Genomic DNA, 72,089 nt, shown 5'->3' with positions numbered 1-72,089 from the left:
AGCTGGGGTATCTCAGTGGGACAGGCAGCATCTCTGGAGAGAAGGAGTGGGTGACGTTTAGGATGGATGCCCTTGTCTATCTTCACTTTAAACCATCACCCACACAGTTCCTTCCTGCACTTTCAATATTTAGTTGGGTTTAAGTTTATTATTGTCATGGGCACCGAAGTACAGCGGAAAGCTTTTTGTTGCTATGTCATCCACTCAGCGAAAAGACTATATGTGATTACGGTCATGATGTACAGACACAGGGCCTGTCCCACTTGGGAGTCACTTGGGCGTCGTTTGCGTGTCACAAAGTACGACACGCGCGCATTACGCGCACGTGATGCTCGTCTGGAGCGAATTATGCGCGCATGGTGCGTGGTGACGTAGGCAGTGGCGCACGGCGCCCCAGGATTTTGGGCTGCACAAAATCTCCGCACGCCATCTGCGTGACGCGCAAATGACGCCCAAGTGGGAGAGGGTAACAGTTCGAGAGATAAATTCCAATCTCCAAATAGAGGTAGATTGGAGAATTGAACATTACCCCAGCTTATGGAAAGACCGTTCAGAAGCCTGATAACAGAGGGGGGGGGGGGGGGGGGGGGTAAAATGATCCTGAGTCTGGTGGTGCGCGCTTTCAACTTCGGTGTCTTCTGACTGATTCGAGTGGGGACAAGAAGGGATGGCCGTGGTGGTCTTTGATTATGTTAGCTACTTTTGCGAGACAGCATAGGTGGATTCAATGGTGGGGAGTCTGTTCTGTGTGATGTACTGCGCCACGTTCTCAGCATTGTAGCGCACTTTATGTGCCAGTTTGGAGCGGCAGCTGGTAGAGCTGCTGCCTCACAGGGCCAGGAACTCAGCTCGGCGACTCTTTACCTATTTTGTGTATTGTATGCAAAAACAAAGGATTTCACTGTACCTAGGTACATGTGACAAAAAAGTATAATTGAATCATTGGATAAGAATAAGGAGTAAGCCATTTAGAACGGAGACGAGGACACACTTTTTTCTCACAGAAAGTGGTGAGTCTGTGGAATTCTCTGCCTCAGAGGGTGGTGGAGGCCGGTTCTCTGGATGCTTTCAAGAGAGAGCTAGATAGGGCTCTTAAAAATAGCGGAGTCAGGGGATATGGGGAGAAGGCAGGAATGGGGTACTGATAGGGGATGATCAGCCATGATCACATTGAATGGCGGTGCTGGCTTGAAGGGCCGAATGGCCTACTCCTGCCCCTATGGTCTATTGTCTATTGTCTATTGATTTTATCCTGGCCTCTGGTGTCTGCGCATTTGTTTGCATGTTTTCCCTGTGACTGCGTGGGTTTCCTTCGGGTGCTCCGGTTTCCTCTCACATCCCAAAGTCGTGCGGGTTTGTAGGTTATTTGACTTCTGGAAAATTGCCCCAGGTGTGTCAGGAGTGGTTGTGAGGGTGGGATAGAGAACTGGTGTGAAGATGGCCAGTGGGATTTGGTGGGTTTCCATGCTGTATGTCTAAACTCAGCTAAACTAAATCTGACCTGTTGTACGTTTGACTCACTGTGGACCTTTATTTTAAACAGGACTTTAACAGTGAAACGAGATCCGCAAAAGCGTACCTGTTTCCTCAGACACACATGGATTCTGAACTCAGGTGAACTTCCTCCATTTCGCTGGAAGGATGCAAACTTCCCTGCGTGAGATTCCTCGCGAATGGTGTCAATTTTATTTTTCTAAGTTATTATGTATTTTTATCAGAGCTATTTGGTTATTCACTAATAATATTTACAGCCTTTATATTCCATGCATATTAAATATATTATTTTGTATAAATTTTGTACAGATTGTTTTTCGCACTGAATTAATGGAATGTGTTTTCCGAATTCAATAAAGTGGTTTCCTTGTGATACTAGGAAATTGTGTCTCTGTTTGGTTGGGGTGAATCATAGGTTTCAGTTGAGGTTAAAATCAAGTCCCTAAGTTAGTGGCTCACAAACCTTTCCATCTGTGGTTGAAAACCAATCCAACGTTTGGAAGATAGACGCAAAACGCTGGAGTAATTCAGCGGGACACGCGACATATCTGGATAGAAGGAATGGGTGACGTTTCAGGTCGAGACCCTTCTTCAACCTGACTGAGGAATTAGGAGCAGGGAATAGAGTCTTTGCAGGAGGCAGGGTGGGAAGAAGTGTAGGCTAGATAGCTGTGGGAGTCAGTGGGTTTATAATAGATGTCAGTCGATAGTCTATCGTTCTTCTACCAAACCCGATCAACACACCCTTAAGGTCACAAATGATGGATACCCATCGAGAAGATCAGCTGAAACTGTGTACCTCCATGTTGCAATCAAATATTCAAATACTTTTCCACAAGCCATTAAAAGGTCAGTTAACTTTACAATGAACAATTCTTTTGTCATTTTTTGAAGTTAGGACATAGTAGTTAGATTTTACAAAATAATGTACATTTTGAAGTATATCTAATTGAAGTTTCCAGGATTGGGCCTTATTAGATTACAGCTAAATTAATGCGGCCTTCCAACATGAAAAAGTTCCCCACCCCTGGTCTATCTCCTCTAGCGGAGATGGTGAAATCAAGAAACGAAGGGAGATGTCGGAGATGGCCCACATGAATTTGAGTGCAGGATGGAAATTAGTAGTGAAGTTAATGAAGTCCGTGAGTTCTGCATGGATGCAGGAGGTAGCACTGATGCAGTCGTCAATGTGATGCAGTGCCCACACTTTAAGAGGGCATGACAAATTGATTGATGATTCTGTCAAAATGATTTGCGTTTTTAAAACACTTTATTTTGGCTTTGCTGCTTATTAATCCTAAAATCAAAATGTTAAATGAAAATCAAATTAAATGATTGAAAACAAAATTACAGCATGAAATAAAATGTTAAAAAAAAGCAAATGGGCAATTGGTAAATTATATTGGATGCAATTGAGTCAATAACCATTTCTTGGCATCAAGAACCAGAGGGTATAGGTTTATGGTGAGAGGGGAAAGATTTAATAGGAATGTGAGGAGCACCTTTTTCACTGTGGGTGTATGGAATGAACTGCCAGAGGAGGTAGTTGAGGCAGGTAGTGTCACATTGACATTTGGACAGGTACATGGATAGGGAAGGTTTAGAGCAGGGGTGGGGAACCTGCGGCCTTAAAGCCACATGCGGCCTTTTGAATGAATCCAAATTTTGTAGAACAAATCCTTTTATTTTTATTAATATGTTTTTGTTCGTCTTATTATTTTTATTTTAATCTTAAAATGAACGTATTTAAAATACCAAAGAGTAAAAGAAGATTCAACGAAAATAATCCTCCCTGACTGACGGCCACAATGAAAACATTAGTAATAATGTACATTTTGAAGTATATCTAATTGAAGTTTCATGGATGCGGCCTTATTAGATTACAGCTAACTTCATGCGGCATTCCAAAATGAACAGGTTCCCCACCCCTGGTTTAGAGGTTCCTGGTCAAACACGGCACGGTGGGACTAGTGCAGAAGGAGCAGCTTGGTTGGCGTGGGCTAGTTGGGCCTAAGACCTGTTTCTGCACTGTATGACCCTATGACACTATGACTGTATGGTCACTTACAGATTCACAATGAATATTGCGATGGCATTGAATGCTCCCAGCCCCCTCCCTCCACCTTGCTGTGAAGGTGCTGAAACATACACACACGCTGCTGGGCAGCATGTTAACTGTTTCAACAACCGGCAGAATCCTTTCCCCTTGGAACAATGTTAGCTGGGGCCGAGCCCACAATTGGCCATTTGGGTATTTGTTTGGTTTTTTCATGCTTATATTTTGCTGATAGTGTCATTGAGTGATACTGTGTGGAAACAGGCCCTTCGGCCCAACTTGCCCGCGCCAACCAACATGTCCCATCACACTAGTCCCACCTGTCCTCTAAACCTATCCTATACATGTACCTGTATAACTGTTTCTGAAATGTCGGGATAGTCCCTGCCTCGAATACATCCTCCGGCAGCTCGTTCCATACACCCACCGCTCTTTATGTGAAAAAGTTACCCCTCAGATTCCTATTAAATCTTTTCCCCTTCACCTTAAACCTATGTCCTCTGGTTCTATATTCCCCTGCTCAGCACTCTGTGCATTTACCCGGTCTATAGACAATAGACAATAGGTGCAGGAGTAGGCCATTCAGCCCTTCGAACCAGCACCACCATTCAATGTGATCATGGCTGATCGAATCCACTCATGATTTTGTACACCTCTATACGATCACCTCTCATCCTCCTGTGCTCCAAGGAAAGGAGTCCCAGCTTACAGGTCCTCAAGTCCTGCCAACATCCTTGTAAATGTTCTCTGTACCCTTTCCAGCTTGACAACATGCGCGCAGTGATTTAGTTTCATTTCTATGTAATGCTTTATTTTGTGATCAGTAAACTGCAATGCTATAATAAAATGTTTTGAAAACTCAAATCATTTTGATGGAATGAGCAGTTCATTTTTTATTCTGGAATTATTTGGCCATCCTCACAAGAAAGTGCAAACTCCACACAGACAGCACCTGAGGTTAGGATCGAACCCGGGTCTCTGGCGCTGTGAGGCAGCAACTCCACCGCTGTGCCACTGTGTGCCCTCCCCCCACAACATTGCACACCCATGTGGTGATGTTAGTAACATGAGTTTTCCCTATCTCTGTTATCATCTGAAAGTTGAACGATGATTATAAATCCTGGTAAAATAAGGAACAATCTCCACAACAAGTGTGCAGGTCAGCACGGTGGCGCAGAGGTAGAGTGGCTGCCTTACATCGCTTACAGTGTCACAGTCCTAGGTTCGATCCTGGCTCGAGTTTGGACATTCTCCCCATGACCTACGTGGGTTTTCTCCGAGATCTTCGATTTCCTCCCATGCTCCTAAGCCATCCAGGTTAATTGGCTTGGTATGAATGTAAAATTGGCCCTAGTGTGTTAATAGAAACATAGAAACATAGAAAATAGGTGCAGGAGGAGGCCATTCGGCCCTACGAGCCACCCCGCCATTCATTGTGATCATGGCTGATCATCCCCCATCAATAACCCGTGCCTGCCTTCTCCCCATATCCCCTAGAGCTCTATCTAATTCTCTTAAATCTATCTAGTGATCCATGCAATGTGCGAGAATCTCTGGTCGGTGCAGACTCCGGGGGCAGAAGGGCCTGTTTCTGCACTGTGTCTCTAAACTAAACTAAACTACACTAAATCTGTTTGGAACACCAAAGTACAGGTTACATCTGCGTGGCTGAGTCTTTAACGTACTGCATTTTCTTTTACATCAATGTAGGTTCTTGCAGCGTTTACAATAGCTTGCACAGCACAGATCACTGTGTCAGCAATGCACCCTGTCTTGAAGTGATAAGGGGGATGCCAGGCTCGGTCACAGCTTGGGTTGTCATCAGTGCTCACAATTGTAGTTGTGCTGTCACCACACATATTTCCACCCCCTTGCCCATGCCCTCACCTCGATGGCAGCCATTCTCACCGCTGTATCATGGCTGCCATAGAGAGGCCTCTTCAAGGCTGTGACCTGCTTCCCATGATTCCTCAGTAAGCAGTTGCCATTAGCAACTGCACACGTTGCATTTTAATGCAACAAACCAGCGATAACCATCTTCATGTTTACTAAAGGTTCATTTCCACGATCTCCCGATTTATTTACAGTTTAGATAATTGTCACGTGTACCGAGGTACAGTGAAACGATTTTTGTTGCATGCTATCCAGTCAGCAGAAAGACAATACATGATTACAATACACGTTTACAATGCATTTAGCATGGGGTCCCGTGATGGGGCATTAGTGGTGTTAGCAACATCCATACAACTCACGAAGATCAGGAGGAGAGAAAGAATACTGTCAGATTGAACCACAGCTTGGTTTGGGAACAGCTCTGCCCAAGGCCGCCAGAAGTTGCAGTCCAGTGCAATGTAACCCAGTCCATCACACAGACCAGGCTCCCTGCCATTGACTCCATCTACATTTCACGCTGCCTCGAGAAAGCAGCCAACATAATCAAAGACCTTTTACCATCCCGAGCCACCTCCTTCTCCATGCTCCCCAGAAGTTTGATAGCCTACACCACCAGCTCAGGAACAGCTTCTTCCCCTCTGTAATCGGGCTTCAAAATGGAAGTTCCATAAGTTAGGGGCCTGCCCAAAAATCCTCTAGCACCTTGCAGACATTGGACTTTGTCTCAGGAACTGGTGCACTGCAATGCTGAGGACTGAGAGAGTGACATGGTGGTGCAGTGGTAGAGTTGCTGCCTTACAGCACAAGAGTCCCGGGTTCGATACTGACTATGCGTGCTGTCTGTCTGGAGTTTGTACGTTCTCCCCGTGATCGTGTGGGTTTTCTTAGAGATCTTTGGTTTCTGTACACAATCCAAAGTTGTGTAGGTTTGTAGGTTAATTGGCTTGGTTTAAATGTAAATTGTCCCAAGTGCGTGTAGGATAATGTGAGTGTGCGGGAATCGCTGATCAGTGCGGATTCAGTAGGCCTCTTTAGTTTTGTTTCTCTCAACTAAACTAAACTACATTCTGCACTCTGTATCTTCCCCTTTGCTCTATCTATTGTCCTTGAGTTTGGTTTGATTTTATTGGATGTACAGGATAACCTGGTCAGATTGGATTGCATGCAAACCAAAGCCTTTCATATTACCTCAGTACATGTGACAGTATTAAACCTGAACCTGAACCTAAAACCCTTTTTGGCTGCAATGCTGGTGGCATTGTATTCATCTACCCGCCACTGGAGGGCAGCACAGACAGGAAAACAGAATCCATGCTAAATATCATAGATAGAAGGGGCTCCAGAGAAGAGTCAAGTCAAGAGTGTGTTATTGTCATGTGTCCCAGATAGGACAATGACATTCTTACTTGCTGCAGCACAACAGAACATGTAAACACAGTACATAACGGGAGAAGAAATAAAGTTCAGTGTGTATAAATACACATGCACATACTCAATAAATAAACAAATATTGTGCAATAATAATAATAGTCTGTTGTAGTTCAGAGCTTATTTGATGTGTTTAATAGCCTGATGGCTGTATGGAATAAGCTGTTCCTGAACCTGGACGTCACAATTTTCAGGTTCCTGTACCTTCTTCCCGATGGCAATGGTGAAATGAGTGTGTGGCCAGGATGGTGTGGGTCTTTGATGATGTTGGCTGCCTCTATGAGGCAGTGACTCTGATAGATCCCTTCGATGGTGGGGAGGTCAGAGCCGGTGATGGACTGGGCAGTGTTCACAACTTAGCATGAAATGTAAAACGATGCTTCTACTGCCCTTCCCGAAAGGTTCTTTTTGCAAATAGTTAATTTAAAAATAGCCAGTATGAAAATCGACGGCTTTGTGCAGCAAAACAAATAGGTTAGGGGTGGTAGATCTGCTGCCTCACAGCGCCAGAGACCCAGGTACAAAACTGACACTGGCTGCTGTTTTGTATGGAGTTTGCACATTGTCACCATGGACCATGTGGGTTTCTTCTGGGTGCACTGGTTTCATCCCACATAACAAGGTTAATGAAGGGATATGGGGAAAAAGCAGGAACGAGGTACTCATTTTCGATGATCAGCCATGATAATATTGAATGACTGTGATGGCTCGAAGGGCTGATTGGCCTACTCCTGCACCTATTTTCTATGTTTCTATGTTACAAGTTTTAGTTTAGAGATAAGGCACAGAAACAGGCCCTTCGGCCCACCGAGTCCGCACCGACCAGCGATCTCCACACACCAACAGCATCCTACAAATACTAGGGATAATCTTTACAATTCTATCGAAGCCAATTAACCTACAAACCTGTCTGTCTTTGGAGTGCGGGAGAAAACCGGAGCGCCCGGAGAAAACAAAAGCATGTCACGGGGAGAACGTACAAACAACGTGATCAGGATCGAACCGGGATCGAGCACGGCTCTCTGACGCTGTAAGGCAGCAACTCTACCACTGCGCCGCCGTGCCGCACGTGGCATGATTTAGGCATGAATTGGAGCAAGTTCGTAACTTTGTTGAGTCCTCACCATGAGAAACAGCATCCAATGGCTGAAGTCACCCAGCCGCCAACAAATTATCTAACGAGTCACCCGTTTATTCATTTCATTGAATGAAAGGGAAATGCTGTCTTGGTCGGCAGGGACAAGATGGGCCGAAGGGCCTATTGTGCAACTCTATGACCCTGCAGTATTGTAGCCCTCCAACAGATCTTCAAGACTATTGGATGCTACTCCTTAAAATACTCATACACTCTTTTATTCCACTTGCCCTATAGTACAATAATGAATTATTCAATGAACCGTTTCAATTTGAAAGGTAGTGAGAAATATATAAACATATTAGGCCCCAGTTCCAGCCGCATGCTCCGTCTATGCACCCGCTTGCACTCAGCATTATTGATTGAGCCAGCAGAGTTGCTGAACAAGTGAATGCTGGATTATTGGAGTGTAGGTCACCTACAGAATAGGTTGTTGATGCAATTTTTCAATTCCTTTGCAACCAGATCCCATTGTAATTGCTCCACTCTTTAATAATAGGAGATGAATTAGACTGTTCAGCCCATCAAGTCAACTCCGCCATTCAATCATGGCTGATCTATCTTTCCCTCACAACCCCAATCTCCCATAACCCTTGACTCCCGTACTAATCAAGAACCTGTCAATCTCTGCTTTCAAAATGCCCAATGATGAGGGGTGGCACAGTGACACAGTGGCGCAGCGGTAGAGTTGCTGCCTTACAGCACCAGAGACCCGAGTTCGATCCTGACCACAGGTGCTGTTCATATGGAGTTTGTACATTCTCCCAATGACTGTGTGGGTTTTCACCAGGTGCTCCAGTTTCCACACACACTTCATGAACGTACAGGTTTGTAGGTTTATTGGCTTCAGTAAAATTGTAAATTGTCCCAGGTGTGTAGGGTAGTGCTTGTGTACAGGGTGATTGCTAGTCGGCATGGACTCGCTGGGCCCGTTTGTGCATTGTATCTCTAAAGTCTAATGTCTAGAGACTTGGACTCCACACCTGTCTGTGGCTGGAACATACTAATAGCGGAACATATTAAATCCATTGCGATGTTCTCCCCTCTCTAATATCCACTGGTTTGGCTTCATCTCAACCTGTCTGTCATTAGGGTGGCACGGTGGCGCAGCGGTAGAGTTGCTTCCTCACAGCACCAGAGACCCGGGTTTGATCTTGACATGACCTGCGTGGGTCTTCTCCGAGATATTCGGTTTCCTCCCACACTCCAAAGACGTACAGGTTTGTAAGTTAGTTGGCTTGGTATAAATGTAAATTGTCCCTAATGTGTGTAGGATAGTGTTAGTGTACCTTTAAGCGCTGTACCTTTAAGCTAAACTAAACTAAATGAAGACATCTCCTTAACAGCAGAGAGCTCTAAATCACATTCACACCAAGCAGAGGATCTTTTCATTTAATCGTGATTCATATGAAGGATTATGAAACTAGTTTTGGAAAGCTGGAACATGGGTGCTCTTAGAAGATATTTTGTTTAATCATGGAACTTGATGGTTTGTACTTATATATATATATAAATAAATAAAAATTATAAATAAATAAATAAAGATTATTATGGTTTGTACTTTATGAAAACCCTTTGAAAACATCTTTAATTAGTTGATTTCGTTATCTACTGATTTCATCAAAGAAAACATGAAGCACAATCCTTCCTGTTGAAACCTAAGGCAGTGATTCATTATTATAGTTTTGGTTTCTAGCTGTTTTCTATTATGTATTTGTGCAACCAGTTATCAGCTAATATGTCTACTCTTCTGGGAATAGATTCCATACTTTAAAAAAAAAAATAGGAATAATATTAGATATTTGCCTGTCCTATGGCCAAATATTTATGACTTTCTATAAATACCCAAACTGCCACTTCTATCCCTTTCAAATTTAAGAGCCTTTTACCTAAGAGTTGTATTCTCTCCTAAGTCCCATCAGTTTAACAATTATCCCACCCCCTTTTCGATCTTACTTAGTTTAGTTTAGAGATACAGCATGGAAACAGGCCCTTTGGCCCATCGACAGTGGGACGACAGATGGCGCAATGGGCTAAGTGTTCGGCTGGCAACCGGAAGGTAGCCGGTTCGAATCCCGCTTGGAGTGCATACTGTCGTTGTGTCCTTGGGGCAAGACACTTCACCCACCTTTGCCTGTGTGTAAATGTAATGTAATTATGTGAAGCACTTTGGGGTCAATGCAAGTTGACTAAAAATGTGCTATATTTAAATAAGATTATTATTATTATTATTATTATTATATTATTATCGAGTCCACACCGACCAGAGAGCCCAGCACACTAACGCTACCTTACACATACCAGAGGACAATTTACATTTACTGCATCACAAGCCAATTAAACTACAAACCTGTACGTCTTTGAAGTGTGGGAGGAAACCGAAGATCTCAGAGAAAACCCACACAGTCATGGGAAGAAGGTAAAAACTCCATACAGACAGCACCCGTAGTCAGGATCAAACTCTGGTACTATAAGGCAGTAACTCTTCAGCTGCGCCACTGTGCCACCACCTTGTCTTAATATCTTCATTTAATTTGTTATTTTATTGTCGCCTGAGTAAACACTGAGGCAAAACATTCTTCCTCCTTGTTATGAGTTTATTTTATATATCCCTTACGGACCTGATCCTAGTCTGAATATTTCTCGAACACCTTATTATCCTGTATAATATGCTACCATTCTTTTTGACATCCCTCAGTGATTTAAATATGTTGATCCTCTGCATTCCTAATTGATTTTTTTATTTTTACTTTATTCTGCAAACTCATTTGCAGTCTCTCCCTTTACTGGCCAAGTGCAGAGTGCGTTTTCATCAGTAATGCCATTGTTTCCCTGATCTCTTCAGTCATTCATGTTGTTGCATTAATTGTATTGGAGAGAGACCAATATTGCTCATAATGAATCTCTAGTCAAACAGACACAACTGTGTAAAAGTGTTTAAGGTATTTTCAGTTTCAGTTTATTTTCATGTGTACCGAGGTACAATGAAAAGCTTTTTGTTGCGTGCTAACCAGTCAGCAGAAAGATAATGCGTGATTTGTCATTTAACGAATAATGTTTAGTGCAAGATAAAGCCATCAAAGTTCAGTCAACGATAGTCCGAGGGACATCAAAGAGGTAGATAGTAGTTCAGAACTGCTCTGATGGTTGTGGTAGGATAGTTGCATAATAACAGCTGGGAATAAACTATCCCTGAATCTGGAGGTGTGCGTTTTCACACTTCTCTTCCTTTTGCCTGATGGGAAAGGGGAGAAGAGGAGATGAAGGGCTTATTTGGCACCATGGCGACTGTGGTCCGTGGAGCTTCTAGCCGTGGCTTGGAGTGGACTTATCACCCAGGGATCGCCGGAGAAGAGCTCCAACCGCTGGCCCGCGGCTTATAACATCCTGAAGCCTTGGTCTGCGGTGCTTCTAGCTGCGGGCGGGGCGTGGACTTACCATCTGGAGCCGGGGATCCCTCGTCAGGGATCGCCGGAGAAGAGCTCTGACCGCCGGCCTGTGGCCTATAACATCCTGAAGCCGCGGACTCCGGTAGGAAATTGCCTCCAAGCCGCGGAGTGGCGTTCCACCGCCTGTACATCGGGCCAAGTTGTAGCGGCGACTACGGAGGATCTACAGTCCCGACCACAGGTGAACAAAGGGGGAGGACTGGTTGAACTTTGTTGCCTTCGACCACAGTGAAGAATGCTGTGGTGGATGTTTGTGTTCAATTTTTATTAGATTTTGTGTGTTCTTTTTAAGTGTATCGCTGCTGGCAAATTCATTTCACTGCATATAATGTGTATGTGACAAATAAAATTGACTTTGACTTTGGTTTCCGCGCTGTATATCTCTAAAGTATAAAGTCTAAAGCCTAGAGAGTGTTGCAATACATATGATGTTGAGGCAGTGCAGGACCAAGTCAGGAGATGCTGGAGTGGGGTGTCGGCGAGTGCACCTTTTCAGCCCCTCAGTTCGCGTTGGTCAGTCGCAGGTCTCGATTGGAACTTCTTCAGAATAGATGCTAGGTCTTTTGACGTTAGACTTCAGAGATATAGCACGGAAACAATCACTTTTCCCCACTGAGTCTGCTCCGACCAGCGATCACCCCGTACACCAACACTATCTTAAACACTAGGGACGATTTTACAACTTACCGAAGCCAATTAACCTACAAACCTGTACATCTTTGGAGTGTGGGAGGAAACCGGAGCACCCGGGGTCACAGGGAGAATGTACAAACTTGGTAAAGACGGCACCCGTAGTCAGGATTGAACCTGGGTCTCTGGCACTCTAAGGCAGCAATTCTACCGCTGCACCACCGTGTCACCCTAAGCCCTGGCCAAATATGTGATGGTTGTTGGGAAAAGCAGTTGCTCCTGAACCTGGATGTCACAGTTTTGAAACCTTCTTCCTCATGGCAGTTGTGAAATGAGAGAGTGGCCAGGGTGGTGTGGATCTTTGGTGATGCTAGCTGCCTTTTTGAGGCACTGCCTCCTATGGACCCCTCCTATGGTGGGGAAGTCCATGTCCGTGATGAACCAGGTGATGTTCACAAGTAGTTGTCATCTCCTTTGTTATTGGACGTTCGAGTTGCCAAACCGGGCTGTGATGCAACCAGTCAATATCGTACACCTATAGAAGCTCATGAGAGTATTGGCCGACATACAGAATCACATCAAACTTCCAAGGAAATAGAAAGGTTGATGGGCCTTCGCTGTGATTGCATCAGTGCTGTGTCCAGGACAGATCTTCAGAGACCTACACACCCAGGAATTTGTAGTCGTTGCCTGTCCCCACCACTGACCCATCGATGAACACAGGTTTGTGGACCATCCGCCTTCTTCTTCTAAAGTCAACAATCAGCTCCTTGGGTCCTCCTGACATTGAGAGCAAGGTTGTTGTTCTGATGCCACACAATCAGATTATCAATCTGCCTCATATACTCTAACTCATCGTTACCTGTAAGTCATCCAACAGTGGCGCTGCTCACGGCGAATTTAAAGATGACCCTGGAACCAGGTCATAGTTCCCAGCAACAATCAGGCTCTTGAACACTACAAACGCTAACTAACAAAAGACACAAAGTTCTGGCATAACTCAACAGGTCAGACGGCATTCCTAGAGAACATGGATCGATGATGCTTCAAGTCGGAACTCTTCTTCATACTGATTGCAGTCATGTATTCTGTCCCTACCATCGCTATTCTACCACAAGTGATGCAGATTTGCCCCATTCCTTGCTCTCACTCTCCAGGCAGCGATCGTTCTTCCTGCAGATAAGCAGCGACTGAAGAGCGTAAGTGATGCCAACTGATCAGTGAGACTCTGACTGATGAAGGCCAATGAACCAAAAGTCTTCGTTATCCTGCAGTTAGACACAAAATGTTGGAGTAACTCAGCGGGGTCAGGCAGTATCTCTGGAGAAATGAAATAGGTAATATATTGGGTCGAGACCCTTCTACAGAAGGAGCAATTCAATGGGTCAGGCAGCATCTCTGGAGAAAAGGAATGGGAGACATTTTGGCTCAAGACCCTTCATCAGTCTGAAGAATGATATTGACCTGAAACATCACCTATTCCTTTTCTTCAGAGATGCTGCCTGTCCCTCTGAGTTACTCCAGCATTTTGTGTCTATCTACGGTGTAAACCAGCATCAGCAGTTCCTTCCGTCACGCCCCCTATCAACCCGTGACGCCACTTTCAGGGTATTCTTAAGGGGCTGTCCCACAGCGGCGACCTAATTGGTGAGTTTAGAAGAGTTCAGGAGAGTTTGAAAAAGAGTCATGTTGAAGACCTCCTTCGACTATGTTGAAGACTAGCTTCGACTAGCATGGGGAAAATTGAACACCGAATAGTGGAGAGTGAAGATGACCTCCTTCAATCTCCTTCGACCTCCCTTCGACTATGTTGAAGACTATCTTCGACTCCCTTCCTACTATGACCTACTTCGACTAAAGCTATGAGTTAAAAAAAGATTGATTTTTTTCCATGGCGACCTTTTTTTACTCGCAGACATTTTTCAACATGTTGAAAAAAAAGCCGCGACCTGGCTGAGGCCTCGAGTAAGCCGGGCCTACTCTCGAGCATGAAGGAGAGTAGTCCCGGCAGAAGACCTCCTAGGACCCCGTGTCGACCATGCTGTGAGTATGAGTCAAGGGCAAACACTTCTAAACTCGCCAATTAGGTCGTCACAGTGGGACAGCCCCTTTAGCCATGAAACCACTGGCGTACCATTCCGCCCAAGAGTACGAGAGAGCGACTCGGATAAATGACGGTGCAATTGACTCCCAATCAGTCCCACAGTGGGAAATGTACATCTATTCACAACATTAGATTTGTCTTGAGGGGCATGCAGTCTGCTTATAAATGCGTAGGGGGAGCAGTTAACAATGACAGCACGCAAAACTTCCCAACACCCGAGGGATAACTCAACATATAATCACCTCGAAGAACACGGTGGCGCAGCGGTAGAGTTGTTGCCTTACAGCGCTTCCAGTGCCAAAGACCCGGGTTCAATCCCGACTACGGGTGCTGTCTGTGCAGAGTTTGTACGTTCTCCCCGTGTCCATGTGGGTTTTCTCCGAGGGCTTTGGTTTCCTCCCACACTCCAAAGACGTACAGGTTTGCACGATAATTGGCTTGGTATAAACGCAAATAAATTTGCCCCTGGTGTGTAAGATAATGTTAATGTATGGGGATCGCGGGTTGGTGGGCTGAAGGACCTGTTCCCGCGCTGTATCTCTAAATTAACTAAACTAAATTAAACGAAACAGGAGGAAGAATGCAACCAAAGCTATCTTGATTATGAACCAATTTTCACAGCTGGAATGTATCTACATCAAATGCCAATTTGTAATCTTCCCTTTAAGAGCACAGTTCATCTGACAGATTTGGCAGCCATTCCAATTTTTAATTAAAAATACTCCAAACACTTTCCCCGCAATCCGCATTCTAAGGAGCTCCACACTGTCGGTGCAGTGAATTTAATTTGCAATGATTCAAAATTCATCTGCAAGGACTGGTTTGCCAGGAGAGCAAAGCACACAAGCCAATGCGCAGGGCGATTATTCCATCACTCTTTCAGAGAGTGCAGTCATTTGCAATTCTACAAATGCAATATGTACATCTATTCACAACATTAGACTTGTCTTGAGGGGCATGCAGTCTGCTTATAAATGTGCTCCATTTCCTGACTGACAGCACCTCTTTGTTGCTTGCGGCTGTTCATTGTCATCCTGATAGTGAGAGATAGCTGTCTCGTCAAACAAATCAACTGAAGATTTATCCCCGCTTTTTTCAACAATAATTTGAAGAATCAGATTGAAGTGTTTGATAGACACTAAGTGCTGGAGTAACTCAGCGGGTCAGGCAGCATCTCTGGAGAAAAAGGATGGGTGACATTTCGGGTCGGAACTCTCCTTCAGACTCGGGTCTAAAGAAGGGTCCTAAACCGAAACATCGCCCATCCTTTCTTTCTGGAGATTCTGCCTGACCCGCTGAGTTACTCCAGCACTTTGTGTCTATCCTCGGTATAAACCAGCATCTGCAGTTCTTTCCTACACGTATCTATCTATCTATCTGTCTGTGTGTCTGTCTGTGGGTCTGTGGGTCTGTCTGTCTGTCTGTCTGTCTGTCTGTCTGTCTGTCTGTCTGTCTGTCTGTCTGTCTGTCTGTCTGTCTGTCGTATCTTGTAATAGTTACTTTATATATCAGAGGTAAAACGAGAAGTCTATTCAGGAGACACAAGGAACTGCAGATGCTGGTTTACAAAAAAACACACAAAGTGCTGGAGTCTCAGTGGATCAGGCTGAATCCCTGGAGAACATGGATAGGTGACGCTTTGCATCGCGACCCTTCTCACTTCCTGACCCTCTGCTCAGGGTTTGTTCAGACTCTGAGTGTGTGTCTCTAGGAACCAGCAGCTGACAACCTCCATCAGTACCTGAAGAAGAGCTTTGAATGGGAACGTTGCCTTATCCATGCTCTCCAGGGACATTGCCCGACCCGTTGAGTTCCTCCAGCCCTTTATGTCATTTTAGCTCCATCAACGCCTCTCTTCTTCCACCAACCTCGTGCATGGAAACAGGCCCTTCGGCCCATTAAGTCCATGCCGACCATCAATCACCCGTCATGCTAGTTCTAGGTTATCCCAGTTTCACATCCGAAGGGGCAATTTTACTGATGCTAAATAACCTACAAATCCACATGTCTTTGGGATACTTAGACTTTAGGGATACAGCATGGAAACAGGCCCTTCAGCCCACTAAGTACACCAACCAGTGATCACCCCGGAAACTAGCACTATCCTACCCTTTAAGGATAATTTACACGTTTTTACCAAAGCCAATTAACCTACAAACCTGCATGTTTAGTTTAGTCTAGTTTAGTTTAGTTTAGTTTAGTTTAGAGATACAGCGTGGAAACGGGCCCTTCAGCCCACCGAGTCCACACTGACCAGCGATCCCCGCACATTAACATAATCCTATACACACCAGGGACAATTTTACATTCATACCAAGCCAATTAACCTAGAAACTTGTACGTCTTTGGAGTGTGGGAGGAAACCGAAGATCTCGGAGAAAACCCACGTGGATCACGGGGAGAACGTAAAACTCCGTACAGACAGCACCTGTAGTCGGGATCGAATCTGGGTCTCTAGCGCTGTATGCATAATTTGCGCGTCATTTACGCGACATAATTTACGCTTCACGATGCACGATGCACGCATCATGACGCGCACGTGATGAGCGCATGGCGAGCATTGCGTGAGCATGGTGAATGGTGATGTAGGCAGTGACGCTCACTCGCGCGCGGCGCCCCACGATTTTGGGATTCACAAAATCTTCGCGCTCCACCTGCATGACACGCAAATGACGCCCAAGTAGGACAGGCCCTTAAGGCAGCAACTCTACTGCTGCGCCACTGTGCCGCACCGTACATGTCTTTAGGATGTGGGAGGAAACCGGAGCAACCGGGGAAACCCATGCAGTCAGCAGGAGAACGTACAAGCTCCACACAGACAGCACCCGGGAGCAGGATCAAAGCCATGTCTCTGGTGCTGTGAGAAATAACACTAGCTACTGCATTACTCTGCTGCCCCTTGTACTCAGCTGCTCTGTGGCAGCCATGCTGAGTGTTTAAAGTCAGAGGTAGCCTCAGTGATTAGTCGAACAATTGCAATGGGAACACTGTTCCAATTATAGGGCGTAATCCTGTATGTGAGCTGCCATTAAACTGTTTTAAATGTATTTTCAACCAATTCCATGATTTTTTGACAAGAAAAAGAGGTGCAATCTAATTTTTGGAGATATCCTACTGTGTCTAATAATTTAGAGGCTGATTGTATCATAGTCTTACAAAGTGGAAACAGGCTCTTCGGCCCAACTTGCACACGCCAGCCAATATGTCCCATCTACACTAGCCCCACCTGCCTTGGCCCATATCCCTCTAAACCTATCCTATGCATGTACCTGTCTAAAGGTTTCTGAATGGACGGCATAGTCAGCATGGACACCGTGGGCCGAAGGGCCTGTTTCCCTGCACGAGGTTGGTGGAAGAAGAGAGATGGAGCGAAGAAGACATAAAGGGCTGGAGGAACTCGATGGGTCGGGCAATGTCCCTGGAGAGCATGGACAGTACCTGCCTCCTCCGGTAGCTCGTTCCATACACCTATTATCTTTGCATGAAAATGTTATCCCTCAGTTTCCTATTAAATCTCCCCCCCACCCCCCAACCTTAAACCTATGTCCTCTAGTTCTCGATTCCCCTACTCTGGGCTAGAGAGTCTGTGTGTCTACCCGATCTATTTCTCTAATGATTTTGTACCCACTCTCACGATTTTGTACATTTTGCATTTTCTCTATCATTTAATTCCAGTCGACAAATTTTGGATTCAATGTTGAATTTGGTTTATGCTTTTAATTTCCAATCCAGCTGTGATGATTTGTAAACACATGTTGGCTATGTCCTTGCAGTCAGTCATCTAATCCTATTAATACTGGAGATTGATATTTAATTTGATAATGCCGTGATCTGATATCACCTTGAGAGGATTTGACGATGCTCCTGAGATCTATTTGGGATGGAGTATAGTTCAAAAGTCCTGGACGAATGTGATCTTTGTTATTAAGTGGCAATTAATGCAGCTAGATTAAATGATTTGTTTTATCTACCCAATCAAGATGAATGAAAACAATCCGTATGCTGACTTACTGATGGATGCAGCGAAATAAGAAACTGTGATAAGTTTGTTTTTGCCAGTGTTATTGGCTTGTTATTGTCATGTGTACAGAGATAAAGTGAAAAGCTTCTGTTTGTGTGCTGTTCAATTAAATCAGATGTGAATCATTTTGTTATTTATAGAAAATAAAGGGTGGCAGGGTGGCGCAGTGGTAGAGCAGTATATTGCCTTACAATGCCAGAGACCCAGGTTTAATCTTGACTAAGGGTGCTGTCTGGATGGAGTTTGTACCTTCTCCCCGTGACCACGTGCGTTTTCTCCCAGATCTTCAGTTCGCTCCCACACTCCAAAGACATGTAGGTTTGTAAGTTAATAGGATTGGGATAAATTGTAAATTGTCCCCAGTGTGTGTGGGATAGTGCGGGGATTGCTGGTCGGTGCGGACTTGGTGGGCCAAAGGGCCTGTTTCCGCGCTGAATTCCTAAACTAAACTAATAACTAAAATATAATAATATACATAGATGCATTCAAGCCATGCACGTGTACCAGTGTCTGTAGTCTCTTGTAGCACTATTCGGAGAAAGTGCTGCTGGAAGATAGACACAAAAAGCTGGAGTAACTCAGCATCTCTGGAGACAGGCAGCATCTCTGGAGAGAAGGAATGGGTGACCTTTTGGTTCGAGACCCTTCTTCAGTCTCAACCCAAAACGTCACCCATTCCTTCTATCCAGAGATGTTGCCTGTCCTGCTGAGTTGCTCCAGCTTTTTGTGTCTATCTTCGATTTAAACCAGCATCTGCACCTCCTTCCTACACAAATGCTGCTGGAAGATCATCAACTTGATGAAATATGATCTTTGGTCTGCCCAATACTTGTTGACCTCACAGAACAGCGACTTGTCCGTCAGGGAATTTTGCCGACTGGCCTATTCCAGACTGCAGGACTACATGCTGAGGGTCTCACTGAGGCTCACTGAGCCAACACTGAGTCCTTCTGCAGCGGGTAAACAATGGGCCCTAGCGTGTAGGATAGTGCTGGTGTACAGGGAATGCTGGTCGGCGTAAACTTGGTGGGCCGGAGAGCCTGTTTCTGCACTGTGTCTCTAAACTAAACTAAACTAAACTAAACTGAAAGTGCCCACTGCTTTGTTTTCTTTTCATGTTTAGTTTAGTTTTAGTTCAGGGATACAACATGGAAACAGGCCCTTGGGACCACCAAATCCACACAGTCATCGGTCACCCATTTCCACTGGTGATAAATATGTTATCCCACTTTCTCATCCACTCCATGCACGCTAGTGATAACTTATAAAAGTCAATTAACCGACAAACCCGCTCGTTAATGGGATGCCGGAGGAAACCGGAGCACCTGGAGGAAACCCATGCAGTCACAGGGAGAACACACAAACTCCACACAGACAGCACCCGAGGTCAGAATCATACCTGGGTGTCGTGCACTGTGAGGCAGCATTTCTAGCAGCTGTGCCACTATGCCACTCTAGTGGTTCCCCAATGTTGCCCAGGATTGTCCATCCATCCTCTCCCAGTTGATAGTTACTGAATGTGAACAATGCACCAGGTCTCCATAAAAAGAGTCTTCATAGACAACATGCATTAGCCAGTGGGTTGAAGAAGAAGCAGTTCATAACATGCAGTAACCAACCTTTCGTTCATCATAGATAGACACAAAGTACTCGAGTAACTCAGCGGGTCAGGCAGCAACACTGGAAGAAAAGGATAGGTGACATTTCGGGACGGGACTCATCTTCAGACTCACCATAGTGGCGCACCTGGTAGAGCCACTGCCTCTCAGCACCGGAGACCCAGGTTCGATCCTGACCTCAGGGGCTGTCTGTGTGTGGAGTTTGCATTGGGATTCCTCCGGGTGTTCCGGTTCCCTCAAAGACGTGCGGGTTTGTAGGTTAATAAGGCTTTGTAAAAATGCCCCTTGTGTGTCGGGTGTGGATGAGAAAATGATATAACATACAACCTGTGTGAATGTGCGATCAATGTTCGGTGTGATTTCCTTGCTGTATCGTTCGAAAAAGTTATTTTCCTTTGGAACAAACTTCTGTCAAGGGCAAATAAAACAGTTTCTGCAGCAAATTCTTCGAACAAAAGCAGCATTTTTGGCAGGAAACTGTGGTGAATGGAATGCAGCTGTATATAATGAATGCATCAATAATCTCAGCAGTAATCTATTCAAGATAGACACAAAGTGCTGGAGTTACTGAGTGAGTCAGGCTGTATCTCCAAAGAAAGAGGATGGGTGATATTTCAGGTCAGAACCTTTCTTCCTACTGGTTTGAAGAAGGATTTCGACCTGAAACGTCACTTATTCTTTTTCTCAAGAGATGCTGCCTGACCCGAAAGTTTCTCCGGCACTTTGTCTCTGAGTCTATTCGGTATAAACCAGCATTTGCAGTTTCTATTCTACATTTTCTTTGAAACTTCATCCCCTTTGATCTCTTGTTTTCACACCTACCCTACCATGTCTCTTGCCTCCCTCTCCCCTGACTCTCAGTCTGAAGAAGGGTCTCGATCCAAATTGTCACCCATTCCTTCTCTCCAGATATGCTGCCTGTCCCGTTGAGTTACCCCAGCATTTTGTGTTTGTCTTCCGTTCCTTTCTACACGGTAGTTTGTTTAACACTGATCGACAAAATATTAGCCGATCCTCTTCTGCTCAACTAAGGGTTTGCCATTACTTGAAGCCCTGATTTATGCACCATAATTACCAAGCTAATGAGAGGAGCAGTTTCTTATCTTTATAGACCAATATTTCATCAGTGTCAACATATAGTCATAACTGCTGGGCTATACCTAACATATACCATATATATAATGCTATATTTACACATATCATTCTTATTAAGTATTTGACAAGTTGTACAGACATACAAAAATGGAAACAGGCCATTCGGCCCGCCAAGACAGCAAATACCAAGTTACACTAATCCAAAAAGATCATCTATCCATGTTCTCCATGCTGCCTGTCCTGCTGAGTTGCTCCAGCACTTTGTGTCTTTTTTTGCAAACCACCACCTGCAGTTCCTTGTTTCTACATTTTACTGCTCCACTGCAATATCTCCTCAAGGGGTGCCTAGTTTGGAGGAGTTTTCATGCCTAGTTTGGAGGAGTTTTCCTGCCCCTCCTTTCTTCCAGCTTTCTTCCTTCACCATACAATCCGTCGGTAGAAGGGCCCCGACCCGAAATGTCACCTATCCATGTTCCCCAGAGATGCTGCCCGAACCGCTGAGTTACTCCAGCACTTTGTGTCTTTTTTTGTAAACCAGCACCTCCAGTTCCTTGTTTCTACATTAATCCTGCACTAACTCCAGTTAATTTCCCCTCCACATTCCCATCAGCTCACTCCATACCACGTCTACTGACACATTAGAACAAGCTAGATTGTTCAACTAACCTGCTAACTGTATTAGAGGACCAAGAGTGGGAATAGTTCTCTGTTTTTGAAAGTTAGCCTTAAGGTAAAAATAAATTTTTGATTCCTAGCATATCATTAGCATCTTTCCATTTGAGTGGGTTCCCAGTTTCTAGGAAACATCCGCACTGCATGAATTAATATTAAATTGAAACCTGATTTTTATTTAATATGTGATCGAAGTGAAAATTAATTTCACATTTTCATTTTATATGTAAATGGTTTCTGCTCAGTGCAGAGATATCTGCAATCCACCTGGCAGGTCCAGCTCGCCCACCTGAGGCCGGGGCTTCCCCACTTGGTAGGCCCAACACTTTAGTCAGACTAACTTCTTTAGCCAGAGGGTAGTTAATCTGTGGAGCTCATTGTAACAGAGGTGCTGTGGAGTGGATATGTTTAAGGCAGAGATAGACAAATTCTTGATTAGAATGGGTGTCAAAGATTATGGGGAGAAGGCAGGAAAATGGGATTAGGAGGCAGGGATGAGCCATGATTGAATGGTGGAGTAGACTAGATGGGCCGAATAGCCTAATTCTATTTCTACAACGTGAACTTGTGACTCTAGCACCAGAGACCGGGGACTTGCCCGCCCGGTAGGCCCGACTGGTCCTCAGTGGATCGAGGTCCCACGGCAACCCACTTGGAGGGCCGGTGAGCAGACTGGCTGCGAGAGGGAGTGCACGGCCTAGACGGGGGAGTGGGCTGCTGGAGGCCTTGCAGCAGCCTGGGGCTTGGCTGGACAGGGCGCCGCTCCAAGAGGCCAAGCACATGGACTGGACGCGGCCTACAGCAGTGGAGCAGCATTGGAGGACACCACGGCTACGCTTGGCCAGGCCGACCCTGCAACGTCGCCAAGACAACGGATAGTGAAGGAAAAATGATTTGGACACCATATCTGAGGAAGGATGTGCTGGCGCTGGAGAATATCCAGAGGAGGTTTATGAGAATGATCCCAGGAATGCCTGGGTTAACATATGATGAGCATTTGATGGCACTGGGCCTGTACTTGCTGGAGTTTAGGTTGAGTGGGGACCTCATTGAAACTTACCGAATAGTGAAAAGCCTGGTTAGAGTGGATGTGGAGAGGATGTTTCCACTAGTGGCAGTCTAAAACCAGAGGGCACAGCTTCAGAATAAAAGGACTTACCTTTAGAAAGGTGATGACGTGGAATTTCTTTTGTCAGAGAGTGGTGAATCAGTGAAGTTAGCCGTGGAGGCCGTCAATGGATATTTGACAGATATAGATAGATCCTTGATTAGTATGAGTGTCAGGGATTATGGGGGGGAAGGCAGGAAAATGGGGTTGAGAGGGAAAGATAGATCAGCCATGATTGAATTGCAGAGTAGACTTGATGGGCCGAATTGCCTAATCCTACTAAGTTATAGAACTTAGGAACTTAAAATAATCATCAGGTTTCTCCTGGTAATCAGTAGATCATTAACTCGGTGAAAGACATCATTTGGTCGGCTTGAATTCTGTTGGCCTCCTAGCAGGGGAAGATGATCTGTCGGGGAAAGTTGCCGACTGGCCCGCTCCAGACTGCAGGAGAACGTGCTGAGGGACAACCTGAAGCTCGGTGCAGCCAACGCCAAGGCTCTGTGGGGGAGGACCACAGTCTAGGGTCCTTCCGCTGCTGGACATGGGGGGCAGAATCCCCTCAATCAAGATCTGAAGAAGAGTCTCGACCCGAAACGCCACCCATTCCTTCTCTCTAGAGATGCTGCCTGTCCCGCTGAGTTACTCCAGCCTTTTGTGTCTATCCCCTCAAATAAGGGAAGGGATATCACCCCAGGAAACCAGATGGGTGGCAAAGGCACTTGTTTTAAAGATAGTTGTGAACACTATGGAATATGACACTAATGAAAGTGCAGGCGCAGAGAATATCAGATGTCTTTGCACTGTTCCTATTTATATTTTTTATTCTGATTAAAGGTCATTTTGGAAGAACAATAGATTGAGTAACATCTTTCATTCCGAGTAAAGTCTATTTTTGGAAAAAATAACTAGTGAATGTAAAATTAATATCAACCATTTTAGCTCTGATTTATTCTGGCCTTTCCTCACATCTGGTTTTCCCCTCCCCCACCTCTACTTCCAGTCTGAGGAAGGGTTCCAACCCAAAATGTTACTTATTATTTTTCTCCAGAGATGCTGCCTGACCTGCTGAGTTACTCCAGCACATTGGTTCTTAACTCCGGCATATACCAGCATCTGCAGTTCCTTCCTACACTCTATATTAGCTCAACTCATTGCTCATTGGGCAGAAATAGGAACCGTTGTTAAAATCGGCTGAGAAGGACAATTTCAGGTAGTCCTTACTTTCTCCTCCTTCTCAGCTCTCCCTCAGCCCACTGGTCCACCTCTTCTTTTTTTCTCCTCCCCCCCATCCTCACATCAGTCTGAAGAAGGGTTTCGACCCGAACGTTGCCTATTTTCTTCGCTCCATAGATGCTGCCTCACCCGCTGAGTTTCTACAGCATTTTTGTCTACCTCTGAGGAATTTGTCTGTTGACTTCCAAATCTCTTTCAGAAGGACTCAGTGGAACAAAGGGCCTATTTCCATAGTGTATCTCTAAACTAAACTAAACTAAAATAACAGAACTCCCCCTCAAAACATAGGTACAGGATTCAATCTGAAGAAGGATTTTGACCCGAAACATCACTTATCAATGTTCTCCAATGAATGTGCCTGACCTGTTGGGTTACACCTGCACATTGTGTTTAGTGTAGTTAAGTTTAGAGATACAGTGCAGAAACAGGGCCTTCAGCCCAGCGAGTCAGTGCTGACCAGCGATCCCCCATACACTAACACTGTCCTACAGGTAGACAACAGTGCGGGTGCAGCAGCATCTATGGAGCAAAGGAAATAGGTAACGTTTCGGGACGAAACCCTTCTTCAGACTTAAGCACTATCCTACACAATAGAGACAGTTTATATTTTTTACTGAAGACAATTAACCTACAAACCTGGATGTCTTTGGAGTGTGGGAGGAAACTGGAGCACCCGGAGAAAACACTGAGTTACTCCAGCATTTTGTGTCTATCTCCTTAACATAATAAACATTGATAAGCATGACCAAACGAATATATAAAGGCAGGAATCGAATATAGAAACATAGAAACATACAAAATAGGTGCAGGAGTAGAGGCAATTCGGCTCTTCGAGCCTGCACTGCCATTCAATGTGATCATGGCTGATCATCCAACTCAGTATAGGAGCAAAGAGGTCCTTCTACAGTTGTACAGAGCCCTAGTGAGACCACACCTGGAGTATTGTGTGCAGTATTGGTCTCCTAATTTGAGGAAGGACATTCTTGCTATTGAGGGAGTGCAGAGTAGGTTTACAAGATTAATTCCTGGGATGGCGGGACTGTCGTATGCTGAGAGAATGGAGCAGCTGGGCTTGTACACTCTGGAGTTCAGAAGAATGAGAGGGGATCTCATTGAAACATATAAGATTGTTAAGGGTTTGGACACGCTAGAGGCGGGAAACATGTTCCCGATGTTGGGGGAGTCCAGAAAAAGGGGCCACAGTTTAAGAATAAGGAGTAAGCCATTTAGAATGGAGACGGGTAAACACTTTTTCTCACAGAGGGTGGTGAGTGTGTGGAATTCTCTCCCTCAGAGGGCGGTGGAGGCAGGTTCTCTGGATGCCTTCAAGAGAGAGCTAGATAGGGCTCTTAAAAATAGCGGAGTTAGTGGATATTGGGAGAAGGCAGGAACGGGGTACTGATTGCGGATGATCAGCCATGATCACATTAAATGGCAGTGCTGGCTCGAAGAGCTGAATGGCCTACTCCTGCACCTATTGTCTATTGTCAAACTCATTTTTCTGCAATACACTAAACTTTACATTACAGCCCTGTAGCAAAAATCACACAGGTCACGGGGACAACGTCCAAACACCTTACGGACAGCAGGTGTAATCAGGATCAAACCTGGGTCTCAGGTGCTGTAAAACAGCAACACTACCACTGTATTTTTGTGTATTAACCGGCATCTGCAGTTCTCTGTTTCCACAGGATCGCCTGTGTTCACCTGGGAAACTAGTTGGCACACAGATAATGTCACCAGTTAGGAAGTAGGGACACAAGGAGCTGTCGGCGATGGAATCTTGAACAAATTGAGGAATTGAGATTCCACACTCCATTCCTGAGTAGGATTTAGGCCACAAGCTAACTCACTGAATATTAATGGCTACCTATAGGTACCCTGGTTGCCAAACACTTTAACTGCCCTTCCCATTCCCACACTGACCTTTTTGGCCTGGTGAGGCCAAACGCAAATTGGTGGTACAGCACCTTACATTTCGCTTGGGCAGCTTACAACCCAGCAGCAGGAATCTAGATTTCTCTAACTTCAAGTGACCCTTTAATCACCGCTCTCTCCATATCTCCTCCATCCTAGATGTGGTACTAGTTTTCACCTAGCCCACAGCTAACAATGGACCACTTCCTTGTTCATCATTACTTCTTTGCATATCTTTTATTTCTTTGTTCTATATCTCTCCATATCGCTGCCTATATTTCATTTCCCTCTCCGCTGACCTTCAGTCCGAAGAAGGGTCTCGACCCGAAACATCACCCATTCCTTCTCTCCAGAGATGCTGCCTGTCCCGCTGAGTTACTCCAGCTTTTCGTGTCTATCTCCTTAACAAAATTTAAATTGATAAATCCGAACAAACTCATTTTTCGTCTTACGCCTAGAGAGTTACTGCGAACATTAGACTTTACATCACAGCCCTGCAGCAATATCCCCAGCTAATCAACCCCTTTCAAAAAGGATAGAAGGTTGATTATAAAAAAACCTCACTGGGGTTGCAGTATATCTCCGAAGCTCATGAAGAGCAAGAACGTTCTCTTCCAATGAATGAATTTTGATTAAATGCCTTATGACCTTCAATCACAAAGCTACCTGGGTTCATTCCGCAGTGAAGCTTACTTAAAGACATTTTTAGCATCCACCTTCTACTGTGAATCATCCCTGCCGGGATACATCCAAATCAATAAGATGAGATGAGAGCTCCTTCCTTTGATTGAATGAGAAAATATACATATATATATATATATAAATTGCTGGAAGCAATCAGCAGGTTAAGCACCAGTGGGAAAAGCAACAAAAGTTGGCATTTCAAGTTAATAATGCTTCATGCGAACTGGAATCGTTAAATAAAAAGGATTCTGTTTTCAGTTGCAGAGAGTCAGAGGGGTGGAGAGAAGAGATAGTAACAAGGCAGGGGAGAATAAAAGAGACACACTGAAATAGGGAGGATGTGCAGGCTTTGGAAGGAGGTGTTGAAGAGGTGTACCAGAATTCCACCTGAACGAAATAGTATTAGCAACGTATAAGGAAAGGTTGGATTGTTGGATTGTGTTCTCTGGAGATTGAGAGAAGGTCTGATAAAAGTATACAAATTTATGAGAGGCATAGAAAGGGTGGACGTTCCAAACCTTATTCCCCAGAGGGGAAATATCAAAGGATAGAGGGCACAGCTTTAATGTGTGAGTTCCAAAATTTAAAGTAAATGTGCTATAGAAATAAAAAAAGTGACTTGACTTGAAATGTGCGGGTCAAGTGTTTTTTACACAAAGGGTGGTGGTGGGTGCCTGGAGCACGCTGCCAGGAGTGGTGGATGAGGGAGGCAGATATGATAGTGGTGTTTAAGAGGCTTTTAGATTAGGTACACGGATATACAGGAAATAGATGACAAATGGATCATATGCAAGCAGATGAGATTAGTTTAGCTTGACATCATGTTCGGCACAGATATTGTGGGTCATTGGACCAATTCTAGAGCTGTAGATAGACACAAAGTGCTGGAGTAACTCAACGAGACAGGCAGCATCTCTGGAGAGAAGGAATGGATGACATTTCGGATATTTCGGACCGAAGAAGGGTCTTGATCTGTAAAATCACCCATTCCTTCTCTCCAGGGATGATGCCTGTCCCGTTGAGTTACTTCAGCATTTTGTATCTATCTTTGGTTTAAACTAACATCTAAAGTTCTTCCTACACAGTTTCCGTGTTATACTGTTCTATGTTCAATGTTCAATGTTCTATGTTCTATATTCTTTGTTCTTTAGTTTAGTTTAGTTTAGAGATACAGTGTGGAAACAGGCCCTTCGGCCTTCGGGTCCGTGCCGACCAGCGATCCCCGCACTTTAACACTACACTACATACACTCGGGACAATTTTACTATACATTTTTACCAAGCCAATTAACCTACAAACCTGTACGTCTTTGGAGTGTGGGAGGAAACCAAAGATCTCGGAGCAAACTCATGCAGGTCACGGGGAGAAAGTACAAATGCATTTTGTTGTCTCTGTACTGTACACTGACAATGACAATTAAAATTGAATCTGAATCTGAATCTGAATCAAACTCCATACAGACAAGCAGTTCATGGTCAGGATCGAACCCAGGTCTCTGGCGCTGTAAGGCAGTAGCTCTACCACTGTGCAACCATGCCACCCAATGGTGTTCTATGGTGCCTGTTCTACATTCTTGGCTCTATGTTCTATGTTCCACCTGCTATGTTCTATGTTCAGTGAAACACAAAGGGAAAGGGTATATCCATGAAGAGAGAGGATAGAAATGGTAGGTTCCCAGAAATTGTCAATTTTACCTCAGAGTCACGTGAGTGACTACGTGAAGAAGACCCCGGTCGTCCGCATGCACGTCATTACGACGCTCGCATGGCGAAGCACCGGACTGGCAGGCACGTCGCTTCTGCCAGCGGTAAGTTTAAACTTCAAGTAAGTCTGTATTTCTTATCTGTTTATGATTTTTTTTGCAGGAACCTCTTGTTACAGAGGTTTCCTGTCTGATCGTTTGCGAAGGCCGACGAGGGAATCCAGCTATGGGCTGTGGGGAAACACGGGTCTGACCGTGGAAGCGGGTAGCTGGCGAATGTCGGGTTTGTGATTACCAATCACTGACAAGACAGTCAGTGACTTCCAGATGCTGTGGTTCCCGGGGAGGGGAAATCCAGCAGCCGTCCACGATATAGGGTAAAACTGACCAGAACGGTCAGCCTTGGTGCCGGGAGAGTTCCCCTCCAGTAATGTGTATCTACATGCTCCATCTTCTTGATACACTAGCAGAAGTTGTGCCTGGTAGAAGGCAGCCCACGTCTGTTCTGACCCTGAGGAGGTTGGAGGTATTGCAGAACAGCATACCCCAAGGCATGGAAGCCGCCGGATCAGTATTAGTCTGACACCGAGTCTATGCCAGCTCCGGCCTATTGGAGAGGCCGCGCCAGCAGCACCTTGTAATAGGGCTGCTTAATGTCTCCATCTCGGAGGAGGAGAGCATGCCGGGTCAGTGTAAATCTGGCGCCGAGTCTGATGGGTATAGCCTTGGAGCATACCCGAAGGTATGAAGGGCACGTCAGCAGTGCCATTCCTGGCAGCAAGGTTTACCATCCCAACACAATGCAGTGAACACCACTATCAGGGGGACATTAGAGCCAGCCGCCAAAACTTCTATTCAGGTAAGACCTATTCAACAGGAAAAACCTGGAGGACGAAGCACAAGCTATGGGACCAATCAAGGCCAACAACAAGTAAAGCTTCATAGTTTCGGCGACAACGCACCACACGTCTTCATCGGCAGTAAGCGATTCACTGAAGCTGGTGGCAGCATGAAAGATGGCCAGAGGTTCCATGCACTCTACCAGTTCTACTCTACAACTAAGGGACCAGTTACAAGTTGGTAAGATTTACACTTGGTTGTACAATACACAAATGATTAAGACATTGTCATCTACTTAGAAGCATCTAACCATGTAAAACTGGACAATACTAGCATTCCAAACAGATTTGAGTTAATAGAAACCTGTAACAGCCTTGTTGTTATAAAGCAGCCTTCTATTCATTAAGACTAATTAGCAATATAATAGCTGTGATTCAGCTGTGCGAGTGGGAGAACTGACATCATGCTAAATGGCAAACTCTAAAGTGCCATGTAGGTCATTGTTAACACACCTATGCTATTACCAGTTGAAACTACCAAAGTCACAATGATGGACAAACAGTATACAGTATTGTTCCAGTAGTTTGGTCAGTAAATATTTCAGTTATATTGCAAAATGATGCTAATGGTCCTAACGTGGGAAATTGCGAATGTCATCTCTAGTTTGGAGGTGGAGGAGATTTGCATGAGTTACCAATTCTTCAGTTATTGGTATCAACTATCTATAGACACTACGTGCATTCTATGGGTTAAAGAGTGATTGAGCGAATATGCATAATCTGCATGCTCTACTTCAGGTTGATACACTATGATGGTGGCATATGTTAATCACGTGGGTGGAATCAAGTAAAAGTATCCTGTAATAGTTACCTAATCTCATTTGCCACTGGAGTATCATCAAGTACAGATCAATGACAACACAGAATGGATGTTGGGTCACACAGTGTTTATGAAATTCTGGTTCAATGGAACATCGAATATCGATATGTTGTTTTCATGCTTATTCACAGGGTTGCAGTCCGGTCTTCAATTAAGTCATCAAAAGCCTGCTTTAGGTTTCCTACTGTCTGATTGGCCTATGCAGCTTTGATTCCCAATTTGTCAGGAATAATATTACAACCTTATACGGTTATTCTAAACGTAAACTTTGCTGGTTCAACCTGAGTCTCGGGAAATCAGCTGTTGCATGATAAAATCAAGTTATGTTCTGCAGATTCTCAATAGACTGCCCTACGGCTTGGGTTGTCATACCTATCCTTGTATGTGTTCAGAGTGCTGGGATAGCACCAAAACAGCAGTACATTTTCTATTCAGGAGCTGGGAAGCGTTTGTTTAATGCTTATGTTACATTTAAAATGGTACAGATTACTGACGTCTTTGAAGTTCATTTTAAATGGTCTTTTGACAATAATTGAGTTATAGGGTAATTAACTGTGCCAATGTGCCTTCTCATCATATTTGCTGCAGCAAACGAGACCCACTCTGTCGGGTTCACCCAGGATATCGAGTTTGTAAAGGATATCTTTAACACAAGTTCTCCCAGGACAAGTACAATGCAGTATGGGATGTTTACATTGTGTTAACACTATTTCACCAGGGGGTTCCAGCTACATCCTTAGCTTTGGCCAGATCTCATAGGGTAGTTATCCTCCTGGCACTGGTTTAGTGCAACAGGTCAGTCGCTACATAATTGTGACAGGACAGGATGATTACATCTGTAAATAATATGTACAATATTTTATGTTTATAATTTACTTAAGCAGAGCAGAAGGGGTGTCAGGTCTCAAAATAGTTCAAGGCATACCCAGGGACCTTTGGTTATGTGAGGGCACACATATACAACAATATGTCAAGGTCACTAACAGCCTTCGAGGCTCTGAACTAGCAATGCTTGTTAGTTACAAAAAACTTTATAAGAACGTATCTGTTCAGACCATTTCCAGGTGATAGAACGGAGTTTGATTATGCAGGAGTAGATAATGATTCCAGATCTTACTCCACCAGGGCTGCTACAACATCAGCAACAAGGGTTATTTATGTTCCACTGGACCACATCCTAACGGCTGCAGTATGGTCAAATGAACGAATTTCAAAACATTTTATAATAACCCGTTGCCAGACCAGGGGTATTTGTCAACTCTATTTTACATTCTATTTATAGTTTCCATCCAGATGAGAGGTTTGACTATTATGATTACTTCATTTAACAGCATCAGCGTGTTTTTAAATCTATGTCATGATTGTATGCATTATGAATGGTTCCCTCATTCGTCAATGAAGCAGTTGTGGTTGTGTAGACTTGTTTCCCACGGCATGAAATCACAGAGCTTTGAAGTCTTCATGTAATCACTCACATGACTCCGAAGTAAAATAGCAAGATTAAACGAGAATTTACCAGTTTGTAGTTTGATCTTTATTTTATGAGGAGTTACGATGAGGGATTATGTGCCCTCCGCTCCCAACCCTCATGAAGATCATCTGGCAGTTCTAGTCTTCTCTAATCTTACTATGTTACTTCAATTACTGTTATCTGTGATTTCACACCGCTGCTTTGAAGATTGACATGCATGCGGACGACCGGGGTCTTCTTCACGTAATCCCTCATCGTAACTCCTCATAAAATATAGATCAAACTTCAAACTGGTAAGTTCTCATTTAATCTTACTATTAACTCCCAATGGGTCGTACATGACCTGCTGGAAGGTGGGACTATGTTCCTTGAGCCTACGTTGGGCAATGCAGAGGGCTGAAGGCGGAGAGTTAGGGTGAGGTTGACGTGGAGGATTGATGCGACCTTGGTCTTCCAGTCATCCGCTACTTTACGTTTTCATCCCACTCTCACTCAGATCCCACAGAAAATGGCCTCACACGTTACTTTAACAATGTCCAACATGTTCTTCTTGTGTATTGCGTGCACAGCCTAAAGTTGTGTGACAACTTGTTCTATTTGATCTTATTTGATTGTGCACGCCATTTGATTGATTTGATTTGATTGATTTGATTGCATTTGTCGAAACAGGGCGGACCACGTGAAGGTTGCAACCTTACACCCCTATGTCCGACATCAACTGGTAGAGCAGCATCTCTGGGTATATTGTACGCTTCAGACTCAACACTCAATTCAACAATTTCAGGCGGCCATCTCGTCTATATGTTCCTAAGTTCTAGGAGCAGAACTAGGCCATTCGGCCCATCAAGTCTACTCCACCATCCACCATTCCTCCTTCTCCACAGATGTGGCTGTACTTTATTGTTTCCTTTTGTTTCGATTCTCTTCCGCCTCCAACCATCAGTTTTACAGGAGCAACTTTTGTCTTCAGTCATCGCAAACATTCCCTCTGTTCCCTCGCCCCACGCTAAAACATGGTCACCTTTTCACTTTGGCCGTATCTCTAAACTGTAGGTCACGGGCGTCATGGAGGTGGAAAAACAATAAAATGTTATAAATAGGTTCCGCACCAACTTTCCGAAGCTGGAATTGGAGAACCACAGAGGGGGAGAATTGGATGAATGGGCCGGACGCAGTGGCACCTCCTATATGAATCACATTCCCCATCAACATGCTTTCACTCAACATCAACAAAAGGAACCACTTGTTCTTTAAAAGGCCTTTACAATTCACTGGGCATCTCCCTGTCGCTTGCATTGACGCTCTCTCCAGTACATCTGTTGCATGGCATAAGTGATTATTACATGCAGGCAAATATATCTCATTTGGATTTGCGACATTGATGAAAGCGTTGACGTGCTTTGACTTTGTTTATTATCTCCACAGTTTAGGGAGGGATAAAGAAGATTTAATAAGCTGTCAAAGTGGAATAAAGAGAACTGTAACAGTTCGGTGAGAAAGTAAAATGATAATCAACACCCTGTGACGCTGATGTGACTGATTATATAGAAGGCAATTGTTTCCTCTGTTACAACGTTCTTATTTTCTATTTGATTGATGCTTCTTTTTCACATAGTTTCCTTGAATTTCTTTGCGAAGTTTTGTTTATTTTCCTACACACGACCTTCTCTGATGGAGCCCCATCCTGCATCCTTACTGTACTAAAGAAAGATTCCTCACACAGGCGCAGGCAGTACCTTAACATCCCGACATACTAGCAGTGAGGCTATTCCCCAGTAGGGGGCGACATGGTGGCACAGCGGTAGAGTTTCTGCCTTACAGCGCCAGAGACCCGGGTTAGATCCCCCTGTACAGAGTTTACACGTTCTCCCTGTGACCCTGTGCAGTCTTCAGTTTCCTCCCACACTCCAAAGACGTACAGGTTTGTCGGTTAATTGTCTTGGTATAAATGTAAAAATTGTCACTCGTGTGTGTTGGATAGTGTTAATGTGCGGGGATCGCAGGTGGGTGTGCATTCGGAGGGCCGAAAGGCCCGTTTCCACGCTGCATCTCTAAACTGAAGGTCAGACAGTCAATTACTGTTTTTTCCATCACTCTGTCAGTCTGAAGAAGGGTCCCGACCAGAAACATTGTCGGATTATTTCCCTCCCCAGATGCTGCCTGGCTCACTGTGTTCCTCAAGCACTTTGTTATTGCTCAAAATCTCAGCATCTGCAGTCCCTCACAACTCAATTGTTTTAGGAGCCTTTGGCTTCTCCTAACCTATTATTTCCAGTGTGCAAACACTCTGTTTAATAATTAACCGATCCAACCCCGTCAAGTTAATATTTTAATGCTACTACTGTGCCGTCGCTCGTGACCACACCCGAGTTCCATTACAACTCCAACTGCCAATCCTTCGAATTCCAACCTAATGGCACGCTCCCCCTGACCGCGTGATTTGTCGGCCGAGATCACGCCACGCCCACGTTAGAGTTCGAGCCCGACCATCGAAGGTTCGAGAGACTAATGGCTTGACCACAAGATGGCGCCACATTATCCCACTTTCGCATCCACTCCCTACACACAAGGGGCAATGTCCCGTGGGCCTATTAACCTACAAGCCTGCGTGTATTTGGGATGTGGGAGGAAACCGGAGCAACCGGAAGAAAGGAGGCTGTCATTGGGTATTTTCAAAGTGAAGAGTGAATAATAATAATAATAATATCTGTTACTGTCATTGCACGTCAGTGCAACGAGATTTAGTATGCAGCTTCCAACCGATGAAAAAGAAAAGTAAAATAAAGAAATAAGCTGTGTGTCGTGACCATCCGAGGGAGACAGTCCAGGGGGGTGGGGGGCACTCAGCAGTGCCGGTTCAGAGCCGCTATAGCTCTGGGAATAAAACTGTTTCTGAGTCTGGAGGTTCGGGCGTAGAAGGCCTTGTAACGTCTGCCGGAGGGAAGTAGTTCAAACAGTCCGTTACAGGGGTGTGATGAGTCTTTATGGATGCTGATGGCCTTCCTGAGGCACCGTGTGTGGTAGATGCCCTCCAAGGCTGGTAGCTCTGTCCCAATGATCCTCTGCGCTCTGTGGACGACGCGCTGAAGAGCTCTCCTCTCCGCCTCCGTGCAGCTGAGATACCACACAGAGATGCCATATGTTAATATGCTCTCTGTGGTGCAGCGGTGATTCGTGATGAGTAATGGTGTCTAGGTTAATGGGGAGAAGGCAGGAGAATGTGGTGCCTTCAAATGTAATTTTATCCAGCTGAGCTTTAGTTGATGTAACTTATTGATTCATACAATTTAATAAATTTGTTGGGAGGGAAAAAAGATCAACCATGACTGAATGGTGGAGTAGACTCGATGGGCCAAATGGCCTAATTTTGCTCCGTTGTCTTATGATCTTAAAGATTATGGTGACTTTCTGATAAGGGACGACTAATGGATTCAAGCTGAGGAACTGACATTAAACTCTCACCATGAGTTCTGCTGCTTTCTGGAGAGATTCTATGAACATTTGTTTCTTAATTTTCTAAATATTTCCAAGTATCTCCGATCATTAGATTAATTGGAAGTAGTTTTGGCAGCACGAACTGTTTGGAAACCAGCAGGATGGATCTGACTCCCTGTCATCTGTTGACTACTTGGCATCAGCTGCCAGTTTTGCCCAGTGGAAAGACCATGTTGTCGGGAGCTACCCAGTTGCCAAAGGCTGCTGATCCTAAGGAAGCCAGACGCAGTGTCGAGTGCAAGCTGACCATTTCGTTCTTCGGGAAACTGCTGCAGAACATCATCCCTTTTGTTGATCTTGAACCCAGTGAGAAAAGACCTGTAAATATGAAGGCAAAAATTGAAAGACGTAATTCAATGTAAAAAAATGTATCTGCTTAATGCATCTATCACTGCGAGGTTAATGAAGCTCATCTCCATCTTTGAAATGAATTGCAGATTCAATTCCAATTCATCCTCGTTGGATGAGAAAATAGAAAGTACGGGGTGATATGAACCTTCTAAACCTGATCAATGACTCACAATCCCTGTGGTGCCTTCAAATGGAATTTTATCCTGCTGAGCTTTAGTTGATGGAACTTATTGATTCATACAATTTAATAAATTTGTTTGTTGACAAATGTGAGAAGAAAGACCATATCATTGGACGTGTGGAGATACAAGGAACTGCAAATGCTGGTATCTTGAATGAAACACAAAGTGCTGGAGTAACTCTGTGGGTCTGGCAGCATCTGGGGAGGTCATGGATAGGCGACGTTTCGGGTCAGGACCTTTCCTCAGACTCAACGGATGGAGTCTGAAGAAAAGTCACAACCCAAAACATTGCCTCTCCACATTCTCCACTGAGGCTGTCGGATACACTTAGTTTAGTTCGGTTTAGAGATACAGCACATAATTAGGTCCTTCGGCATACCGGGTCTGCGCTGATCAGCAATCTCTACACATTAACACTATCCCACACACACTGGGGACAATTTCACAATCATAGCAAGCCAATTAACAAACGTGTACGTCTTTGGAGTGTGGGAGGAAACTGGAGATCCAGGAGAAAATTCATGCAGTCACAGGGAGAACGCACAAACTTTGTATAGACAGCACCATGGGCAGAATTGAACAGGGGTCTCTGGCACTATAAGGCAGCAACTCTACTGCTGCGCCACCATGCCGCCCTTTATGTTAGGCAGTACTTTGTGTTTTACTCTTCTAACAAGTGCTTACCAACTTTTTTCTAATTTCCAATGCATATAACTTTTATTACTAAAATATTAAAATTTCATTATGAATATATATCTGATTCTTGATTAGTTCGCGGTGTTTTTTCTGTTTTAGTATTTGCTACAGTATTGAGAAAAGGTTCTCTCAAAAGATGCATCAGCCACCGATTTGCATGAAAGAACTAAAGCATAAAGGGGCTGTGGTGGAGCATCTTTAAACTTGGGCCTCCCACAGCACGACTCCAACCCACAGCAGCCTAGTCAGTCCAGCTTTAACACCGAATTGCAGCAAATTGTGGACGCAGCCCAGACCGTCACACAGATCAAACTCCCTGCCATCGAGTCCATTTATGCCTCTCACTGCCTCGGCAATGCCAGCAGCAACATCAAAGACGAGTCGCACCCTCCCATCTCCCATGAGGCAAAAGGTAAATACACACACCTCCAGATTCAGGGGATGTTTCAACCCAGCTGTTAACCATTCCACCCACAACTAGAGAGCAGTCCTGAACCTCAATGGAGACCCTCGGACGATCTTTCATCAGACTTTACTGGCTTTACCTTGCACTGAAAGTTATTCCCTTATCATGTATCTGAATACTGTGAATGGCTGGATCGGAATCATGTATAGTCTTTCCTCTAACTGGTTAGCACGCAACAAAAGCTTTTCACTGTACCTCGGTACACATGGCAATAAGCATAACAGACCCACTACTGGCCTCTGCTCCAATGGCTGTGGTCTCAAGAGCAAAGGCAGGAGCACATAGACCCATTGCAGTGCCGCACCATTGAATTTTGTGCCAAACTTTCATGAGAGGCAAGAGAGAGTCAAGATGGTTTGTTTGTCATATGTCCCGAAACGGTACAATGATATTCTTACTTGTAGCTGCTTGTAGCTGAGCAACAGGTTTGTAAACACAGTGCTCTATACAGTAAACAAACACAAAAACAAGAAATTCAATAAATAAAAATCTCAATATAGGAATTAGAGGAGTTTAGTTTAGGCTTCAGACTCGGGTCCCGACCTGAATTAATTGATTCATTTATTCGTGTTGGGATAGTTAATTAATTAATTAATTAACATGTTTGTCGGCCAAGTATTCACATACAAGGAATTAGCCTTGGTGCTCCGCCCGCAAGTGACAACATGACATACAGTGACAGTTAGGAATGACACATAAAACATTAAACATTAATAATAAACCATTATCGATTGAAACATTTGTCCATTCCCTCCACAGATGTTGCCTGACCCGCTGAGTTCCACCAGCACCTTGTGTCTATCTTCGGTATAGAAACATAGAAACATAGAAAAATAGGTGCAGGAGTAGGCCATTCGGCCCTTTGAGCCAGCACCACCATTCAATCATCTGATCATCTAAAATCAGTACCCCCTTTCCTGCTTTTACCCCATATCCCTTGATTCCTTTACCCCAAAGAGCTAAATCTAACTCTCTCCTGAAAACATCCAGTGAATTCCACAGATTCACAACTCGCTGGGTGAAAAATGTTTTTCTCATCTCAGTCCTAAATGGCCTACCTCTTATTGTTAAACTGTGACCCCAGGTTCTGGACTCCCCCTACATCAGGAACATTTTTCCTGCATCTAGCCTGTGCAATCCTTTAAGAATTTATGTTTCTATCAGAATATCCTCTCATCCTTCTAAATTCCGGTGAATACAAGCCCAGTCGACCCATTCTTTCATCATATGCCAGTCCCGCCATCCCGGGAATTAATCGGGTGAACCTACGCTGCACTCCCTCAATAGCAAGAATGTCCTTCTTCAAATTAGGGGACCAAAACTGCACACAATACTCCAGGAGTTTGTACGTTTTTGCTGTGACTGTGTGGGTTTCTTCTTTTGTGCTCCGTTTTCCTTCCACATTAATTTATAGATTACTGGATGTTATCTTGTACTAAACGTTATTCCTGTATCATGTATCTGTACACTGTGGAGGCTGTATTGTAATCATGTATTGTCTTTCCGCTGCCTGGTTAGCACGCAACAAAGTCAGTAAACTAAACCAACTAAGAAGGGTCCCGACACGAAACATCGTCTGTCTATTCCCTCCAGATATTTTGCTTGACCCAACATCTCTGGGTGTAATAGACAGATGATATTTTTTGTCGGGACCCTTCATAGTTAGTTAGCTTAGTTTCTTGTCATGTGTTCCGACAAAGACGAGTTCCAACACGAAACAAGGGGCGTGCTAACCAGTCTGCCTATTCTCTCCAGAGATGTTGCTTGACCTGCTGAATTCCTCCAGCAATTTGTGTTTCGCTCAAGATTTCAACATTGTGTCTTCTTTGAATTAAAAGTGGTATCTTGAGAACCCATTCTGGTTTGACGTTTATTGCAATCCATTCAATGGTAATTACTTTAGTTTAGTTTAGTGATACAGTGCGGGAACAGGCCCCTCGGCCCACCGAGTCCTCGCTGACTGGCGATCCCCACACACACTAGCATTATCCTACACACTCGATGGGCACCGCACCCCAGAGTCTCTTGCAGTTGCTTAAAAATTTGCCTAAGTGGGCCAGGCCCATAGGGCAGCAACTTTACCACTGAGCCGCCAGCAATCTTGTTGCTAAATTACACTTCCACATTACGTTACTTTTATTTGATGTGAAACTTTTGAACTGCGTTACAGAAGGACCGTTGTGCATTTAATTCTATTGCCAACATCAATTGGAGTCCATGAGAAGAGATTATAGGGGAGCGGGTTTTACAGCTCAGGAAATGCCTTGTTTCAGCCAGAGGCTTTAACATTTGCAAGAATATATCATTTTGCTTACAGGTCTTTTATCGGACACTGGAAAGGTTGCCGTCGTTCGGATGTGATTGTGCACATTCATCCCTATTAATGATCAAACAGGTAACCCAAGCCCGAGGTTAATCTGAGCCACCGAGACATTTAGGCATCCAGACATGTTCCTGAAATGTAATCAGTTGAACATTGCAACCTGCCCGCTTGAAGGTAGCAATTGATGCCATGGTGTGTCTATCTCGCTACTCAAGTGCAGTCATGTAGAATTAATTGCTAATCAGTTCCAGCTTCCGGTGTGGATCACTACATTTTCCATTATTCATTTAGAACAGTTATTGGGATCAGGCAAAGTGTGGCACGACCAATTAATAACCAAAGCCGTAGCCATCTGCGGCCTCATAACTGGATGAATATGGAACAGTCTCATCCCCTCCTTTCACTGTTGCCACTGCAAGGGAACACAGACAATTACATAGACTGACACCAAGTGCTGAGGTAGCTGAGCTGGTCAGGCAGCATCTCCGGAGAACATGGATAGGTGACGTTTCCGGTCGGGACCCTGCTTCAGACTGATTATGGTTGGGAGAGTGGTTACAACTGGCAACGAGAAACGGCAGGACAGACAAATGACCTCTGGTGAGGAGGTTCCCTGAAAGGCAGATCGTGGAGAGAAACAAGTGTAAATATAGATATTTTGTCACAGGAGATACAGAGATACAGTGTAGAAATAGGCCCGTCAGCCCATTGAGTCCATGCCGACCAGCGATCCTCATACACTAACGCTGTCCTACACTAGAGAAAATGTTATAATATTTACCGAAGCCAATTAACCTACAAATCTGTACGTCTTTGGAGGGTGGAAACCTCTGGAGAAAACCCATGCCGTCACGTGGAGAAAGTACAAATTCTGTACAGCCAGCACCCATAGTCAGGATTGAACCTGGGTCTCCGGTACTGTAAGGCAGCAACTCTACCGCTGTGCCACCCATTTTTGTAGAGGGATAATGGGTGGAGTAAAATTGGATTTGATCAATGGGTGCTCAATGGCCAGCATGGGCTCGATGGACTGAAGGGCCTGTGTTTGTGTTGGACTGTGTTGGAATCTCATGTAGATAGGGTCCTAAAGAAAGCTTTTGGTGTGCTGGCCTTTATAAATCAGAGCATTGAGTATAGAAATTGGGATGTAATGTTAAAATTGTACAAGGCATTGGTGAGGCCAATTTTGGAGTATGGGGTACAATTTTGGTCTCCTAATTATAGGAAGGATGTCAACAAAATAGAGAGAGTACAGAGGAGATTTAGTAGAATGTTGCCTGGGTTTCAGCAACTACGTTACAGAGAAAGGTTGAACAAGTTAGGGCTTTATTCTTTGGAGCGTAGAAGGTTAAGTGGGGACTTGATAGAGGTCTTTAAAATGATGAGAGGGATAGACAGAGTTGACGTGGATAAGCTTTTCCCACTAAGAGTAGGGAAGATTCAAACAAGGGGACATGACTTGAGAATTAAGGGACAGACGTTTAGGGGTAACATGAGGGGGAACTTCTTTACTCAGAGAGTGGTGGCTGTGTGGAATGAGCTTCCAGTGAAGGTGGTGGAGGCAGGCTCGTTTTTATAATTTAAAAATAAATTGGATAGTTATATGGACGGGAAAGGAATGGAGGGTTATGGTCTGAACGCAGGTGTATGGGACTAGGGGAGAATACGTGTTCGGCACGGACTAGAAGGGTCGAGATGGCCTGTTTCCGTGCTGTAATTGTTATTGTTATATGGTTATATGGTATGAATGTGGACATCAAAGGTTATTTTATTGTGTATCTTAACTCTAATATACCAGGCTTAGCACTACCTAATATCAAGGGATCCCTACTCTGCATCCCAGTTTAGTTTATTGTCACATGTACCAAGGTACTGAACAGTGAAAAGCTTTTGCTGCGTGCTAACCAGTCAGCGGAAAGACAATACAATCCAGCCTTTCGCGGTACATAGATACAGGGTAAGGGAATAATATTTAGTTCAAGGTAAAGCCAGTAGAGTCTGATCAAAGATCGTCCGAGGGTCACCAATGAGGTGGATAGCAGTTCAGGACTGTTCTCTGCATTAATCTGCCACTGTCCTGGCTAACTGTTTCCCTAACTTTTCTCATCTTAATCTGTCGAAAAATTGGGCATTTAAATGAACAAAAGGAGCCATTTTAGAAAATGAATGGAATAATTCCGCCTTCCTACCGGCAGACAATCACTAATCTCTCAGTCAAAGGTCATGTTTGTGCTGTAGGTTAATTGAATGTCATGTGCCAATAATGTAGGATATTGAGAATTTTATTAAACCTTTTATTGGGAATTCTCCACCATTCACAGCCTACAATTGACCAGGTGCCAGAATCCATCAAGACTTTGTAATGGCTGTACTGACAGAAATCCACTCAATTTAGGCGGTGCCGGAGGAGGGAGATGGCAGCCTTGCCGGCAGTCTGTTCGTTTTTTCATCCTTTTTGTTATTTTTAGCGTTTGTTTAAAGTTTGTTTTAATGTTCTTCTGTTTGTTTTATGTGGGGGTCGGGAGCGTGGGGGGTCGGGGAAAACTCTTTTTTTCAGGTTCTTACCTTCTCGGAGAGGTGATCAAGTTTCGGATCACATTTTCCAGGCTCTGCGGCCTATCATCGCTGGAGCTGGAAGCCGCCTCGGACTGTCGTGAGCTCCACCGCTGGGCGCGGACTTAACATCGGAGCGGATCCCTTGCCTGGCATCGCTCCCACCGCGGCCTGCGGACTTACCATCAAGTGCTCCCAGTCTCGGGAGAGGCTAGTCAGGAGCTCCAACATCGCAGAAGGTTCGTCCAGCCTCGACACAAGGTTTGATCGCCCGGTGCGGGGGAGCTGACATCCCCCCGATGTGGGAGCTGAACACCTCGACGCGGAGGGCCCGAACGCCGCCGGCTACGGGACTCAAGACCGTCCTGTCAATGGGGGGCTCGAGGCCCCCGACCGAGGAAGAACAACAAGTGATGGACTTGAACTTTATTTTCGGCTTCCATCACAGTGAGGAATGTGTAGGAGTCACTGTGATTAATCTACATGTTAAAATGTGTTTTTTGAGTCTTGCTTTTTTAAATTGTATGACTGACCTGGCCAGTGATTTTCACTACACCAATTGGTATATGTGACAATAAATGAACTTATGAACTTATGAATTTACTGAAGTCCTTCTGCCGAGAATTAATGCAAATATCTAACTTGTTTCAAATGATAACCAGCCTCGAGAATAGATTTATGAATTGTTACAATGAGAATAAAATGATCAGTGGGACAAATGACTTCAAAATTCAATCGATCGACTATAGAAAGCATACCGTCGGGTTGCATGTGGAGGGAGGAACTGCAGATGCTGGTTTAAACCGAAGATAGACACAAAATGCTGGAGTAACTCAGTGGGACAGGCAGCATCTCTGGAGGGAAGGAATGGGTGATGTTTCGGGTCGAGACCCTTCTTCAGACTGGTGATTTCTTCTGTCAGGTTGCATCACAGTTTAGTTTGGGAACAGCTCTGCCCAAGACCACAAGAAGTTTCTGAAAGAAAGTGAAACGAACAAGACTAAAGAGGATGTTTAAGAAGAAACTGCAGATGCTAGCGATGTTACAATACCTACCTTCAGCGGCGCTGCAGTTCTGCCACTGACCGTGTGCGTGACTTTGGAGCTTTTAAGGGGGGGGGGGCATGATTAAAATGCCTTTTTCTCCTGCCTGATCGAGATATATTTTCTCGGGCTGCCAGCTGATGCAGAAAAATCGTTCCGACTTCCGTTCTCGGAAGGTTATTTTAAAATCGCGGGACAATTTAATCCCTGGAGTCAAATAAAAAGCTACTTCTAATGCCGTCAACGCATACAACGGAACGGATCTCACGTAGGGGACAAAACAAAATGTAAGTCGTTTATTTTACATATAAACTTGCTTCTTAGGATGACTTTAAGCAAAATTTTCTTGGCGATAATGTGATTTTGGCCCCATACGAACCGGCAGTGTTTTTCCTGCTGATATGGGGTTCAAATTCACTGCAACCGCAACGTTCCAATCGATCACGTTCCACAAAATCCCACTAGCAAGAAGATTAAAATGCCCATTAATATACGGGAATTAAACATTAAATTCCTTCCATTTGGCCTATAAATTCATGACAATGAGATTTAAAAATCATGTTATATTGTGAATTCTTGTGTGAATGTTATTTGGACACTTAGGCTATTTAAAAATGTTAACCTTTTCTTAAAAAATGGATAGATGTTTAGATCTAGTAATTGAATTTTGTAATTAGCTACAATGAGGTAACTAACTAATTATATGCTTTAATTTCAGGTCATCCAAGTAAGATTGTTTCATTTGTTTCAGAATGCTTCAATCTATAATAACTGAAAATTTCATTCAGTTCTCTTAATTTTTAAGAAAGTTATGGGCTTTTGACTGTCCTCGATCACAGCTTTTGTGTTAAGTCAATGGAAAAGCAATAGGGAACAAGATGTTAGTTTCCGAGTATGAAAATGGCCATAACCTTTTTAATACTGAAGATATGAATGTGAATTAAGTGTCAAATTAAACTTCTTTTTATGCTTTATCTGATGGGATAAATTGCAGACTTGATTTTTAAAATCTCAAAATGTTGTAACATTGCTACAGATGCTGTAAAAATCGAAAGTAGACAAAACATGCTAGAATAACTCAGCGGGTGAGGCAGCATCTATGGAGAAAAGTACATACTCCTTTTGAATACTCCTTTTCTCCATAGATGCTGCCTCACCCGCTGAGTTTCTCCAGCATTTTTGTCCACCTTCGCTTTTCCAGCATCTGCAGTTCCTTCTTAAACAATATGAAGATTGCCATGTGGCATAGTAACATTGGTAAAGGCAATTTCTCCAATTTCCCACATTTGGAAAACTTCCTCAAGGAGTGTGAGTGGGAGGAAAGGCAACCTGATCTGGCGAAAACACTGAAGGACATCAATTCCGACCATCTGCTGTTGCTGTCTATAAATTCTGAAACTTATTTTCATCAGAAGCATCTGCAGGACTTGGCAAATCAAATGTGGAAAGTTAGTCCTATTATCAGCTACATCAAGCGAACAGATTTTGGAGAAATGGCGGAAATGTTGATGATGCTTCATTGTGATTTCACTCAAAAATCATCTTTTGAGGTTCTCCTACTATGGAGATTATTGGTTTAGAAGGAACTGCAGATGCTGGAAAATCGAAGGTGGACAAAAATGCTGGAGAAACTCAGCGGGTGAGGCAGCATCGTTGCCTATTTCCTTCGCTCCATAGATGCTGCCTCACCCGCTGAGTTTCCCCAGCATTTTTGTCTACCTATGGAGATTATTGGGTTGGATTACTTGCTTTCCCTGAATACAAATCAATTGCCTTGAAGGCTCTTCAACCTCTAGTAATGATGACAACTTTCCTGTCTGAAAGTTAGAACTGAATCTACCTTGGTAGAACTGAAATCCAAAAAACGGAATTCACTTCAGTTGATTTGCTAATACGGGATGCTTTAGAGAAGGAAATTGAACCTCAGTTTGAGAAGCTTGTCACAGGAGCACAGGAACATCCTAGTCATTGATGATAAAATACATACTTGTAAGTGTAGAAGTATACAGCTTGTCATTTATTAGTGGTACCCATACACAATAAGAAAACATTGTTTCTAAGAATCTAATTCTAAGACAGTTGTTTACTAAAGGGCCTGTCCCACTTGGGCGTCATTTGCGCTTCATGCAGATGGCGCTCAATGATTTTGTACATTCCAAAATCCTGGGGCGCAGCACGCGACCGCGCATCACAGCCTACATCACCACGCACCATGCGCGCGTAATGCGCACCATGCGTGCATCACATGCGCGTCACGACACTGTGACACGTAAATGATGTCGCCTAAATGACGCGCAAATGACGCCCAAGTGGGACAGGCCCTTAATGCCCCGTGTCCCACTTTGGAAACCTGAACGGAAAACTCTGGAGACTTTACGCACCACACAAGTTTTCCGTGTGGTTCCTGGAGGTTGCAGGTGGTTGCCGGAGGTTGCAGGTAGTGGAAGCAGGTAGTGAGACTGATAAAAACCTCCGGGAACCGCACGGAAACCTTGGGTGGGGCGCAAAGTCTCCAGAGTTTTCCATTCAGGTTTCCTAAGTGGAATAGGGGCATTACTTTACTTTATGTTAACTAGAAAAATTCGAATCATTTTTCTGTTCTTAATTTTTTTTGTCAGTCCTAGTTGGGAGGATGGGAGGGCACCAGTTATTCACAGCAAACAGGCAATGTTGTGATGATGTTTTGAGCATGGATGTGACATATACATGTCAGTACACATTCACAACTTTTAAAATGTACCTGGATTTGGAAGAGCCAGCTACTGTAGAGAAATGTACCATATATGGCTAGTTGATATTTGGTGGTACAGGTGCACAACCTTTTATCCGAAAGCCTTGGGACCAGACACTTGTCGGATTTCGGACATTTTCGGATTTCCGAATGGAAGATTTTTAGCGTAGATTAGGTAGGTAGCGCGGGCGGCTTGAAAAGTCTGGAGCAGCTGCCTCCTCCCCGGAGACCGGGAGAATCATTGCATAAATGTTAGTCAGTTAGTTTGGAGGGATTTTATGTGGTGGTGGTGGAGTAGGGGTGAAGGGGGAAACTTTAATTCTTAGTCCCCTACCTGGTCGGCGACTCCCAACCTCGCGGAGCTGGGGGCTTCGTCCAGCCGCGGGCGGCGCCGGTTGGAGCTCCGACCCCGGCAACTCTACCCCTGGCTGCGCGGCTCCAAATCCAGCGACGCTCCGCGAACGTTGGGTCGGCGGCCACAGCGCTCCGGAGCTTGCCGCACGGCGACCCGGTAAGGCATTGCCCGCTCCCCGCTGGTATCCCAGCGCTGCGACGCCGCCGACTCCCGACATTCGCGGAGCTGGGGCGTCCGGCCGCGGGCCGCGCTGGATTTGGAGCGCCTCGCAGCCAGGGGTAGAGTTGCCGGGGTCGGAGCTACAACCGGCGCCGCCCGCTGCCCCACCGGCCACAGCGCTGCGGAGCTTACTGCACGGCGACCCGGTAAGGCATTGACCGCTCCCCGCCTCTCCGACCAGGTAGGGGACTAAGAATTAAAGTTTACCCCTTCACCCCCCCTTCACATAAAAGCCCTCCAAACTAACTGACTAACATTTAAGCAATGATTTACAGATGTTTAAGCGTCTCCCGGTCTCCGGGGAGGAGGCAGCCGCTACAGTAGTACAGACCTGGGTTGACCGTGGGTCGTTTCGGGTCAAGTTTGGCGCCAAATGCGAGCTTTGGTGCGCAGACGACATCTGGAAAAAATGGCCGGTTTTCGGAGTTTTTCGGTTTCCGGAACACCGGATAAAAGGTTGTGCACCTGTATTGTGAGCTTTCGTCGGAGAGAGTTAGAGGAGGTTTTTTAGTTGGATACTAATATATTAAATCACATCATAATTTTTTGAGCTAGTTTTCCAAGAAAAAAACTGCAGTAATCAAAGCCCAAAAGGGTAGGATGTCGATGATGCCCAGTGTTTACATTGACATTTTTTTTTAATCATTCTTAAGGCCCTGTCCCACTTTCCCGAGTTACTCACAAACTCTCCCAAGTTTTCCCCATGATTCGAACTCGGGGAATGTCGGTAGCGAGCTCATAGGAGGCCATAGGAGTCTGTCGATCTTTTGTAGCAGCTCGTAATGCCAGCCGTAGGAACGGGGGGCATCAGGTAAATCGGGACGTTTTTTTCAACATGTTGAAAACTATCCACAAGTTAAAAAAATAGCCCTGAGTACCTACTAATGGTTATTACCGTAATTCACCGAGTTTGAGTCAAGTTGAAAACTCGGGAGAGTTCGTGAGTAACTCGGGAAAGTGGGACAGGGGCCTTTACAGAATGATTTTCCAACTCCAGTGGCAATTCAACTTTTTTTTTTCACTCCTAGATTTCTTTGCATATTTTTAGGATATTCAAAAAGTTGAATAAAATAAACACTTAAGAAATAAGTTAATTCATGCTTTTTGCTCATGTGACAGAATAAATTATATATAAAATTATACACAAGGGAGAATAAGACGAAAATTACCAAAAAAACATAAGAATTTAGTCGAGGGTGAATGAAATTTTGGGATAAAGATTCAAGGATGAATTGTACTGAAATAGTTTAAGAAGCACTGAGCTGGGGTACTGTTCCATTCACCTCTACCCCATTATGGACAATGGACTTTGTCTCTGGAACTGGTGCACTACAATGCTGAGAACTATATTCTGCACTCTGTATCTTGATCTGTTGTACTTGAGTTTGGCTTGACTGTGCAAGTGACAAAAACTAACCTAACCCTGGAATGATTTCAATTCCAGTCATCTTTTAATCTACTTTTTACCTGTCTGATGTTTACCAGAAATCAAATTATTTATATTGTAAAATAAAATGAATGGAGATGGAAATATGTTGAAGGAGAAATTTTTGCGTAAAGATATTCTTAAAAATTCCATGATCTTTTCAAGTCCCTTTTATTTCTCTCCTGAGAATTCTTTGGTGATCTTTGTCTCTATAGCAACATAACTGAAAGCGTTGACTATATTTTACCACCTGCTCTTAAGTCGGGACTCAGGAAACAGGAAGCACAAAGAACTGTGAATATTGGTTTACAAGGTGCTGTAATAATTCAGCGGGTCAGGCAGCATCCCTGGAGAACATGGATAGGTGACATTTTGGTATCACGTCACCTGTCCAGGGTGGCCCAGTGGTGGTAGTTGCTACCTCAGCACTAGAGACCCACATTCGATCCTGACTACGGGTGCTGTCTGTACGGAGTTTGCACCCGTGACCTGCGTGGGTTTTCTCTGGGATCTCCGGTTGCCTCCCATACCCCAAAGATGTACAGGTTTGTAAGTTAATTGGCTTGATGTAATTGTAAATTCTCTATAGTCTCTGGAGGATCATGTGAGTGTGCGGGGATCGCTGGTCAGCACGGAGGCGGTGGGTTGAAAGGCCTGTTTCCGTGCTGTATCTCTGAACTAAAATCTAAACTAACCCGGGTTTGATCCATACCTCGGGTGCTGTCTGTGTGGAGTTTGCACATTTGCATGTATTATCAAGCGCTCTGGTTTCCTCCCACATCCCAAAGATGTGCGGGTTTGTAGGTTAATTGGCCCTCTGTAATTTGCCCCTCGTGTGTAGGGTATGGTTGTGAAATACAGTATTGAGAACAGATGATCAAATGTGGCTTTGGACTCTGGGGGGCCAAATGGCCTGATTCCTTGCTGTACCTCTAAATGTCACCTAACCATGTTCTCCGGAGATGCTGCCCAACCCGCTGACTTAGTCCAGCACTTCCTATCTTTCTTTTTCGGGAAACTTAAGAGCGATATGCAGAGGTATGAGGTTCTGCCCCTCAAAACTTTCCTCATAGAGTCATACAACATAGAAACAGGCCCTTCGACCCAGCATACCCACTGACCATCATACCCCATTGGGTCTGAAGAAGGGTCTCGACTCAAAACATCACCCATTCCTTCTCCCCAGAGATGCTGCCTGTCCAGCTGAGTTACTCCAGTTTTTGTGTCTATGCCCCATCTTCACTAGTCCCACCTACCCAGCGCATGGTCCATAACCCTCTAAACCTATCTGAGATAGACACAGTCTCTCAAGGAAATAAAATCTCCCATTGAAAACAATTGATGGTTAATGATGAAAACCAATTAATCAATGTTTATTGCTCATTATTGTTTCTTGTTGCACAGAGAATGTCTTCCTATTGTGTTTGGGATCACAGCACAAATTGCTTCTTGTTAAATCCTAATTAGGAAAATCAGCAAATGCTGTTTTTTTTAATGTTAAATCAATTGAGTATAGAATACATTCATCATTCTGACACTTGTAACAGTACCAGCGATGCAGGCTTCTTCATTGAAAGTGCATGATTACAGTCCTATCTTTAGTCTGATGTCTTTCTCTTTGGTCTCATAGTTGTATCTTGCTTTGCATTAGCAATGCATGATCAAAAGTCCCGAGTCGTAGAATTTCAGGCTGTGGAGATGAAACTAGTTATGATGCACTTCACAAAGCTACAAGCAGTATTAGTCATCAGAGAAAACCTCAGTGAATGGTATTGTCTTTATCTTTAATGTTAGAAGCATGAGTTACAAATGGAAATGCTGCACTCTCTAGCAGTGGAAGGTTGTGCTTCATTCATTATGAAGAGGGAATAAAATGTCAGTCTGAACCGAAAAACAGCTGCTGGATGAACTCAGCAGGTCAAACAGCAAGTACGGAAAGAAACCAGTCAACTTTTCAGATGAAATACTGTCTCAAAGAATTTTCGGCACCTTTGAACAATGTCAAACTTTACTGAGAAATTGGCCCATCTTAACTGTTGCAGGTGGCATTTTAGTTGACACTGGCCTCGTGATTAGCTTTACCCTGCAGTGTGCTGACTAATTAAGGTGCTCGTATTAAACTATACTCTCGTAGTCGCTCGGCAGGATGTGGAACATGCCCGAAGGCTCATTGTTTGATGGGACTGGGAACCTGCCTGAAGGCTCATCTGGGCATGCCAGAAGTCTCGTGATATCAATGATACCAGGAATGTGCTTGAAGCCAAAGATCCTGTAGCGAGCAAGATAGATCACTCGACGAAAAAGACGTACAAGATAAAAGACGTAGTACGGTCATGGGCAGATTCATGGGTGATTTTCTGCCCCATTTCCGTGACCGGCTTCCGTCTCCGCACCAGAGATCCCGGAGCGGAGCAAAGATACTAGTGCGGAGACGGAAGCCGGTTACGGAAACATCCTCATAAAAATCTGGTAAAAATCTTCTCCTCATTTTCAGAATTATAATTTATTAACACAAGCTGTTCCCCCGCAACGCTGATTACACTGCGAGTCTGGTCAGGTTGGGTTCGGTTACTGAAATGGATGAAAAAAAGGCCCACGTTCCGCTCCGTTGCATACTACACGTCATCCCATTGCATTTAGCAGGAGTGGTCTATCTTGCTCCACTATAGGACCTTTGCTTGAAGCCATGTTGGAATGAGGGGCCAGCCCAAGATATAGTCGGAAGGCGGGACGGGTAACCCACCCAAAGGCTCGCCAGTCAATGGGACCCGTTACCCGCCTGACGGTCCATCAAATGGTGTAACCGGGAGGGAGCTGGAGATGTCGGACGTGAGGAGCGAGGGTGAACGGGGTAATGCCTCCAGGGCAGCGCTTTCAAGGTCAGCTCTCGTGCAAGGAGAGGAGAGGGACGTTGCTTCGTGGGAACTTCTCCGGCACATCCAGCGGACCGGACTTTGGACTTTGGACTTTGAATAATGGCGCCAAAAATGGAAGTGCCTGCATGTGTACATTTCCAAAAAGAATTTCACTGTGCAGGTGCATATGCGACAAATATAGCACCATTGAACCATCTCCCCACCATCTCCCCACTGCCCCAGCACTGGATGCCTGTGGGGGTTGGTGTTGGGTGGGTGGTGTGGAGGGGTTCAGCTGAACAGCGCTGGTCAATGCGGAGGATGCAAAATATTGCTGATGCCTTCTATAGACTGCCCAGATCATAATCTCATCACCACCCTCTAGATAGGCTACTAACTAACTTGTTAGTAACCCTTGGTCTATCCTTGATCAGACTTTGCTGGCTTTACCTTGCACTGAACTCTGAACTTTACCTTCCACTGAACATTATGTAAGGTAGACAAAAAAGCTGGAGAAACTCAGCGGGTGAGGCAGCATCTATGCAGCGAACGTTATGTAAGGGCGGCCACGGTAGCACAGCGGTAGAGTTGCTGCCTTGCAGCACTTGCAGCGCCAGAGGCCCGGAATCGATCCTGTTAAGGGTGCTGTGTGTACAGAATTTGTACGCGCTCCCCGTGGGTTTTCTATAAGATCTTTGGTTTCCTCCCACACTCCAATGACGTATAGGTTTGTAGGTTATTCGGTTTAGTATAAGTGTAAATTGTCCCTAGTGTGTGTAGGATAGTGACAATGCATAGGGAACAAAACAATGAACATTTCCAGGCCAGAAGATTTGAACTGAATTGGCATGACTCCACAATAACAGGTTAATGATAGGGAATTGGTATCCATTCAGCCCCCTCAAATCGTCCTGCCACAACCACAACCAGAGAGTGGTACTGAATTACTATCCATCTCATTGTTGACCCTCGGACTATCCTTCATCAAACTTTGTTGGCTTTACCTTGCACTAAACATTATTCCCTTATCATGTATCTACACACTGTAAAAGGCTCGATTGTAATCATGTATTGTCTTTCCGCTGACTGGTTAGCACGGAAAAGCTTTTCACTGTACCTCAGTACACGTGACAATAAACCAAACTGAAGATGTATTCATCTAATATTCAAGGTAAACCAACCGGCAGTACTGCAAGGCAGAACACACAGTACTGGTGGAATTGCGCTGGTCAGACACCATCTGTGGAGTTAATGGACAGGGGACATTTGGGTCAGCATCCTTTGGACACATCAGTACCGCAAGGAACTGTTTGTGAGCAGGCAGCCTGGCTCATTAACAGGGCTGGAATTGTAAACATGTCACTGCCAAGATTTTTCCTGTACAGTTCCCAATTACATATTCATGCATATGCACGTACACATAAAATCAAACCATATTAATGCAAAAAGACAAAGCTAATTCCCCCATGTCTGTAGTTTGGAGCTTATTTGTTGTGTTCAATTGCCTGATTTTGTCACAATTTGGCCACAAGTTTGTGGTTAGATCGGGGGCAGTTCCTCCCCTCGCCACGGGTACCATGTAATCCCGTGCTACCTGCTCCATGGTCGGATAGTCGGCGACTAAACCGTCTCCCCCACCTGGTTTGCCAGGTGAGGAGGGGGCTGTGGACCCCCAGCAGGACCAAAAACAAGACCTGTCAAGGGCCGGATGAGCTTCTAGCGAGCCAACGACCATCCACACTTCAGTAGAAGTTGCGATCACTGTCGTGCACAGCATTGTAAGGAGCAATGATAAAGCACACACGCACACCAAAATCCTACACTTCCAGTGTCGGAAGTCCACAGGAACTGGAGGACAGAGATGTGTGGTGCGTCCGTCACCGTTCCCGTTGGAAACCAGCGCCACGGCGTCGCTAATGTTTTCAACGATGATGAATGAATGAAAGAAAGCCTGATGGCTGTGGGGATAGAAGCTGTTGCAGAACCTGGACGTTGCTGTCTGGACGTGTAATGTATGGCTGCAGAAACGGCATTTCGTTTGGACCTCCAGGGGTCCAAATGATAATTAAATTGACTCTCTTGCAGGTTTCAAGTTCTAAGAGCTTCTTCCCGATGGCAGGAGTGAAATGAGTGTGTGGCCAGGATGGTGCGGGTCACTGATGTTGGTGAATAACAACATTGGAGCACATCTGCAAATTGGGAAATGGGGAGATTAAACATGAAAAATAATATTCCACAGGGAGAATTTCAATGAAAAGCTAAATTATAACATCGCCTCATGTTTATTTCCCCCCAAGTGTTACACAATATTATTTAATTGTATATGGAAGAGCAATTTTAGTGTCAAAAAATAACACTACACCGGCCATCAAGAAAGACCTTTAGAAGCTTCCTGAACAACCTGATAATATAATTGGATTGACAGTGACAGACATCATTGCTCAGGTTACACAGTTTCCCGGTGAACACAATTATATAATCTTGATGTAAAAGAAAGATCTTCAATCTTGCAACGCAGTTTGTTTTTTCGGGACATCAAATGTCAGACACCTGTGCACATGACTCTTTTCTCCGGCGAGTAATACTGTTTCTAAATGGTGACATTTCCAAGCAGGGCGGCACGGTGGCGCAGCAGTTGAGTTGCTGCCTTACAGCGCCAGCGATCCGACCTAACCACGGGTACTTGTCGGTACAGAGTTTGTACGTTCTCCCCGCGATCGCGTGAGTTTTCTCCGAGCGCTCCGGTTTCCTCCCACAAAAGGCTTGTTTCCGCACTGTTTCACTAATAAAATTCATATGGTAATAAAAGATTGACTGTGGAACCTGATGGGGCTGTTCCACTGTACGAGCTAATTCTCCCATGTTTCCCCTGATTCGAACTCGGAGAATTACGGTAATAACCGCTCGTAGGTACTCGGGGCTCTCTTGGACAATTTTCAACACGTTGAAAAATCTTCACGAGTTTTCACGAGCTTACCGCGTTTCCCGAGTACCTGCCGTTAGCGTTACGAGCCGCTACGAGACGTCCTGAACTCCGACGTACCCGCTACGTTCATTCTACGTGCTTACCACGAGTTAGATTTTTTTTTTAAACTCGGGAGAGCTCTTGAATGAACTCGCACAGTGGGACAGCCCCTTGAGTCTCTTGCGCTGGGAGGCAGCAGCTTTGCCAGTTGTGCCGCCCTGTTTAGGAGCTAGTTGATCGAGGCAACATATCATACAAGTCATATGTATAAACCGCAGAACGCATGTAAGCATGTAATAGCGTATAAGGCGAAGGTCAGTCTAATCGCCATGACCAGATTTTATGTGAACATCCTTACAATACATACCCTTACCTGGATAATGACATAATCTGAAAAAGAGTGTCAGTCCTAGGACTAGGTGTATTGTCAGGACATCTTCGAGCTAGTCTCTCTGATAAAACAGGGCACTGGTTATAACCTTTCCTCCAGATGATGCTGCCTGGCCTGATTAGTTGCTTCAGCTTTTTGTGTCTATCACTGGTTAGACCAAGACTGTGGTCCAAGCCTTAGGCAGGGAGGAGGATTCCATTGGAGATGACCTTCCCCACTGTTTCCTTGCCAATCACACAAGGCAGTGGGCTGCACCTCCTGCATTAAAGTCATGCTTTAAACCTCCTTACACCTCCTCTGTAAGTTAACTACCCTGGAGGGATTTGGTAAAGATTTATGATCTTGGTCGCTTTGCAACCACACCTCGCTGATTGCTGTTCGATCCAATCAATTGTTTTGATTTGTGCTTTAAATTCACCTGCCTTGTTAGGAACACTGTGTGCGCTCAGATATAACGCTCTTAGTTATGTCTTTGTACCAACTTTCCCTGCTCTTGCACTGTTCCTTCCAGCAACATCTGCCCTCCTCATCCATTTTGTAATCTTGCTTTGAATCTTCTCTTTAGCTTGCAAAATTACCGCTCGTTGTGACTATCCCCAGCCCTCGACAGTAATCTGTGATTCATTATGCAAGTATACTATTCCCAGAGATATTTGCGTAATTCACGTCACAATGGAACAGCAACCCAGCTGATGATAGTGTCCCATGCATCGAAACTCATTTGTCCCTGTCCAGTCTTTGAGACAAACATTCAACTCTGGTGTAGGAAGAAACTGCAGATGCTGCTTTAAACCGAAGATAGACGCAAATAGCTGGAGTAACTCAGCGGGACAGGTAGCATCTCTGGAGAGAAGGAATGGGTGCTGTTTTGGGTCGAATACCATCTTCAGACTCGGCCCATTCCTTCTCTCCAGAGATGCTGCCTGTCCCACTGCGTTACTCCAGCTTTTTGTGTCTATTTTTGGTTTAAACCAGCAGTTCTGTCCTACACATAGAGTCATAGAGTGATACAGTGTGGAAACAGGCTCTTCGACCCAACTTACCCACACCGGCCAACATGTCCCAGCTACAGTAGTCTCACCTGCCTGCACTTGGTCCATATCCCTCAAACATGTCCTATCCATGTACCTGTCTAACTGTTCCTTAAACTTTGGGATAGTCCCAGCCTCAACTACCTCCTCTGTCAGCTTGTTCCATACACCCACCACCCTTTGTGTGAAAAAGTTACCTCTCAGATTCCTATTAAATCTTTTCCCCTTCTCCTTAAACTTGTCCTCTGGTGCTTGATTCCCCTACTCTGGGCAAGAGATAATGTGCATCTATTTCTGTTAACATATCTGTTGTGCTGCTGGTAGTAAGAATTTCTTTGTTCCGTTTGGGGACATATTGCTTAAAACACTATTGACGTTTGAAGTAATTCCAGAAATCAGAATGTTTGTACTTCTTCCCTCTAATTTAAACCCTAAATGCTCATATTAATAGAACATAGAATACAGCACAGGTACAGGCCCTTCTGTCCACAATGTCTGTGCCGAACATGATGCCGAGACCTACTCTGTACAGCCTGTACATGATCCATATCCCTCCATTCTTTGAATATCCATGTGCCTACCCACAAGTCTCTCAAGGGCCTGTCCCACTTGGGTGTAATTTGCGTGTCAGGCAGATGGCGCGTGAAGATTTTGTACATCCCAAAATCCTGGGACGCCGTGCGCGAACGCTCGTCACTGCCTATGTCACCACGTACCATGCGCGCGTAAAGTGACACTAACGTATCTACCTGCAGCACCATCCCAGACAGCAGAACCTTCTTCCTCATCTCCAGGTTATTTGGGTAGCCAACGCAGCCTTTGGGTTTACTAAAAAAAAACAAAGTGCTGGAGTAACTCAGTGGGTCAGGCAGTGTCCATGAAGAAAAGGAATAGGTGATATTTCTTCAGAAGAAGGGCCTCGACCGGGAAAGTCACCTATTCCTTTTCTCCAGACATGCCGTCTGACCCATTGAGTTACTCCAACGTTTTGTGTCTATTTTCGATTTAAGTCAGCATCTGCAGTTGCTCCCCACTCATCCTGATACACTGTGGTGGTTGCAGTGAACAGTATCTATCCCGCTAACTGACCCATCCAGGATTATTTGCTGACATTCTTTGTTGGTTGGCTACGTGCCGATGCTTCTCCGGTGCCCTGATTGACCCGAGTTCGAACCTGACCTCGGGCGCTGCCTGTGTGGAGTTTGCACGTTCTCCCTGTAACCATATGGGTTTTCTCCGGGTGCTCTGGTTTCCTCCCACATCCCAAAGACGCACGGGTTTGTAGGTTAATGTAGCCTCTGTAAATTTCTTCCCAGGTGTTGATAGTGCATGCGGTTGTTCTGTACATTCCGTACTTACGGTACGATACGGTACAATACGATACAACTTTATTTATCCCAGGAGGGAAATTGATCTGCCAACATCCATAAAGTTTGGGGGGGGGGGGGGTTTTTTTCAGTCTACCCCGGGATAGAACTGGGAGGAGTTGCAGATTTTGTTAGCCACTGGGAAGAAGTTGGCCACCTGTGGCTCTCTGTACTGCATCTTTGTGGGCACAAGGCGTTTGTGATTATATGGGGATAGTCTTGCTGAGCTGTACCATGGTACACGTGATAATAAAGGAACCGTTGAACCGTTAAACCAATTGTTCTTTCAACCTAATGATACGATCTGTATCATTCTACCTGACAGACTACATGCCATTTACAGTGATTGCATTCTTACACTGCCTGCTCATTTCTACACTGTCCTCTTAAAATCTTCAGCTTTATTATTAAAATGGTCCCATGCACTTATGATTCACTGCAGAGGTCAGGAACGCAGAAATAACAAGCTTCAAGTCCAGACTGAAATCAGAAGGAATATTTTTCCATTAGTGTCTGGTGGCATTGTATAAAAATTGTCTTGATGAAAACTTCAATGGAATTGGATGATTATACCATTAGATTCTCTCCCGAGTAAGTTAGTGTAGGTGAAAGGTTATGTGGAACATCGTAAAATTACGACAGGATCTAGATGGACTAGGAAAGTGAGCCAAGGAATGACAGATGGAATTTAACTTAGACAATGTTTCAATGGAGCTATTTGTTATCTCTTTGCATATTTACACATGTGGGCACCGCCATTTCTGAAGTCCCAAGTACGGTCCGCCCGTGCGTTCGGTCTACTGGAGTAGTTCCCGATCCAGGTGAGCCCCAGGCTCCTGCAGGGCCTCCCTCCATCGCCCTTCGACTGAATCGGCCCACGAACCAACGTCTCTCTCCTCTCCTGGTCACGGGGGCGCCCCCTGCAGGCAACCTTGAAGGAGCTGGAAGCATTACCCCGGTTCACCCTCCGACCAGCCCTTGCTCCTCACGTGTGTATGAACGTGAGGCGTTGCACTTCGTTAAATTAAGCCCTCCATTACACAGTGAATAGTAGACCCCTGAAGTGTGTTATGGAACAGTGAGACATGGAGATAAAAGTACATCCTTCCCTGAAATAGACACAAAATGCTGGAGTAACTCGATGGGTCAGGCAGCATCTCTGGAGCAAATGGATAGTTGATGTTTTGGGTTGAGACCCTTCTTCAGATCCTCCTTCTATCATTACTTTTTATTACTTAGTTCCCTTGAAAGTTGGGATGTCGTGCTACGATTGTACAGGTTGCCGGTGAGACCACACTTGTTGTATTGTGCACAGTTCTGGTCGCCCAGCCACAGGAAGGATGTCATCATAATGGAATTGGGCGAAGGATTCCATTATGGAGGCCGTTTCTCTGGATACTTTCAAGAGAGAGCTAGATAGGGCTCTCTCAACCAAATACAAGCAAAATTAGATAGAGCTTTAGATGATATAGTTTGATAAAGCTCTAGGGGCTAGTGGAATCAAAGGATATGGGAAGAAGGCAGGCACAGGTTATTGATTGGGGACGATCAGCCATGGTCGCAATGAATGGTGGTGCTGCCACGAAGGGCCGAATGGCCTCCTCTTGCACCTATTTTCTATGTTTCTATGCTCCTATCTCCACTCCTGTCCTTCCCACTGCCTGGAGGTCGATCTACTTTTAGTTCTAATCCAAGTTTAGCGATCGCTTTTTCTCAACTAGTCAGTCATTCTCTTAACCTCCTTATTCGCCTTTCGTTCCTCGAAATATTTTCTCCATAACCCTATTAATTATTTTGCACCTTCGTTATTTCTATGCTGCCAAATGATCCGTTCTCTGCATTTGATCACTTTTACTGTTCTAATACCCTCCGGCGGTCCATAGATTATTTCTTAATTTCTTATTTAATGCTCCTGACTATCCCTCTGCCTTGTGAGAAAACTCATTACACATTAGTTTCAACGGGCTCTTTTTCCTCTTCTGTTACATCTCCATCTACATTATTCCCCCTGCTCCCTAACACTTGAAACAGAATTCTTAAATCCTTCCTTTTTATCCCTAAATTTACCCAGCTCGCTCCTACACAATGGCTAATGACATCGAATGGAAGCTGCATACCAAATCTCATTGTACTTGTGTGCAATGACAAAAAAAGATATTATTATTAAAGCGATCGCAGCCTTGCAACTCGTTACTCCTTTACTCTCTTATTCAAATTCTTCCTCTATCTCCCACAAGTCCACACCCTTTCAGCCTTACAACTTTCTCAATCCCCAGTCACTCAGGAATCAGAGTACTCCAGGGAGCAATCAAACACATCCAAACACAATCAAACACACTCATTTAATCCTCAACCAAAACATCAAAAAATGATCTTCAGACACATATGTAACACAGTCCACAAGCAGGATAACACGCTACCTATCATTAACAGGCAAAACCACACTCCTAAATAAACCACAAACATTTGTTTATTATAAATCACACACGCTAAGAAATCCTCCTCGTGGTGCGATTGGTCAGCGGGATGTGTCCTCCCCCTACGCAGCGATCGAAAGAGTACATCAACCTGATCAAACCACCGTGATTCAGATTCTCACAATACGATCTTAAACAAATACAAATATTAAACTCAAGCACACTCTTACTTCAAATTTCTAAATCCGTCAGCACTCACACAAGCAGCAACACAAATGATGGTCCGCGGACTTAATGTGATCTAAATTTTAACTTTTAATTCTTAATACACTCTAAGTTTATTTACATACACAGAATATTTACAAAATCCAGATCCGATGATAATACGAAAAGCTAGATTTTTACAATTTACAAAATGATTTAAAGCACTAGCGCACAGTTCACGAACACTCGATCTCTATACTGTGTCACGCTGTTATCACACTGTGAACCAATCCCTCTGATACCGAAGATTTTCCCCTCCCTAGTTTACTCTTTGCTGAGGGGAACTACTCCTTAAATGACTACTATTCCTCCCGAATGTTACTATCCCTCTGCTAAGACTGGACTTCTATAGGTGGACCTCTATCCCTCCTCTCTAAGTTCGATAGAATTAGGGGTACCCTTCGCTATTCAGATTACTTTTCATCAAGTAAACGGGTTCCCGTCTCTCAGGTACTCTTCGCTATCAGGTACAAGTCAACAATCGATCAGAGGGTTACTATTCACTGTTGATCAGCCGCTAATCGGAATCGATCACAGACATGCACCAACTCCGACGTTCTATATACAGGAATTCGAATTCCACCTTACTGGCAGAACTTCAATTTGAAATTCAGTATTTGGAAATTTGGCTTTGCAAATATAGACACATTCTCGAATAACTATGACCAAAGCTTTGGGCCTCTAATCCAGGAAAGGGCCTCTAACCCAACCCCAGCAGGGCCTATAGCCCCACCCTCTAAGCCACCCCAGTGCTTGCTAGGCTCTGTTCTAATGATCTCGATTAGACCCTTTCCCAAGCCCGTGAATGATCGATCCGCTCCGACTAACGAACTGCTGAAAATCAATGTGAAAACCACACCGTGGGCCCCATTTCTGCACTCGCGATCGAAACAGCTCAACACCCTTGATCGCAAACTTGTGTTTGGGGGGGTTTTGAGATCCTGAACGAGGCCCCAATGTAAATTGTTTGTTCTAAGCTTCTCCCCAGTCTAGTTTCCGTAAAAACTCTGGATCAAATACTTGAACAACTAATCTTTATTTTAACAAAAGCACAATTATAGTTCAACTACTGTACCTATCCCACCGATTATTATTTTATTATTAAAGACTCCAGCATCTTTCCCACCACCGAAGTCAGGCTAAATGTTCTGTAATTCCTCGTTTTCTCCCTCGCTCCTTTCGTGAAAAGTGGGATAACATTAGCTATCCTCCAATCCACAGGAACTGATCCTGAATCTATTGAACATTGGAAAATGATCACCGATGCGTCCATTATTTCTAGAGCCACCTCCCTGTGGACCCTGGGATGCAGTCCATCAGGCCCTGGGGATTTATCATGCTTCAGTCCCATTAGCCTACCCAATACTATTTCTCGCCTAATGAAAATTTATTTCAGTTCCTCGCCCCCCTTAGATCCTCTGCCCTCCAGTACTTCTGGGAGATTGTTTGTGTCTTCCTTAGTGAAGACCGATCCGAAGTACCTGTTCAACTCTTCTGCGATTTCATTGTTCCCCATAATAATTTCACCCATGTCTGCATTCAAGGGACCCACATTTGACTTTGCTACTCTTTTTCCTTTAACATATCTAAAGAAGCTTTTACTGTCCTTCTTTACATTCCTGGCCAGCTTCCCCTCGTACTTCATCTTTTCAGCCCGTATTGCCCATTTTGTTTCCTTCTGTTGTCCTATGAAAGCTTCCGGCTACTCTTTGCTGTGTTATACATCTTTTCATTTAGTTTTATTCTATCCCTAACTTCTCTTGTCAGCCACGGTTGCCTCCTACTCCCCTTAGAATCTTTCTTCCTTTTTGGAATGAAATGATCCTGCGTCTTCCGGATTATGCCCAGAAATTCCTGCCATTGCTGTTCCACCGTCATTCCTGCTAGTATCCCTTTCCAGTCTACCTAGGCCAGCTCCTCTCTCATGCCTTCATAATCCCCTTTGTTCAACTGCATCACTGACATTTCCGATTTAACCTTCTCTATCTCAAATTGCAGATTAAAACTAATCATATTATGATCACTACCTCCAAGTATCTAGGCTCTAGACACACTGACACCACTACGCAGCTTGTCCCAGCTCTGCAAAAAGCATTTCCAAACTGACCAAATCTCCCAGCCGCCCTGAAGCTTTTACCCCATTAACAAGGGCAACCTTTTCACACAGACGATGATGGATACATGGAACAAGTTTAGCTTGGTTTAGAGATACAGCACAGAAACAAACCCTTCACCCCACCTAGTCTGCGCCGACCAGTGATCCCTGCACACTAACGTTATCCTACACACACTAGGGACAAGTTACAATTTTACCGAAGCCAATTAACTGACAAACCTGTACATTTTCGGAGTGTGGGAGGAAACCAGAGCTTCCGGAGAAAACCCACGCAGCTCACAGGGAGGACGTACTAACTCCGTACAGACACACCAGCAGTCAGGATCGAACCCTGGTCTCTGATGCTACAGGGATCCACTGAGATGGATACAATTACAATGTCTAAAGGAAATTTGGAGAATTATTCAATGATACTTTAGTGAAATCCTTTGCTTTTGGCATGCAATATACAAAGTACAGTAAAGAGTTGCCACGTTTCTGGTGCTGACCAAGTTATAAACGTACTCATTAGAGTCATGCTGGTTCCTCTTTGTTCTTAAGGTCATACAGAATAGGAGTAGAATTGGGGCATTTGGCCCAACAAGTCTACTCTGCCATTCAATCATGGCTGATCTATCTCTCCCTCCTGACTCCATTCTCCTGCCTTCTCCCCATGACCTCTGACACACGTACTGATCTTGGCGTCTCACTCCCCCTCCTGGTGCGTCCCTCTTTGTTCCCGGTGGCACGACCCGTCCTCAGCCCGACCAGGCCTTCAGGAACAAGCGGGCTCGAGCTTGGTGTTGGCTCCCTAGGGTAGCCAACACCAGCTAGTCCCAGGGGGTCCGGACTCAATGACTGACAAGCACTTGAGTTAAAACACTGGTTCCTAGTGCCAGCAATTTGGCCCTTGGCCCCAGGGGAGAAGTCAGCACAATGCCTCCTCTTGATTCAGTGATTCTATGATGCTTTATTGTCACATGTACCTAAGTACATGTCAGGTCCCCCCACCACGGGTACCATGTAACCCCGTGCTACCTGTTCCATGGTCGGATAGTCGGCAACTAAACCATCTTCCCCCATCTGGTTTGCCAGATGAGGAGGGGGCTGTGGACCCCCAGCAGGAGCAAATACAAGACCTGTCAGAAGGCGGATGAGCTCCTAGCGAGCCAGTGGGCACAACTTCTACTGAAGTATGGATGGCCGTTGGCTCGCTAGGAGCTCATCCGCCCTTTGACAGGTCTTGTTCGTACATAGCATTGTAAGGAATGATGACAAAGCACACACACACCAAAATCCTATACTTCCACCGGCGGAAATCGGCAGGAACTGGGGGACAGAGATGTGTGGTGCGTCCATCACCATTCCCGTTGGAAACCATCACCATTGCGTCACTAATGTTTTCAACGCTAATGAACGAATACCCAGGACGGTGAAATGCTTTGCTCTTTACGGCCAACGAGACTATATTGAATACTTTTGTAACATTGTCGGTGACCCTGTATTGTATGCAAAAAATAGATTTTCCCGTGTACCAAGAACACGTGACAATGAAGTATCATTTGATCAATCAACCCGATACAATCATACAGCAGACACTTCAGCTCGGCAGCACTTTAGTGTGGCGATGTTTCTGGCGCCAACAAAGATGCATAAAGTTCATCGAATAGACCTATGTGCTCGCGGAGGAAAACCAGGGCTGCCGCCGCACGTGGCTGCAGGTATACGGTCTCCGTGGTTGCTCACAGGTCCCTCCTTGCTCTCGACGGCACGAGTCCCATCAACGACGGTGGACCAAGGCCTGGTTTGTAGCCCCCTGGGTGAACGGGGCCCACCAGCGGGTCCGCCAAACTCAGTCCGCTGTGGTCGAGCCGGAGGAGGAGGAAGAGGATCTCAGACTACCGTGGCAACTGAGTTGTATCTTGAGATCGATCGCTGTGGCTTAGCAAGATCAATGACTGGATCAGACTGAGTTACTCCCCCCCACCTCTACTTGCCCTGCAACCCTTACCCGCTCATCCTAAACTCAGCTATCTTTTAGTTTAGTTTAGTTTAGTTTAGTTTAGAGATACAGTGCAAAAACAAACTCTTCAGCCCACCGAGTTGGCGCCGACCAGCGACACTAACACTACTGCCAATTTACAATTTTATCCAATTTGACCAATAACTAGTTAACCTACGAGCCTGGATGTCTTTGGAGTGTGGGAGGAAACCGGAGCGCCCGGCGAAAACCCACGCATGTCACGGGGAGAACGTACAAACTCCGTGCAGACAGCACCCGTAGTCAGGATCAAACACTGGTCTCTGGGGCTGTAAGGCAGCAACTCTACCGCTGCGCCACCGTGCCACCCCAAGTATTATCATCTTTTACCTTAATATCTATCTGTCCAGCCTTGTTTATCACAAATTATCCTGGACATCTGATGCTTGTCTGAGTGCTGATTGTGGAGTAACATTGGAGGCCACAATGTTTTCCATTACTGATGCTCCCCAATTTACGATGCTTCAACTTGCGATAACTCGACTTTACGATCGGCAAACGCTCGGCAACAGCAGCGACCCGCACGTCGCTTCCGGTCACGTGATCACATTGTATTAAATGCGTTTACAACTTGCGATATTTTCGGTTTACGATGGGTTTATCTGAACGTAACCCCATCGTTGGTCGAGGAGCGACTGTGTATCTATTCCTTCAGCAGGTCCACTAATAAATGGCTCGGCAGCCAATTAGGTTTGTAATTCTAGTGTGATTTTCAGATTTAAACAGGAACACGCGGAGCTGAGAGCAGGAGTTTGACCCATGTTACACAAGAAATATCATTTTCTGTTCGATTAAGAACAAAGCCTCGCTGAAGGGCTCCAATGGGAGGTAAGAATAATGAAGATTTAGTGATTTCCCTGGATTTAGAACACTATTACTTTCAAAACAAACATTGTAAACTTCAGCTTAGTGGGAACAGTCAGAGTTCAGTGATCCAATTTAAACTAAACGTTATTTTTTTCCAGTCTCGCCAAAGCTAAACTTCTGACCTGAGCCCTGGAGGACTTGACTGCTTGGGGCAGGGTTGGTCATGCATGAAAACAGCGAGGACTTCTTGGTCTCGAGTCAGGACGGACAGGGACTCACTAGAAGGTATTAACTACATAGAATAGAATAGTTTCTTTATTGTCATTGTAACATGGGCCATGTACAACGAAATTTAAAATGTCAGCCAGTCAGTGCAGCATTCAAACATTTCTAAAGCTAACGAAACATCCACGGTAAAATAATAAAGATAAGCAAATAAATAAAAATCACAGACAAAGCACGCATACACACCCAACCCTCCATCCTTCTGTCGATTTCACCGTTACCACAGTCCCTTAGTCTGTATCGCCCCTGCGTTCCTTGGCGGCCACATTTAGTACTTTTATAGCAGTGGGGTAAAAACTGTTTTTTAGTCTATTTGTCCTTGTCCTTGTGGATCTGTACCGTCTGCCTGACGGCAACAGTTCAAACAGGGAGTGTCCGGGGTGGGAGATGTCCTTTATTATATTCTGGGTTTTTTTTATTGCAGCGGGAACTGTGTAGGTCCTCCAAGGTAAGGAGAGGGCAGCCGACAATCCTCTGGGCGTTGTCAATGGCCCTCTGGAGCGCTTTCCTCTGAGCCGCTGTGCAGCTGGTGTACCACACGCATACACAGTATGTTAGTATGCTCTCAATGGAGCACCGATAAAAGGACAGCAGCAGCCTCTGAGTGATGTTGTTCTTCCTGAGCACCCTCAGGAAGTGCAGTCTCTGCTGGACCTTTTTCAGCAGCGCAGTGGTGTTCACGCTCCACGTCAGGTCCTCCTCAATGTGGATTCCCAGGAAGCGGAAATCCGCCACCCTCTCTACACAGTCCCCTCTGATGGTCAGTGGTACCATGTCCGTTTTGTTTTTCCTGAAGTCTATTATTACCTCCTTCGTCTTTGAGGTGTTGAGGAGCAGGTTATTTTCTTCGCACCACACTGTCAGCTGCTCCACCTCATCCCGGTAGGCGTACTCGTTGGTGTTGTCCTCTATATAGAAACATAGAAACATTCGGCCCTTCGAGCTAGCACCACCATTCAATATGATCCCAAGTATTCACATACAAGGAATTAGTCTTGGTGCTCCACCCGCAAGTGACAACATGACATACAGTGACCATTAGGAATGACACATAAAACATTAAACATTAATAATAAAACATTATCGATTGAAACATCGTTTGTCCATTCCCTCCACAGATGTTGCCTGACCCGCTGAGTTCCACCAGCACCTTGTGTCTATCTTCGGCATAGAAACATAGAAACATAGAAAAATAGGTGCAGGAGTAGGCCATTCGGCCCTTTGAGCCAGCACCGCCATTCAATCATCTGATCATCTAAAATCAGTACCCCGTTCCCGCTTTCTCCCCATGTCCCTTGATTCCATTATCCCTTGATTCCATGAGCTAAATCTAACTCTCGCTTGAAAACATCCAGTGAATTGGCCTCTACTGCCTCCTGTGGCAGAGAATTCCACAGATTCACAACTCTCTGGCTGACAAAGTTTTTCCTTTATCAGTCTTAAATGGCCTACCCCTTATGGGTCTGTCCCACTTTGGCAACTTTTTAGGCATGTGTAGGAGATTCTGCGCGTGACACATGGTTGCCACATGTTCGCTGGCGGTCTCTGGTGAGTCTCCTTCATGATCGCGAGGAGTTCCCGATTCTGGGAACTAGTCGTGGCCTCAGTATGGTCGGAATTGGTCGCCGTGGAGAAAATCGATAATCCTGTAGTCGTAGGTGCAGCTGTAGTGGGATCGCCATGTAGCTATGGCTAGTCGAGGTAGTCGTAGATAGTTTTAGTTAATAGCCTTTGCTGACCGGGCATTTTCATTGGCTCATTGGGGGGAAAAAACGTGAGCACGAGTTTTCAGAACCAAGGAAAACCGACCGGTAATGTTAAATGTCCGACACACTTCACATCTGTGTAACTCTGGCTTATTAAAAGTTGGCTGGCTTCTTAAAAGTTGTCTCCACTCCTTCTCCCCCACCTCTCCCCACTCTACTCCCCCCACCCCCCTCTACCTCCACACCCCTCTCCCTCTTTTAAAGGACTTACTGTACACTATGCTAGCCGTCTTAATTACAGCGCCAACCTTCCTGTTCATCGCGGTGTACGTCTGTATCACCTTGGCTTTGCACTGTGAATTTCAGACAGTGCTCCCCTGCTTGCCCTGGCCCCCGCCTTTGTGATGTGTGTGTGTGTGTGTGTGTGAGTGTGTGAGTGTGTGTGTGTGTGTGTGTGTGTGTGAGTGTGTGAGTGTGTGAGTGTGAGTGTGAGTGTGTGTGTGTGTGTGTGTGTGTGTGTGTGTGTGTGTGAGTGTGTGTGTGTGTGTGTGTGTGTGTGTGTGTGTGTGTGTGTGTGTGTGTGTGTGTGTGTGTGTGTGTGTGTGTGTGTGTGTGTGTGTGTGTGTGTGTGTGTGTGTGTGTGTGTGTGTGTGTGTGTGTGTGTGTGTGTTCCACTTGGCAGTTGCCGGCAGTCTGCTGAAAAATCGCCTAAGTGGGACAGGCCCATAATTCTTAAACTGTGATCTTTGGTTCTGGATTCCCCCAACATCGGGACCATTTTTCCTAAATCCAACCTGTCACTCCCCTAAGGAACATCCATAAGATAGCCCCTCATCCTTCTAAATTCCAGTGAATACAAACCCAGTCCACCCATTCTTTCATCATATATCAGTCCTGCTATCCTGGGAATTAACCTGGTGAAACTTCGCTGCACTCCTTCAACAGCAAGAATAGTATGAGATTTGAGTATAGGAGCAGGGAGGTTCTACTGCAGTTGTACAGGGTCTTGGTGAGACCACACCTGGAGTATTGCATACAGTTTTGGTCTCCTAATCTGAGGAAAGACATTCTTGCCATAGAGGGAGTACAGAGCAGGTTCACCAGACTGATTCCTGGAATGTCAGGACTTTCATATGAAGAAAGACTGGATAGACTCGGTTTGTACTCGCTAGAATTTAGAAGATTGAGGGGGGATCTTATAGAAACTTACAACATTCTTAAGGGGTTGGACAGGCTAGATGCAGGAAGATTGTTCCCGATGTTGCGGAAGTCCAGAACAAGGGGTCATAGTTTAAGGATAAGGGGGAAATCTTTTAGGACCGAGATGAGGAAAACCTTTTTCACACAGAGAGTGGTGAATCTCTGGAATTCTCTGCCGCAGAAGGTAGTTGAGGCCAGTTCATTGGCTATATTTAAGAGGGAGTTAGATGTGGCCCTTGTGGCTAAAGGGATCAGGGGGTATGGAGAGAAGGCAGGAACCGGATACTGAGTTGGATGATCAGCCATGATCATATTGAATGGCGGTGCAGGCTCGAAGGGCCGAATGGCCTACTCCTGCACCTATTTTCTATGTTTCTATGCTGGGTCTCTTCTTAAGTATGTCCATCTCTCTACCTCTCTGTCCTCAAACACCTCCTTATACTCTCTCCATCCTCCTTCCAGCTGCAGCCTCTATTCATTTTAAGACTGAATTTGGTGTTGTTGCAATACAAGGAAGGTAGTTCATGGGCATTAATAGACGACGTCTCAAATGACAAACATGGTGTCCACAGTGGAACATTGTGTAGGAAGGAACTGCAGATGCTGGTTTAAATCTAAGATAGACGCAAAATGCTGGAGTAAACTGAGCGTGATAGGCAGCATCTCTGGAGAGAAAGAATGGGTGCTGTTTCGGGTCGAGACCCTTCCTCAGACTGATGTCAGTGGAGGGGGAGGTCCATAGATAAGGAAGTGTATAGATAAGGAAATGTAAGGTGTGAAAACAGGACAAACGGAATGGAGATCAAGGAAGAATATATCATTGTTAGTTGGGAAAAGTTCACAGTTTTAGTCCCTATATCTGAGGAAGGATGTGCTGGCATAAAGGGTCCAGAGGAGGTTTACGAGAATGATCCTGGGAATGACTGGGTTAATGCCTGAGGCGTGTTTGATGGCTCTCGGCCTGTATTCACATGAGTTTAGAAGGGTGAGGGGTGAACTCATTGAAACTTGCCACATAGTGAAGAGCTGAGATAGAGTGGATGTGGAGAAGATGTTTCCAGTAATGGGAGAGTATCGGACCAGAGGGCACAAGCCTCATAATAAATGGGCGTATCTTTAGAAAGGAGATGAGGAGGAATTTCTTTAGCCAACGGGTGGTGAATCTGTGGAAGTCATTGCCACGGACAGCTTTGGAGGCCAATTCATTTAGTTTTTTTTTTAAGTGGGGATTGATAGGTTCATGAGTATGAAGGGCATCAAAGATTCTGGGGAGAAGGCTGGAGAATGGGGTTGAGAGGATAAAATAGATCAGCCATGATTGAATGACGGAGTGGACTCAATGGACCAAATGACCTAATTCTGCTCCTATAACTTATGGCCTTATGGTGGCCAGATTTGTTCAGCCAATGAGTTGTAGGTGGAACAGGTTTTGATTCACAGGAAATCCTATATTGTACACCAAACTCAATTAACCAGAAAACCGAATCTACTTAAAGTGAAGGCAAGAATCTATGGCAACATCTCCGAATATAAGTGGGATTACTTCACCGGAGAAATACAGTGAGTGGATGGTGGTTGGATATAAAATACACGTATAGCGTTGATCTCAGGCATTTAATCCGTGCTCGCTGGGCAGTGGAACTGCCCAGTCATGCTCACTCTGAGCTTGTATTGTCACTATAAGCAACCTGTGAAAGGTCACACGTCAGCAGTCCATTTTCTGAGCTCAGAGAGTCAACGCAGTCAAATGCTAATAGGTTGCCTTGCACATATTGTATTTTATGTTTTTCTTTAAACTGACTGATGGCACGGTGGCGCAGTAGTAGAGATGCTGCCTTACAGCGCCAGAGACCCAGGTTCAATCCTGACCTACGAGTGCTGTCTGTACAGAGTTTGTACGTTCTCCCCGTGACCACGTGGGGTTTCTCTGGGTGCTCCGGTTTCCTCCCACATTCCAAAGATGTACAGGTTTGTAGGTTAGTTGGTGACAGTAAAATTGCTATTTGTCCCTAGTGTGTAAGATAGTGCTAGTGTGCAGGGATCACTGGTCGCTGCAGACTTGATGGGCCGAAAGGCCTTTTTCTGCACTGAATCTCTAAACTGAACTGTGGGGCGGCATGGTGGCACAGCGGTAAAGTTCCAGCCTTACAGCGCTTACAGCTCCGGAGACCCAGGTTCGATGCTGACTGTATGGAGTTTGTACGTTCTCCCCGTGACTGAGTGGGTTTTCTCCGAGATCTTCGGTTTCCTCCCACACTCCAAAGACATGCAGGTATGTAGATTAATTGGCTTGGTTTGTGTGTAAAATTGTCGCTAGTGTGTGTAGCACAGTGTTGATGTGCGGGGATCGCTGGTCGGCGCGGACTCGGTGGGCCTAAGGACCTGTTTCCGCGCTGGATCTCTAAACATAAACATAAGCAATGTTTAGCATATATGAAAAATAGGGGACATGCTGTTCATGGGCCTATATATAAGTCTTCATGGGATTTGAGTGTACAATAAAATCAGCTCTAGTGTTCGAAGGAATTGCAGATGTTAGTATATAGTGATGATAGCCACAAAGTACTGCAGTAACTCAGCAGGTCAGGCAGCATCAGCGACAAAAGAAATGGGTGACGCTTTGGGTCTGAAGATGGGTCCCGACCCGAAATGTCGCCCATGTCCAGGGATACTGCTTGACCCACTGAATTACCCCAGCATTTGGAGTACAATCAGCTCTTGGCAGTCCATTCAATTTGGTCTCGAATATCTGGAGTTGGTCAAAATTAGTTTCCTTTGTTTGGCTCTGAGCGTTTGCTTGGAAGCTTAACCTAGCCAAAACAGAAAGCTTTTATGCTGGATCAGATATCGGAGGCTGGCAGACGGTGAAACAGATATATGTAGCCTAATTGCAAGTTATCAAGCTAAACATGTGGTGCAACTTGTCAACTTGATGACCTTTCCACCTTATCTCATCGCCCGGGTTTCCAAAGCAACCAGTCTCTGACTCCCCTGTGGCCATCAATTGTATTGTGCTAATGAAAAGTTCACAAAGCCAGCGATGACTTGGTCATTCGTTAAGAATAAAAAAACAGGCACCAAGTGCTGGAGTAACTCAGCGGGACAGTCAGCATCTCTGGAGAAAAGGAATAGGTGATGTTTCGGGTCAACAGTGGTAGGTGAATCCAGCTTTCTCCCTCCCACCACCCCGACCCAAATCAGTCTGAAGAAATGTTCCAAACCGAGATGTCACCCATCCATGTTCTCCAGAGATGCTGCCTGACCTGTTGAGTTACTCCTGCCCTTTGAGTCTATCTTTGGTATTAAACCAACATCTGCAGTTTCTACAGTCACCTTTGCAAATTCAAACTTACTCCAGAACTGTGTGTCCTTTTTTTTGGTAAACCAGCACCTGCAGTTCCTTGTAGCTCCCAACTCTTTGAGAATGTTGAATGAGGGAAACGAGAGAAGTTGAAAAAGACGACAGACATTGATCGGCAAACACCTACCTCAGACCACCACCCCCCCAATCAGTTCTTCAGCATGTTTGAATCTGCTCCAGCAGGGCAGCACAGCAGCACAGTGAGAAGAGCTGCCGCCTCACAGTGTTGGAGACCCAGGTTTAATTCTGACGTCGGCTACTGACTGTGTGGAGTTTGCATGTTCTCCCTGTGACCGCGTGGCTTTCCATCCGGGTGCTCCAGTTTCTTCCCACATCCCAAAGACGTACAGGTTCATGATGTACAGACGTACATGATCTATTCTCCCTTTTCCTTGAACCTCATCGCCTTTGATGTCTCGCTTTCACACCTGTACATTCTTTATCTCTGTGTCTCCCTCTCCCCTGACTCTCAGACAGAAGAAGGGTCTCAACCCGGAACATCACCCATTCCTTCTCTCCAGAGATGCTGCCTGTCCCACTGAGTTATTCCAACATTTTGTGTCTATCTTACAGATTAATCTGTTAATCAGTCTCTGTAAAATTGTGTGGGTGAGGGGTAGATTCGGAGTAGAGATGATGAGAAAGTGGGGAGAATAAAATGTAGGGTCATTCTGGGTGGGTGACTGACGCTCTGAATGGACTTGATGGGCTGAAAGGCCTGTTTCTATGCTGTATAACTCTAACCCCAACTTAAGTTTGTCACTCCGTAATAAAATCTGGTGGGTAATCACAAGCTTCTGTTATGTGATGTTTCCTCATCAACACACTTATATCCATCCCAGTTCTCCGACCAGTCTGAATGGCCTCCTGGTGAATTTTTACCTTTATATGCCTCGTGGTCACCTTCCCTAGCTAACAATGATCTATTCTACATTTTCCTAGAACCTCATCCCCTTTGATTTCTCGTTTTCACCCCTTCCCCTTCCATATCCCTGAGTCTCTGGCTGAAGAAGGGTCTTGACCCGAAACATCACCCATTCCTTCTCTCCAGAGATGCTGCCAGTCGCACCGAGTTACTCTCGCATTTTGTGCCTTTGTCCAGCGAAGACCAGCATCTGCAGTTCCCTTCTACACTAAAGGGCCTGTCCCACCTGGGCGTCATTTGCGTGTCACGTAGGTGTCGCACGAAGATTTTGTGAATCCCAAAATCCTGGGGCGCTGCGCGCAATCGCGAGTCACTGCCTACGCCACCACGGTGCACAACGCGCATAATGCACGCCAGTCACGTGTCAAGACGCGTTTGCAAGACGCGCGCGTGAAGCGTAAATAATGTCGCGAAATGACGCACAGATAACGTCCAAGTGGGACAGGCCCTTTATACTTCCTTTCACATCCACTTAAAAAGCCAAAGAAATGTTTTCTGACGTGGGAGTCACTAAACTGTCACCTCCAAAACACTTTATCCCCAGAACTAAAACCTATATTGTGAACAGCTTTTAAGCACACCTATTACAATGCAGTTTGTGTCTGCAGTCAGTGTTCCTCAGGTCAAATACTGGATTACTGTTACATATGCATAATGGTGAAATGATTACCATCCCAGTTTGAACCAAATAACACAACACGTTTGTTCCAGCATTTTTAATATACTTGCAAAGGTTGTGTTGCCTCGAAAACTTGGGCAGCACACAAAGGGGAATGCTGCAGGAAGCAACTGCAGATGCTGGTTTAGGTCTCGACGCGAAACGTCGCCCACTCCTTCTCTCCAGATATGCTGCCTGTCCCGCTGAGTCACTCCAACTTTTTGAGTCTAACAAAGGCTGGGGTTGTTAGGCCATAATCATCTGCCAGCTTGTTCACTCTTCTGGAACCTGTTCTTACCCTGTTACCATCAGGGATTGGCACTGAAGGACTTCTTAACCATTCTAATGGAGACACAAGGAACTGCAGATTTTGGAATCTTGAACAAAACACAAGGTGCTGCAGTAACTCGGTGGGTCAGGCAACATCTGTGGAGGGGAAGTGGACAGT

The sequence above is a fragment of the Leucoraja erinacea genome, chromosome 33 (genome assembly GCF_028641065.1).
Source record: "Leucoraja erinacea ecotype New England chromosome 33, Leri_hhj_1, whole genome shotgun sequence".
Classification (NCBI taxonomy): Eukaryota; Metazoa; Chordata; class Chondrichthyes; order Rajiformes; family Rajidae; genus Leucoraja; species Leucoraja erinaceus.
Note: the sequence above shows the minus strand (reverse complement) of the source record.